Source organism: Tympanuchus pallidicinctus, unplaced genomic scaffold (genome assembly GCF_026119805.1).
Source record: "Tympanuchus pallidicinctus isolate F22 unplaced genomic scaffold, pur_lepc_1.0 scaffold35, whole genome shotgun sequence".
Lineage (NCBI taxonomy): Eukaryota > Metazoa > Chordata > Aves > Galliformes > Phasianidae > Tympanuchus > Tympanuchus pallidicinctus.
In genome coordinates, this window is record NW_026294753.1 from 1,244,857 (window position 1) to 1,312,973 (window position 68,117).

A 68,117-nucleotide genomic window follows, 5' to 3' on the forward strand; every position below is an offset into this window, starting at 1 on the left:
TGTGACACAGCAGTGGCAGTGAGTTTCATGGTGTGATCACTGCTGGCCACACGCCGGAAGGTTGGCTGTGGTTTTGGAGTCAGGGCTTTCTAGAGGTTGTGGAAAGTTTTCAGGTGCTGAGAAAAGCCACAGTAATGATACAAGGGCTGGAAAAATACACCTTGTGAGGGGATGTTCAGCAAGCACAGCACACTCCATTGCAAGAGTTCAACAGAGAGGATCCCTCTCCTGGTGCTCCTGCAGAGATGTCTGGGGCTCAAACTGCCCAGCAGCATGGGAGAACTCTGACCTGGGTAGCAGTGGGGATCAGTCTTTCAATGGGATGGGATGGGCCATCCAGCCTACGACAGAAAACATGTCCAGACCAGGCAGAAAGGTCCTGAAGGCAGTGCAGGCAGCCACAGCCTGTCAGCAGGGCCTAAATTGCCAGAATTCCATGAATTTTGGTGATGGCTCACACCAGAAGATGTCATAACCATCAGTGTCAATGTGTTTCCTTTTGCCTCCAACCCCAGAACCCACAGCGCTGCAGCACCATCAGAGCTCTGCCACGCAGCACAGCACGAGCCAGCACTGCGTGCACCCACACTGTGCCCACAGCCTCACTGTCCCCAGCAGTTCAGGAGCACTGAAGCCAAGAAGGGCATCCAGAGAGCCAAGCAGTGCTGCCCGAAGCCCATTGCCCACCCCTGGGCAGGCAGCTCCAAGGCAGCACGCACCTCGCCTCTTAAGCACACGGTGAGAAGCAGATCAGCACGAGACACCTCCTTAAGCTCATCTGGGAATCGCTGCTATCAACGAGTGCTGCTTTCCCAGTCAAAGATGATTTACTCTGATCTGCACTATTGATTTTATTGTGGGAAATGCGGTGATACCTTGAGAGAGGGAGAGACAGAGGTTTGACTTATGGGAGCGCGTGGGGAAGGCTCCCATCCCCGTCGCTGCGACGGCCTTTTCTGCATCTGCACCAGAATTATTTGTAGTGTTTTATGCACCCATCTGCTCCCTGCATGCTCTCTATAAATCTCGCTGGCTCTCTCTCACACACACATGTTTGCTTTCCATGTAGATTACTTATGATGAGAGTCTAATTAGACCCGGGGAAGCCTGCCTACAGAGTGAGCCTGGGGAGAGCTTAATTAAAGTCAATGGAGAAAATTATAGGTGAAAAAAAAAAAAAAAATTAGGGCAGAAAGGAAAAAATATCAAGAATGAAACCAAGGGAAAAAAAAAAAGAAGGAGAAGCAGGGAATGAAAAGCACCGAAAGCATGCACCAGCACCGGGCTCCCAGAGCTGGTGGTGCTGCAGGGCTGGGATCCAATGGGGTTCCCAGTGGTGTTGGGATCCCACAGAACACCCAGTGGTGTTAGGATTTAAAGGGGTACCCAGAGCTGCGGGGATCCCATGGGGCATGCAGCAGTGTGGGGATCTCATGGGAACCCAGTGCTGTGGGGATTGCATGGGCACTCAGCAGTGTTGGGATCCAATGGGGCACCCAGAGCTGTGGGGATCCCATGGCCCCCAGCTGCCCCGCAGGGCTCAGGTTGGCCGGGCAGAGAAGGGCACTGCCCAACTCTGTGACTTCTGGTGGAAGGAGAACAACTCTTTCAGAAGGACTTGATTTAAAGACCACAAATGATGGAGAACCCGCCACATCCCTTGGCAAATTGCTCCGATGGTTAATTACACTCCCTGTTTAAAAGATGCATCTTCCTTCCAATTTCGGTTTTTCGAGCTCCAGCTCACAGCCATTGAATCTCATTACATTTTTTATCTCCTAGATTAAAAAGCCCTCCATTATCAGAGCTCTCCTCCCTCCGTCAGTACTGATAGATGTGATGGAGCTGTCTCCAAACCTCCCCACAATCAGCCACATCGCTCCACCTGCTGCCACAGCCCCCACTCACCCACGTCCCATGTGGGTCCCTGGGCACGACCTTCCTGGAGAGATGTTAAACCCTCAGTGATGCACAGCAGAGAGGGTTGGGTTGGGTTGGGTTGGGATGGGTTGGGTAGGGATGGGTTGGGATGGGTTGGGTGAAGTGCTGATGATCTCATGGACCGTGTTCCAAACTCCTGATGCCTCAAACCCACAGCATCTTGTTAAACCTCATCTGGTTCCTCTCTGCCCAACTCTCCAGCTGTCTAGGTCTCTCTGAATAGCAGTGCAGCTTTCCAGTGTCATCCATTCCTCCCAGCTTCATATCATCAGCAAACTTGCTGAGGATGGATGCTATTCCCTCATCCAGGTCATTGATGAAGGTGTTGAACAAGACAGGATCATCAAGTCACCATGGAACCTATCAGATCCCAGCCCCCCTGCCGTGTCCCCCAGCACCACATCCCCACAGTCCTGGTGCACACAGGGATGGTGATCACACTGCTCCACAGTGTCAGTGCATCACCATTACCACTCTTTCAGAGCAGATGTATTTCCTGATGCTCAGCCTGCAGCACCGCCATGCCGGGGTGTTGGATGTTCCCTGCCAGCTTCTCCATGCCTCAGTCACCAATGTCTCATCCCCATGGGTAAAACCCGCAGGCAACACAATGCTGGCAGAGTGGTGAATTATTGGAGCCGGAATGCATCCTTCATTCCTACGCCCTGCGCAGGAGCTGCCCATCTCCACACACTCACATTCACGAGGCCAGTGGTGAGGGCAGCTGTGGGGAGATGTAAACCACCAGGCGAGGGTCCCCTGGGGCACTGGGGCCAGACCCCCTGCTTGTGTCCTCTGTGCCATTGTCCCCACGCTGCTCAGCACCAGCACCCGCATGTGGACAGCAGGGAGAGCCTCAGTGGGATGTGAGATCCTCACTCCCAGTGCTGGAAGTGCTGGAGGCTGGGAGCAGTTCCCCACACACAGCAGATCCAATCCCTTCCCAGGGCTCTCCAGGCCCACGCCTGCAGCCCAGAGCGTGCTAAATGGGAACAAGAGTTTGGGGGGACCTTGAGTCTGAGCTGACTACACCTGAAGGAATGCTCTGTGTGATGTGAGATGGGCTTTTGGGGTTCCCTCTGCCCAGCGCCCAGACATGTGGCACTTCAGTTGTCCTCTTCCACATCACAACCGCCAGCATCGCTCCTTGGCCATGGCCCTATGGGGCACAGCTTCACCCCACAGCCCCAAACCCGCACCCCACAGCGCTCCCAGCCCTATAGCACAAGCATCCATGGGAAGAACAGCCTTGGCACCCGCAGATCCACCACAGGAAGACAAACCACCACAAACACGTTGCATGTGGGGAGGTTACGGAGCGGTGCTCGCATCGCACGCCCCGCGCGTGTTTGTCTTCATTAGCGTGGTAATTCATGGTATGGCCTCGCTAACGTTCAAATCAGAAGGAAGAATATTAAAAAAGAAAAAAGAAAAAAAAAAAAAAAAGTAATTATCCTTTTCAAAGTAAGGCTTTATGGGTAAATTGTATGCAAATCGCCGTCTAAATCAGGGCGGCATATCTTAAGCGGATCTAAAAGTTGCGAAGGCCTCCAGCGCATCATTGATATGTAATCAGCAGAGATGTATGATTCTGCTCCTCACTTAGGCAAATGTGAGTGGCAGTGCTCCGGTCGGTAATTGCTATTTATCACAGCGGCTGATGCCAGGAGCTGTCATCTGGCTGCGGGTGGGACCGGCCCGCCATCCATCAAGCTGCTCGGAGGCGGCTGCTGCACCACGGTGCCACTCTGGGCTTTCCAGGTGCTCTGAATCCCCCATCGCAGCCTGGATGCCGGGACATGCAGGTCCTGCTGGATGGGGCCGTGCTGGGGGAGGCTCACAGGTCCCTTCTAACAGCTCTGACCCTGACCTGCAGTGATTTTTGCTCCTGTGCTGCTGTGTTTCTTGCCATAGCTCAACAAAATGCAAGGCAGAACTCATCCTGAGATGAGGGAAGAGATGTGCTTCTCTTGCCAGGCCGCAGCTCCGGTCGGCTCCTGTCCAGCACAATGTTCATCTCTGAGTTGCAGCACGTGGGACCATCCCAGCACAGCACTGCAACGCACAGCACCCACCCAGAAAACCACACCTGTAATCTTCCCCCACAAAGTCTGCCCACAGAGCCTGCAAACACCCCCTGGGCAGGTAAAGCAGCTAACTGACCGGCTGCGTGCAGGGCTGTGGCAGTGGAGCAGTGCACGGCTGTGGCTCTGCTCACACCACGGTGTCCTCACAGCCCTGCAGCCACTCACCCCCACACGGCCCTCCCTCCTCCTGGTGAGCTCCGTCAGGGAGGCAGCAAACTGTTATGTATTTGCAAGCCCCATCATCCTTAAAAGCAGAGTGATGCACGCTCCAGATGAGAAAAGAGCCTCCATCCCATATGTTAATAGATAGCATTAGGGCAATAATGAAAAGCACTTGAGACAAGTAAGCCCCTATCAAACGCTGAGTAATAGAGATGCACAGAGTGAATCACAATGCACCTCCTCTGCAAAAGATATTAAGACGTCTGCTTTAGTGCAGGGCCCATTCACTCCAACAGCTGCTCCGTTCCTCTGATTGAAGCGGGACTGAGCAGCACTTTTCCAGCCATTTCCACACACGCAGAGCTTTGCACGCTCGTCCGCAGCCCCATCCTGCAGCACACGCAGCACAGCGATGGGCGCGGAGCTGAGATCCCACTGCAAACTCCAGCTCCGATCGCACCGCTGACGGAAGGCGCTGTCCTGCAGTCGCAGATGGGCGCTGGGTGCGGGCTGCTGATGGGAGCGATGAGTAACTGCAGCAGAGCCCTGTGCCAGCACTGTGCAGGCCGGGAACATGGAGTGCTGCCCGGCACGGGGCTGGGCTCCTCCACTGCACAACCTGATGGGATAGGATTGCACTGAGAGCCTCAGCCCAACCCCGGATCAACGCCGTTCCCATTCCCAGCCCCACCTCCAACCCCACCCCCAACCTCAATCTCATCTCCAAACCCAACCCCAACCCCATCCCCACCCCCAACCCCAACACCATTCCCATTCCCAGTCCCAATCCACAGGTGCAGCCTCACCTCCAGCCCCAACCTCAACCCCAACCCTATTCCCAGTCCCAACCCCAATGCCAACCCTGAAGCAATCACATCCCCATCCCCATCCCCATCCCCATCCCCATCCTCATCCCCATCCCATCCCCATCCCCATCCCCATCCCCATCCCCATCCCCATCCCCACCCCATCCCCACCCCATCCCCAACCCCATCCCCATCCCCATCCCCATCCCCATCCCCATCCCATCCCCATCCCCATCCCCACCCCATCCCCACCCCATCCCCATCCCCACCCCATCCCCATCCCCATCCCCATCCCCATTCCTAATCCACCCCCAATGCCATCCCCAAGTCCATCCCCAACCCCAACTCAAAACCAATAACCCCAGCCCCAACACCTTCCCTACCTCCAACCCCATCCCCACCCCCAGCCCCAACTCCCTCCCCCCCCCAGCCCTCCACATCCCCAGCTGCCAGGTCCCCACGCCTGCACCCAGGGCACAGCAATGCGCCCTGAGCAGGAGCAGCATTTGTCACCGTGCTGTGAAACAAAAAGCTGACAGGGGAGGTTGGGGGGGATGGGAGGAGGGTCAGGGACCCCAGGTGTGCAGTGGGAAATGAGAACCAGTGGAGTGGATGCGGGTCATGCAGGAGCCGGGGGGAGAGGCACCACTGTGTGTGGGACAGTGGGACAGTGGGACACATTCTGCCTGCTCTGTGCTGGGCTGCACTGACACCCTATGGCCATGGAACTGCTGCCCCACAGCAGATGGGTCAGCAGTGAGCGTGGTCCGCTTTGCCCTGCTAATTATGGCAGGTGGGGCCGGTTAATTGCCCGCACACCCAGCGCTGTGGGGCGGGAGCTGCTGCACATCCCTGGCCCCAATGCAGCGCTGCCCAATGTGGGGCAAGGGCACAGCTGGGGGCACCTCCCAGACCACGCTGAGCACATCCTGGTTGTGTCACATTGCCTCGTTGTGTGGCATTGCGTTGCGTTGTGTCACACTGTGTTGCATCCCACTGCATCGCGTTCCATTGCGTTGTGTCAAGTTGTGTTGCTTTGCATCATCTCATGTTGTGTTCTACATGTTGTCTTGTGTTGTGTTGCACTGCACACTGCGTTGTGTTCTACTGTTGTGTTGTGCTGCAGAGTCCTGCTGTGCTGTGTGCATTGCATTCTGTTGCACTGTGTTGCATTGAGTTCTGTTGCACTGAGTTGTGTTGCGCTGTTGTGTTGCACTCAGTTGTGCTGCACTGAGTTGTGTTCCATTGAGCTGCATTGCTCTGCGTTGCATTGTGTTCTATGTGTTGTGCTCTGCTGAGGTGTGTTGCATTCTGTTATGTTCTAATGTGTTGTGTTGTGTTGCACTGACAGCCCCACAGTCCCACAGACCCACGCCCCCAGTGTCCCCACTTCTCCCATTGGCCCCACTGCTCCCAGAGCCCCATTGCTCCCAGTATTCCCAGTGCCCTCTTTGCTCCCAGTGCCCCATTGCTCCCACTGCTCCCAATGCTCTCAGTGCCCCCACTGATCCCAGAGCCCCATTGTTCCCAGTGTCCCCACTGCCCCCTCCCCCCCAGTGCTCCCAGTGTCCCAGTTGCCCCCATTGCTCCCAGTGTCTCTGCTGCCCTCACTTCTCCCGCTGCCCCCAATGCTCCCAGTGCCCTCAGCCCCGCTGCCCCCTCCCCGCTCCTCCCAGCACGGACGCGCCGCATCCATGGACGCGCAGCGCCCTCTGCTGGGGCCACGGGGCCGCCGCCGGAGCCGCTCGGTTGCCACGGAAACGGGGCCGGATCCAACAGAGATGGCTGCGCTCCCCCCTGCATCCTGCATCCTGCATTGTGCACTGTGCATTGTGCACGCTGCATTGTGCATGCTGCACTGTGCATTGTGCACGCTGCATTGTGCATGCTGCACTGTGCATTGTGCATGCTGTATTGTGCATGCTGCACTGTGCATTGTGCACGCTGCATTGTGCATGCTGCACTGTGCATTGTGCATTGTGCACGCTGCATTGTGCATTATGCATGCTGCACTGTGCATTGTGCGTGCTGCATTGTGCATTGTGCATGCTGAACTGTGCATTGTGCGTGCTGCACTGTCCATTGTGCATGCTGCACTGTGCATTGTGCATGCTGCACTGTCCATTGTGCATGCTGCACTGTGCATTGTGCACGCTGCACTGTGCATTGTGCATGCTGCACTGTGCATTGTCCATTGTGCATGCTGCACTGTGCATTGTGCATGCTGCACTGTGCATTGTCCATTATGCATGCTGCACTGGACATTGTGCATGCTGCACTGTGCATTGTGCATGCTGCACTGTGCATTGTGCATGCTGCACTGTGCATTGTGCATCCTGCATTGTGCACGCTGCGTGCTGCACGCCGCTCCCCTGGGGACACGAGGAGCGCTGACACCGCGCTCTCCCCGCTCTCCCCGGCGCTGCCGCGCACGGCCGCACGCCCCCCTCCCCCCCTTGCTCTCCCCTCGGCACAGAGGGCTCGTTTCCTTTTTAAGCACTGAATGTGCGGATCAGCAGCGGGGAGATGAGCTCCGAGCACAGGGAAGGGGGCTGGGGGAATTGTCCTTTGGTTCTTCCAGAGCGACTCCGCTCCAGCGCGGCTGCGTGCCGACAGCTGGGACGGGAACACAACCAGCAGCGCTCTGTGCTCTGCCCCCTGCAACGTCCCCTGGGCGGTGCAAGAAGCTGCAGGCAGCACGGCGTGCAGGCCAGGCATGGCACTGCAGACGGTGCTCGGTGTCGGTGGTACAGAGTGCACAAAAAGCAGGACACAGTTGGTGTCACTGCGGGCACTGCGGGGCAAAGCACAGTGCTGCAGGCAGAGAGTGGTGCAGCAGGGAATGCATGGTGCTGTGGGCAGTGCATGGTGCTGCAGGCAGTGCACGGTGCTGCAGGCAGTGCACGGTGCTGCAGGCAGTGCCCTGCAGATGCACCATGCTGCAGCACTGCATGCAATCTCTCTCCTGACTGCACTTTACAGCTCAGGACCGTTGCACATTTGTTCCACTCGCAAAACCCTGACTGCTGTACTGAAGAGGAAGTAAGAAGGTACCCTGAGGAACAAGAAAGGCGTGCTGGTAGTGGGGATGCTGAGGAGGTGGAGATGCTGAGTGATTTGGTCTTCACTTCCAAGATCACCCCTCTGGGACCCCTGGACTCCAGGGGGAACAGAGAGAGTCAGGGAATGGAGAGCTTCCCTCTGGGTGAGGGGGGATGGTCCTGGAGCAGACGGGTGGAAGCAGTGTGCAGGTCTGCAAAAGGGGCAGGAAGGGGGGATCCAGGAAACCACAGGCTGTCAGCCTCACCTCTGTGCCTCTGGGTGCCATCTCCAGGCGACTGGAAGAGAAGATCGTCAAGAGTAGTCAGCATGGGTTCACCAAGGGGAAATCGTGCTTGTCCAACCTGGCAGCCTTCTATGATGGCATCACCAGCTGGGTAGGTGCAGGGAGAGCAGTGGATGTCATCTGCCTCAATGTCAGCAAGGCTTTTGGTGTCGTCCCCCATGGCATCCTGGTAACGGAGCTGAGAAGGCCTGGAGCATCCCCAGGGAGGGCTGTGTGACCTGGAGCTGCTCAGCCTGGGGAAGACTGAGAAAGAATCTGATTAGTGCTCATGAATATATTCAGTGTGGGAGACAAAGGCACATGGCCAACCTCTTCTCGGTGGTCTGTGCGGACAGGACAAGGGGATGTCCCAGCCCCCCAGAGTCCTGCCCTGTCTGATCACTGCCTTTATTTACAGACTGCTGTGGGGGGAGAGGCAATGTGGGTTGTGCTTTGCTCTGAGGACTGATCCTGTTGGTTTTTCCTAAGGGCATTCCGTGCACTGTGGTCCCACAGGTCGGCTGCAGATCAGCCAGAAGCTGCTTGGCCCTGGGCAGGACCCTGAATATTGCAGAGGCTGCACCAAGTGCACACTGCAGCCAGGACAGCACTAGCAATGCTGCTGTGCTGCATCCTGCCACCAGCAGATGGAGGTCAGCCACCCGTTCCTGCCATGCAGAAGTGGACATTAACTTCCCCAAAGGAAAAGAGAGAAGCATCACAAATGAGCTGAGATGTCTCAGACCTTCCTGCAAGGGTCCCATCCCATCTCATCCTATCTCATCACATTACATCCAATCTCATCCTATCCCATCCCCATTTTATCCCATCCCCATTCCCATTCCATCTCCATTCCCATCCTATCACATTCAATCTTATCCCGTCCCCATCTCCATCCCCATCCCCATTCCATCCCATCTCATCCCACTCCCATCCCATCCCCATCCATCTCCATCTCCATTTCCATTCCATGCCATCCCATCTCATCCAATCTCATCCCATCCCCATCCCCATCCCATCCCACCCCCATTCCATCCCCATCCATCTCCATTTCCACCCCATGCCACCCCATCTCATCCCACCCCACCTCAATTCATCCTATCCCAAACCATCTAATGCCATCCTACCCCATACTCATCCCATCTCCATCCCTCCTCATCCCATCCCGTTCCATGCCACCTCATCCCATCTTATTCCATCCTATCCCACCCCTGTTTCCATATCCCTGCTGAAATCTCTCTGCTGTGTTCATTCCCCCTCAGCCATCTTTTACATTCACTGCTGACACGAGCAGCTCTGAAGGTGACAGCGGGACCCGCAGGGGAGCCAGCAAGCAGAGAGTGGGCAGAACCTGGTGCTGTGTGTGTGTGTGTGCCTGCCCCATCCTGGAGGTGTTCAAGGCCAGGTTGGATGGGGCTCTGGGCAGCCTGGGCTGCTATGAAATGTGGAGGTTGGTGGCCCTGCGTGTGGTGGGGGGTTGGAGAATCGTGATCCTCGAGGTCCCTTCCAACCCTGGCCATTCTGTGATTCTGTGATTCTGAGGTGTAGGGGCTGGATGGCTGCAGGGAACTCACACAGACAGAGGTGCAGGATGGCAGGGGATGCCTTTGGAGTGCGTGGCTGTGTGTGCTGCAGGGCAGGGGAAACCCAGGGAGAGCTGGTGCTCTGTGTGCGGGTGGGTGGGAGAAGAGGAGGCTCAGAGGAGACATCATTGCACTGTACAACTTCCCCTATAAGAGAGGCTGAGGAAGCTGGGCTTGTTCAGCCTGGAGAAAAGAAGGCTGCGATGTGACCTCAGTGCAGCCTGCTCCTAAAGGGAGCCTACAAACAGGAGGGGAATCAATTCTTTGAGAGGGGAGATAACAGCAGGACAAGGGGAAATGGTTTGAAGTTGAGGGAGGGAAGATTGAGGTTGGATGTCAGAGGGAAGTTCTGTGCTATGAGAGCGGTGAGGTGCTGGAACAGCTGCCCAGAGAGGCTGTGATGCCCCGTCCATCCCTGGAGGTGTTCAAGGCCGGGTTGGATGGGGCCCTGGGCAGCCTGGGCTGCTGTGAAATGTGGAGGTTGGTGGCCCTGCGTGTGGCAGGGGGTTGGAGCTTCGTGATCCTTGAGGTCCCTTCCAACCCGGGCCTTTCTGTGATTCTGTGAAGGGGGGTGGTGATGAGGAGGGGTTTGGCCTCTTCTCCCAGGCAACAAGCAGGACTCGATGCAATGGCCGCAGTTTGCAGCAGAGGAGGTTTAGGTTGGACATGAGGAGAACTTTTTCTCTCCTGGTCAGGCACTGCAGTGGCTGCACAGGGAGGTGGTGGAGTCGCCGTCCCTGGCGGCGCTCAAGAGGCGTCTGGATGGGAGCTGTGAGATCTGGTGCAGCGCCTGTGGCAGCGGCGATGGGAGGGCGGCTGGACTCGATGATCCCGCAGGTCGTTTCCCGATTCCATGATCCCATGCCAGGATCACAGAGCGTCAGTAAAGCCGGAAACCTCAACCAGAGCACCGAGCCCAACCGCAGCGCCCGCGCTGCCGAGGCCGCGTCCCGCAGCCGCCGCTCATCCCATCGGCCTCAGCGCAGCGCCGGGCGCGGAGCGGCGGGGGGCGCCATAACCCGGCGCGGCCCGGCAGGGGGCGGCTGAGCGCCGCGCTGTCCCGGCGGCCGCCGCGCTCCCCCCGCGCCGCCCCCCGCCTCACTGCGCAGCGCAAACATGGCGGCGGCGGCGGAGGCGGCGCGGCGCTGAGACGGAGCCCGCAGCGCTCGGGGCCGCGCAGGTGAGGGGCGGCGGGGCGGCGGGCCGGGCGGGGCGGGGGCAGCGCGGCCGTTCCGCGGGGCGGGGCGGGCCCGGAGCGCGGCTGTCACGGCGGCCCGCTCTGCACGTCCTGCCCGCCCGCGGCCCTCCCTCCGTCGCTCGGCCCGCCGTGCTGCGGAGCTTCGTGCCGCTCCCTGAGGCCCCGCAGCGCTCGGTGCCCGGCCCCGAGAGGTGACGGCGAGGGACGGAGCGGGGAGCGGCGCCGCTCCGACGCGGCTCTGTGCCGTGACCCCGCGGGGAGCAGCCCGCACTGCTGCACCGGGGAGCGACGGTCCTCCTCCACAGCCCCTCGGGATCCGCTGCTGGAGGGGAGAGTTGGGTTGGGGGTCAGGCAGAGTTCGGGTCGAGGGCCGGGCTGCGTTTGTGCTGAGGGTCAGGCAGGTCGGGGTTGGGATTCGGGGCAGGGTTGGGACTTTTCACGCACAGCACGGTGTTAAAAAAAAAACAATAACCGCCCTGGCAGGCGGGCTGCTGCCGCGCTGCACTCAGGTTTGATCCCTGCGTTCTTCAAAGCCGCTGCGTGGAACTGCGGCCTCCTGCAAGTGCTGGGATGGCCGTGCTCAGATGTGCTGCAGGGCAGCAGCCATCGCAGGGCCTGCAGTCGGCTGCCAGCCCGGCTCCCGGCGGCAAACGCAGGCACCCAGCGCAGGCCCCGGCTTTGATTTTTGCCTCCTTTTCTGTTGACTGTTGTTGTTTATAGCGAGCAGCGGGCGCTGAGTGGCTGCGAGCAGCCATGTGGCAGCTCCTCCTCAGCAGCAGCGGGAAGCCGCTCCCCCACCGCTCCATGGCTGCACTGCTGGCACGGCCGCAGCCTCTCCTGTGTCAGATGCTGCACGCAGACCTTCGTGCTGTTGGCTAAACCGTGTGATGGGATAATTAAAGGAGAGCAAATGAGCACGAGTGGCACCCGCTGCAAGCCGTAGAGCCGTGCTGGAGCCCAGCCAGCCCCTCTGTGCTGCCTTCCTGCGGTACTGTTGGGTAGCGTTGACCTCTGAGTCACCGGCCCAGGAACTCGACGAGTTCTGCAGCGTGGTTGGTGTGTCACTGGGAGATGCTGCTGGGGTGCAAAGCGCCGATGCTATCCGTCAGCTGGCTGCTGTCAGCAGCCTGGGCTCGTGTCCTTGCCTTACGTTTAGTTTACAAGGATCTATAAAAGCTGATGTCAGTGCTGGGGCACGGCGTGCCTGGAGAGCAGCTGGAGCGGCCGCTCGGCTCCTGGGTGAGCAGCAGCCCTTCTGCTTCACGTTTCTTCTTGCACACATCCTCCTGCTGTCCAGGTGCAGCACTCAGCCATCCCTGCTGCTGCGTTCCTCGGGGCTGCACCTTGCCCTGCTCATGCTTTGAGCCTGTTCCTTTCTGTCACGCATTCCAGGGCACGTTTTGCTCTTTCCATCTCCACGGCTGAATTTAACCTCTTCAAAGGCTTTTTTCTCATACCCCAAGCTCTGTTGCTGTCCTCATTTTGTACAGGCCTTTTTTATATTCTGCAATATCTCTGCCCTTCTCTGCATGCTGCTGCTGACCCTTGCTGTGGTCAGGCTGGGCACAGCAGCACGGCACTGCATGGGGCTCAGTGACCCCGTTCTCAGTAGGTCTGAGTGCTGCTCTGGGACAAAGGAGTGCAGCTCTGGTGTTTGTGTGCATACTGAGCAGTGGGTTTGTGGCGAGGGAGCTGGCAGCACTGTGAGCCCCAGCGTGCTCCATCTGGAGGAGCTGCTGGCAGCACTCAGTGCAGGGTTCCCAACAGCATTCTGTTTGCACTGGGGCTCTGATCACTTTCCTGCCTTTTGCTTGCTGCAGAAGTTGAGCTTGTGATGAGACAAGCAGGTTTGGAGGCGCAAGTTGCACATCTGTGTTTAAAAACTTCCCTGATCCGATGGCCGTGAGAAATGGAGCAAGGTGTGCTGGGTGGAGCAGCAGCTCCAGCTCCTCTTGCAGGGTTGGTGGCCTCCTCTGTTTGGCAGAAATATCCAAAAGGAAAACCATCCCCAGCAGCAGGCAGCAGGGCTGTCGGTTCTTCTGTCCTCAGTCCCGAGCTGGGGCTCTCAGCATTGAAATGCCACTGAGCTGAAGGAGAGTTCGAGGGATGCAGCACTGGTGACAGGGGACGTTCAGACTGGATGACCTTGGAGGACTTTTCCAGCCTTGGTGATCCTGTGATCCTGTGCCTTCAGGGAGGGGCTGCAGTTGCTGCTGTGCTCCAGCCCTGCCCCATTGCCGGGGGTTACGGTGATGGCTTTGCGGTTTGGCTTGTGTTCCTGCACTCTGGGTTCTCTCTGCCCGCTGTGCTGCTGGCACAGCTTTGGCAACACTGCTGGCCACGTGTGTTCAGTGCAGCCGTGTGCCTCACCGCCCTGCAGCCGCTCTGTCATTTCACACTGCTGTCAGCTGGGAGTCTGCGAGTGCTGCTGAGCTCTGCTGGCATTAGCAACAATGCGAGTGCCCAGCACGGAGTTTAATGGCTGGCAGCCAGGCTGAGTGAGAGCACCATGTCTCAGTGAGCTGCTTGGCAGGCTCTGAGCACGCCTCCATCGCTGCAGGACGGCCTGCTGGTTGCTTGTGGCCACAAATTCTGTTTGTGTTGGTGTCTGCAGTCTCACAGCGCTGCGCACAGGATGGTGGAAGGCCTCGTGGTGCGCTGCGTGCTCTACTCTGTTGGTTATGTGAGCAGGATGCTGGGTGCCAAGCTGCCTGCTCGTCCTGTAGGAGTTCCATTGCTGTGGTCTGCCATATCACTCCTTCTCCTCTGGTTAGGAGTGCACAGAAGTTCTGCTGAGCACTTGCTGGATTGCTCTGTTTGCAGCGCAGGGTGCGTCGCCTCTCGAGAGATTTGAGTTCCTTCAGTCGCAGCTGAGCCTGGAGTTCTGCACAGGATAAAAATAGCAGGCGGTAATTAATGCACGTCCTCGGCGAGCCCAGCTCTGCTGCTCTCTCCTGACATGTTGCACTGCTGCAATTTCCTCTCCTCCTCCGAGGGAAGAGATGAATTAATCTCTGCACGGGTAGGAAGGAAAACGAGGAGGTCAGGAGCGGGACGGGAGCAGGGCTGTGCAGCGGGACGGAGCAGGCTCTCCCTGCAGTTCAGGTACATTCATTTCATTAATTACTGCTGCCAAGCTCTCGTGCACTTACCCACCACCTGATACTTTTTTTTCCCGTATCTCCCATCCCGTGAGGAGCTTTGTTTTTAACCAGGAGATGCCCCAGCAGAGAGCGAGGCTGATGAAGCAGGTTCTGTCACACAGAGCAGTGAGGGCTGTGCTGCAGGCTGCACTCCAGCGATGTCAGCATCCCTCAGCACAGGGCTCCTGCTCTCCTGGAGCACCCAGGGATGTGTTTGGGACGTGGCACTGTGAGCAGGGTGCTTCTCCCAGCCACCCCCGGCTGCCCATCGGTCAGAGCTGCTCTTTGCTGCTTGCTTTGCTGTCTTTCTGCTTTCTGTTGTTACTCCTTGAAGCTCTTCCCTCCCATTTCTCAGCCTGTTCCTGGAATGCACCGTGTGTGTTGGTTTTATTGAAGCTCGGTGGAGCAAGGGCTGCTCCTGGCCGGAGCTGTGGCCCGCCTGCATCTCTCACTTGTTTTTTGGAGAGAGAAACAAAGCGCTGTGGGATCCTGCCAGGCTGTGTTCTTTTCTCCCTGAAGCTGAGCTCTGCCCAGGCTGTGTCTCAGGGCTGGGAAGCTCACTGCTCACGGTCACATCATCAGCACACCTCTGACTCGTAACGTCTTTCCCAGGAGTGCATTCCTGAACGTTCTGGCGTTTATCAGCCTGCCTCTCACGTGGCAGAAAGATGAAAATTCATCCTAGAGAGACAGAAGAGGAGTTGGGAACGGCACAGAATCCTTCTGGTAGAAGAGAAGTCGTGGTTTGCAGCCATCCCACCCCCCCAGGGATCTTTGCCCCAGATGGAGAGCTGCCTTTGGCTGTGACAGCACTTGCTTGGCAGCTCCTGGTGTGATCCATGTGGGCTCCGGAGGGGCAGCGAGGAGAGGGGCTGCACTGGGCTGGGCTGCGCTCCCTTCGTGCTGTCCCTTATTTTTATGTTTCTCCTGAGCTCTCTCCTTTTTACTTCTAATCAGACTCATCTTTTAAATCCTTCTTTGTGTGATAGTTTCACTGTATGAAAGCTGACCTCGTCTGTTTCAGCTCCGTTGATGTGGTTGTGCCCATCTCAGCTGTGTGCCAAGCTTGGCCCTGTGTGCTCTGAGCTGGGCTTACAGCGCGCCGCGCTCTGCGCTGCTGTGCCAGGGGGAACATTTGTTGCAGCAGGCTTTAAATTTAAACTTGGGGTGTTTCCAATGAATTAAATATGAACATAAATAATGCAGCTGGTAACGTAGCTTCTCTGCAATTAAATGCAGACGCTCTCATTTTGTCTCTGTGCTTCCAGGTTTAGATGCGCTGCGGCATCCATCCCGACTTTGCTTCTGGTAGAGGCTGGGGGTGGAGAGCTGCTGACAGCACAGGGGTCTCAGCAGGAGGGGTTTTTTGGAGCTGTGGATGGGGCACTCAATGTGCCACAACAGCAGTGGTTGGATGGAGCAGCATCCCATTGCAGCAGGTTGGGGCCTTTGGAGTTTTTAGGGCAGATCCCGTCGCAGTGGGTCTGTCCTTGGTCTGTCCTTGGTCTGTCCTTGCTGCTGGGTGACACTGGGGCTGGGGAGTGCCCTGCCGTGCCGTGATCACTGCTTTCAGGGGGAAGCAGATGGGGAAAGTCAGGAAAAAAAGCATTGTACATGTACACACCTACACTGTGGATGGCTTTTGGGAATGGAAAGGAAGAGAAGCTTTGCCCTTCTCTTAAGCACATGCAGCCACTCCGCTTAGGAGATGAGCAGTGAAGGACTGCCACATACCTTCTGATTCAGAGCTACAGACAGCTGTTGTTGCCTTTTCCCTGTGATCTTATTCCAGTCACAAAGCACACAGGCATTGCTCACTGGGGGCCCTTTGGCTGCACTGCTGTGGGAAGTGGGGCTCTGCCCTCCTCTCCAGCTGCATCAGGGCCACACTAAAGCTGTACCCTATGGAGCAGAGCACTGAGCTGCTCCTCTTGTGCCTGCTGTCCCCGTGGGGAGAAGGGCTGCTGGTTCTGGGGCCAAGGCGATGGATCTGTGTTCATCAGGAGGCGTTTGTGCAACGTGGGGTGAAAACATCGCTGTTCTCCCAGTGGTGCCATCAGTCAGCATTGCAGATGTTCACATGCTCTGCAGCTGGGGGGTTTTCTCATGGCTCTTTCTTTTGTCCTAGGCGTCTTCAGTTACGTAAAGGCGAGTCGCTCCCTCGATAAAGACGGCAGCGGTGATAGAATGCGGAAACCAGGGCCTCAGAAAGGTGAGCAGTGCTGCACAGGGCTGAGCAGAGCCACGGCTGGGGGGGCACAGGGGACGTGTTGGCAGTGCCCCACTGGGAGCAGAGCAGAGCGGGGCAGGAGTGTGCATGGACGTGGCCACTGCCAAGGTGCCCTGGCTGGTGCTGGGTCACAGGATGGTGCACAACCCCTCCTGCAGACCACAGTGTGTGTGGCCGGCAGGGAGCTCATCTCAGCTCTTGGAGCATGGGGGAAGGGAGCAGCAGAGCAGGGCGCATCCTCCACAGCCCTTTGTTCACAGCTGTGCACGCATATGGGGCTCGTGGCAGGAGATTGCTACTCTCAGTTTATCTCCTTCCTTTATTTTTCTCTAGCATCTCCTTGGCTTCTCTTACAGTGGTGTTATCCCCTTCCCAGCTGCTTGTCCTTTAATGAAGTATGAGCTGCAGGAGAGCAGGATGGGGCTGGCTGCAAGGCTGGCTGCAGTGTGAGGGCAGCAGGAGTAGGTTCTCCTTTTCCTTTTAAAAACAGTCATCTTTTGGACACGTGAAGACGGATTTGCCAACAGCAACAGTGCTTATTCTGTAGTGAGCTGTAGTGCAGTGCTGCTCTTACCAGGGTTGTCACTGCATGTGGGAGGCAGGGATAGCTGTGACCCTCACTGACACAAGTGCTTTGTTTCTTGTCATAGCCATAGACTGGAAGGATGGTAAGAAGCACAAGTACGGCCGCCCACCAGAATCCCCCTCCCAGTACCAAGGTAAGAGCTCACATCCTTTCCCTTTCTTTTATTCCTTAGAGCATCATTTCAGGACATTGATGCCCCTTCGGGGGCTGAAATGTATCAGTGGAGCCCAAAGCAGGAGAAGCTCTGAGCTTCTCCTTCTGAGCTTCAGGTTGACTTTAAATGCAGCAGGACGAGAACATGGGCATGAGGTGCAGAGCTGCACTGCTCACAGCTGCTGCAGTTTGACCTTTGGGTGCCCAGAGTGCTTTGCTTGTGGGAAATAGTTGTGAAGGTGAAGACGTCAGAGCACAAAGCTGACGCTCTGCCTGTGAGCACTGCCCATCCATATCGTACTTGCTCTGCTTAGAAGTGCTCCAGGATCAATCCCTGCTCTACTGAGTGTCAAATGCCATTCGTGGAGGCACGTGGCTGCCTCTGAAACTGACACTGCACCGTGCCGGATCGCGCTGAGCAGTGCCTGACAAACAATCCCATCCCCCGTGCTGGGCCAGGGCAGCTGTTTCAAAGGCCACTGGGCATTGTTGGGCTCTGTTCTCCCCATCGCTGCAGCAGTTAGTTTTGTGTGGCCATAAATGCCAGAGGGCCACAGTGAGAGGGCACTGCCTGCGAGCAGCTCCTGTGCCAAGAGCACAGAACCGCCCGCACTGCCTTCCCTCTTGTTGGCTCCTGTTTGAACTCTGTTTTCTCCCCTCAGGTCACTTTACCTGGGAGAAATACCTGAAGGAAACATGTGCTGTCCCAGCGCCCGCCCATTGCTTCAAGCAGGTGAGGGGCTGAGTGAGAACAGGAAACCTGAGGGAGGTGGTCTGCAGCCCAGGAGTGCTGTGCTGGGGGTGGTCACCCTTTTGGCATGGGGGGGGGTTGCTTCAGGGTCTCAGAGGCTTAACAGAAATCAGCATGTGCTGAAGCAGAGTCGAACATTCAGGGTTAGATGCTGCAAATGCTAGCACAGCACCAAAGGGCCGGATGGCGGGGAGCTGTGCTGTGCTCGCAGGGCTGGATGTGCTGGCTCCAACGGTCCCCTCTTTCCCTCGGCAGTCCTACACTCCTCCTGCCAACGAGTTCAAGATCAACATGAAACTGGAAGCCCAGGACCCACGGAACACCACGTCCACGTGCATTGCCACCGTGGTGGGGCTGACGGGCGCCCGCCTCCGCCTGCGCCTCGACGGCAGCGACAACAAGAACGACTTCTGGCGGCTGGTGGACTCTGCTGAGATCCAACCCATCGGGAACTGTGAGAAGAACGGAGGGATGCTGCAGCCTCCTCTGGGTGAGCTGAGCTTCAGTGAGCGCCCGCGTCGTCCCTGGGGAGAAGCAGGATCAGTTTTCTCACGTTTCTGTCCCTGGGATGGAGCCCAGCACTGTCACAGCAGTGCCCTCCCCTGCAGCTCGCTGAGCTGTTGGCCAGGGGTGCCACAGCTCTGAGTCCTGCAACACTGTGGAGGTGCTTTGGGTTGGAGATGCAGGAGCTGTTGGTGCACAGATGAGCAGCCTGCCCTCTTGCAGCTCAAGCTCAGGCTCAGCACGTGCAGGCTGCACTCCTGAAGCTCTCCCTCTGTGCCTCAGAGGAGAATTGTGTTCTCAGCTGTTTGTTTGGAAAGGTCCCAGGGCCGCTTACATCTCCTGGAAGGCACAGAAGCAAAGGAACTGCAGAGCCTGGCAGTGCTGGAGGTAGAGCAGCTTTGATGGCCTTGCCTGGGCGTTGCCTGTACACAACCAAGACAAGTCCAGCTTCTCCCTCCTTGGGCTGTGTTGGTGGCAGTGCCACAGCCTGGCTGCAGAGCCTTGCTGTGCCCACTGCACATCCCCTGTGCTCCCCCTCCAAGCAGAGCTCTGCGCCGGCGTCCATAGAGATGCTGTGCCAGGGAGCTTGAAATCCTCGTGCACAGCACAGCCAGGAGAGCTGTTAGGGCTCAGGCACCCACGCCATCACTGCTGGCTCTGCCACTCACTGCAAGAGCATTTCCACTTTCATTTTGTGCCCAGGGGGTTCAGCAGCTATAGAAGGTTGGCTGGGTTCTGTCTGATGGGGGAACGATGGCTGGAAGTCCTTCCAGTGATTTAAGTGCTGCATAGAATGAAGGGATGCTTGCAATATTCCATCTCTTGGTACTCATTGTAGTCATCTGCAGCTTGATGAACAACCAGGGTAGCCGCTCTCTGCTTCCAGCCCCATCTCCGCTTACACGCATTTTCTGATGCTGGCCCAACAACGGGCTGATTTCCCATTTTTCTAACGAAGCACAAAGATTAACATGCTTTTAACCGTGGTCTAGTCTGGTCTGGAGGTTGGCGAGCCTGCACACAGCAGGGGGGTTGAAACTAGATGATCTCTGAGGTCCTTTCAACCCAGGCCATTCTGTGATTCTTTTGCATTCTGCTGCCGGTCGCTGTTGCAGTGTCTCCTTAAAACCCTCTCAGGGCCCCCAGATAAAATCAAGCCCATCTATAGCGATGGAAGAAACCTTCAGTGGAAAACCTTGAGTTAGAGGGGTTTGGGTTTCTGCTTTCCCTGGAGCATCGTTTGTGAGCTGTGCTGGAAGCACAGTGGCCCCAGATGCACATCTGGCCCACCTGCCATGCAATGTGGGATGCAGGATGCTCACATCACACCTTCCTCTTCGTGTTTGCTCTGGGTGGAGCCTGCTGTGAGCCTTACAGCTGCCGTGCTCTGTGTTGCCTCCTCATGTGCTGTTGTGTGCTTGCAGCCCTGGCCCAGGTGGAGCTCAGAGCTCCAGCACAGCCAGCCCTGCTCCTGCTCAGTTCCTGCTCTGCCTGCTTGGAGTTTTGCCAGCAGATGGCAAAAGAAGTAATTGAGCTGCAGAGCAAAAGTCATTTCTGACTGTGCCAAAGGAGGTCAGTGCTGTGTCCAGCTCTGTGCTGTGCCCCCCGCTGGTCCCAACAGGAGTGATGCTCTTGTGCCTGGTGAAAGCACTCAGCAGAGCACTGTGCTACCTGTCTGCAGGGTGTGTGAGCCTGCAGCTCATGCCATGGCATTCCTGCACTCTGTGTAGCACTGCGTGCACACACTGCTGCTCCCTTTCCCTGCACACTTGGTGTAAGAGGTCCCATGGGTTTGTCCCTGAGGTTTGTGGCAGCTGCTGTGGGTCCCACGGGGGTGGCAGAGGGTCTGTGGGGTGTGCCAGGAGGTGTGTGCTAAGCAGCAATGGGCTGCATGGCATCAGAAGGCTGTTGCACACACTGCAGATCTGTGTTGACTTCAGGGGGACGCTGTGTGCAGGGGCTCCTTTGTGCCAGATCCTGCTGCGCTTCTCATGATCCGTTTCTGCTTCCTCTTTGATCTGAATTTCCTTTTCTTTTAATTATTTCTTTGTGTGTGTGTATGTGCCTTTCAAACAACAGAGCACTTTGGGCTCTGGCAGCTCTGGACTGGGTGCCCTCAGCCTTCCTTGGGTGCTCCAGCAGTGAGGGGTGCAGGAGGAGCAGTGCTGAGCAGCAGGCACAGCCGTTGTGCACTCACTCACACACTCAGGGATTTGCAGTTTCCTTCTCACTGATTTCTCCCCTCTCTGTCAGAGCAGCTGTTTGTGACTGCAGTCTGGGGGCTCAGTCTCAGTGCCCATCTCTGCTCTCTGCCCACAGGCTTCCGGCTGAACGCCTCCTCCTGGCCCATGTTCCTCCTGAAGACTCTGAATGGAGCAGAGATGGCTCCCATCCGGATTTTTCACAAGGTACTTGGCTGTTTGGGAGCACATCCCCCTCCTGCATGGGGGACAAGCGCACTACCAGCATTGCCACGTGCTGCTCCCCCTGGCAGCTCCGTGCTGCTGCTGCTGGCTCAGGGTAGGGCTCAGTGCTGACACAGCACTGTGTGGGCTGTGCCCAGCAGCCTGGGGATGCGAGCTGGGCAGCTCACAGGGCTCACAGCCACCCCATCTGCTCCATCTGCTCGTGGAGGTGAGTGGTGATGGAGGGGCAGCCCTGCTCCAGCTGGGCACCGCCGCTCTCTGAGCTCATTTTCCTTTTCTCATAGGAACCACCATCTCCATCCCAAAACTTCTTCAAGACAGGTATGAAGCTGGAGGCGGTGGACAGGAAGAACCCTCACTTCATCTGCCCGGCCACCATTGGGGAGGTGAGAGGTTCTGAGGTCCTCATAACATTTGATGGCTGGAGAGGTGCCTTCGATTACTGGTGCCGATATGATTCCCGGGACATCTTTCCCGTAGGCTGGTGCTCGCTGACTGGAGATAATCTGCAGCCCCCTGGAACAAAAGGTAAGGCCCCCTCACAGCCCAGCACTCTTGCACTTGAGGATACGATAAGGGAACCGTGAGCATGACTGATTTTATGCCGTGGGGCTGCTCCTGTTTGCACTCCTGGTAGTTTCCTGGCGTGCTTCGTGCCGTGGTCTCCTCTGTGAACATGAAAAAGCACAGGCATGAGCAGGAGCGAAGCGTGAAAGCTGTGTGATGCTCCTGAAAAGGCCTTCGTGTGTGCTCTGCTGTTGCTGAACTCGCCTTTCCTCAGGGAGGCTGAGCAGCTCCAGCTTTCATTGCTCTTAACTGGGGTGGAGAAGCAAGCTGCTCCGGGGTCATGGGCAGCAGTGGAGCGAGAATCCAGAGAGCCCCTCTCTATTATGAACAGAGCAGAAAGTTGATTCTGAGGGTCAACCTAAAGAAGGAGGGTCGTGGCTCACCTCCTTAAAAGTCACATCTGGAGAGGGCGGCAATGAGTGAGATGTGTGGCTCAGGGCACAGCAGAATGGAGAGGGAAACAGTGGCTGTGATAAGAAGGAAGAGATGAGGGTGGGTTAACGGCTGTCAGTTCTGGGCAGCGTCCTGGCAGGGGTGTGTGTGGAGGAAACCTCCCTTTACCAGAGCTCAGCCTGGCAGAGAAGAAATATCTGCTGCTGGAATGGCATCCCTAGCTCTGCTTGTGCACACGGAGCACGTTGCTGCTGAGGGGCAGGGAGGTGCTGCAGCCTTCCCTGCAGTGTGCCCCCCCTGCTGCAGCACTCGGATGGTGGGCAGTGGTGTAGCACAGCATGCTGGCCTGGGCACAGCGCTCAGGGCAGCCTCCATCTCTCAGCACCGTCGCTGCCCTGGGATGTGTTTGTTAAGTGCTCGGTGTCTGCAGGTGGAGCTGATGCTCAGGCACCAGGCTTTCCACTTAACGTGATGCAGCACTTCTGATTGCTGCTGCTTGGTTTCTCTCCCTCCTGCAGAGATGCTCGCTGGGAACGCAGGCGAGCGCTGCTCTCAGTGCTGGGAGCAGTGGCCCCACAGAGCTGCAGGTCCATGGCTCAGTGTGTGCAGCAGAACCCGTTTGGGAGCTGGTGTCACGTCAGCATCATAGCTGCACTTTTCTTCTGTGGTCTACCTTGAAGTTTTCTCCTAACCTGCAGAGTTGCAGTGCTGACTGGGCTGGGAGTGCTGCTCCCTCCCTAACACCATGGTGTAGAAGACAGAGTCCTGGCTGCTCGATTCTCTCCTGCAGTTCAGACTGATGCTGCTGAAGAAGCAAGTCATGCAGCCCAGGTGTGCAGTGCTGGCTGCAGTGCTTCCAGGTGCTTTGGAGGTTGCCCTGCTTTTGCTCCATCTGCAGAGCATCCAAAGCTGTGTTCTGTTTGCACCCCGTGTCTTGGAAGGGGGAGAAAAGTGCTCTGGAGCCCAGGCAGCCTCCTGAGCCCAGCTGTGGCACTCAGGGAAGTGCTGTTGCAGCACGTGTCCCCCTTGGTGCTTGGTGCTGAGCATCCAGCCCTGCTCACTGCACAGAGCAGCGTGTCACAGTTCTCCTCCTGATGCTGGTATTTTTATAACTTCTGAATGGCTTTAAAAAGAACAAAAGATGGAACAAAGCACACCCACCCACCGCTCTGCTGGCTTCTTGTGCTCTGAGATATCAGAGATGCCCGGCTAATGTTTAACCAGGAAGCCAAGGCTCAAAATGCACTTCAGACAAGAGCAGAATGAGCAGAAACTGCAGGAATGCCCCAGAGTGGCCTGAGCACCACGGGAGTGTTTTGGTTTGACCTGGGGGGTCAGAGTGAGTGGGGATCACACTGCAGTGTGCTTGGGGTGGGGGGCCATGGGGTGCAGTGTGGGGGAGACCTGCTGTGAAGGTGACTGCAGGCAGGCGCAGTGTTTTCTTATCCCTTGCATTGGAACCGTGTGCCCCGCTGGGCTCAGTGCTCGTGGGTTGGGTTGGAGCTGGGCTGCTGGCTGCTGCTGGCAGCTGCAGGGCCGGGCCCAGGTGCTGTGGGCTCCTGAGCAGCGCAAGCTGGGGCTGCCAGCACTGAGAGCTCCTTGCAGGGCTGCAAGCACAGCCAGCTGCAGGCTGCTGCAAACCAGTGCTGCTCCCACCCTGAGAAGGATGCACTCTGCAGAGCAAATAACAGCAAAACACACGTCGAGTTTGCTGGGAGCAGGAGGGGAGCTGGCAGGGGAAGGGGATGCAGAGATGGGTGCTGCTGGCAGCAGGAGGTGTTCAAGTGGGCTGCAGGAGTTTTTGGGGAGGGGGAGGCTGACGGGCAGCTGTGGGGGACGCCCACTTGGCACTGCCTTGTCCCGCACCCAAACACTTCGCCTTTGTGTTGTGACAAAAAGGACACGTGGCTCAGCTCACCCTTGATTTCCCATGGAAGGTGGTTGGCTTGGCGGGCAGAGTTGGGCGGGCGGTCGACCTCCTGGTGCCCTGCTACCCCTGGAGCTGCCCAGGGCTGCAGTCATTCCTTTCATCCCTCATTCTGTGAGCAGGGCTGTTTGTCCCCATCTCTTTGACACCTTGCTCACCACGTGTGCGCGTGGAGGTGGTGCTGAGTGCTGTCCCCAGGGCTCTGTCTGGGAGCAGTGCTCTCTCAGCCCTTCCACCCTAACCGAGCTGTGATTCAGTGATGTCACGGTGCTGCCTGGTGGGTGCAGAGCACTTAATTTCTCTCCTGTACCCGGAAGAAATGGAGAGCCGGGTTTTGGAGTTAGGCAGATCTGCGTGCTCAGCAGAATGCCCGCACTGGTGACAAGCGTTTGGACGTCCCCACTCGGCACAGTGCTCCGTGCCTGGTGCCCAGCTGGTCTCTCATCTCACCTGCCTTGTTGCTGTGCACCCCAGGGTGCTGGGGGGAATCCTGCTGTTGTGCTGTGCGGCCATCCCGTGTGTTGAGCCACTCGTGGCACTTCACCCTGTGCCGTTGGCTCTGCCGTTCAGTGACACGTGAGAAGTCCCTTCAGCTGTGTGCTCAGCCTGAGCGGTGCAGTGGGACCCCTCAAACATCAGCTCTGAGCAAAGGGCTTCTACCTGTGCTGTGCCCAAAGGAGCAGCCACAGAGCTCTGCTCTGCCGGGCTTTGCAGCCTGCTAACAGGAGCGTTGTGTGGATGCTTCTGCTGTGACATCCAGCGTGCTCACCTCGCTGTTCTCCACAGCTGTGTCTCTCCCCATCTCCTGCGGGCTGCACTGATGCCCTCTGAGCTCCTCCTGCTGTGTAGCACTGCAGGACCCTGCTGTGTGTCAGTGGGGAGGAGCGCTTTGCTCCACTCACTGCTTTGCCTGGCAGCAGCGGGGCCTCGTGGTGCCCTGCTACCCCTGGAGCTGCCCGGGGCTACAGTCACTCCTTCCATCCCTCATTCTGTGAGCAGGGTTGTTTGTCCCCATCTCTGACGCTGTGCTCACCACCTGGCAGCCCTCTCCTCGTCCCGTGGCTCTCAACCTGTGCGAAAGCTTTGCAGCTGCTCTGCAGAGCCCTGAATTGAAGAGTGGCTCTGTCAGGCACACTGGAGCCAGCTCACGCTGTCCTGCTTCTTTTACTCATCCCTTTGGTGTTTAAAGTCTGTGTCAGGGTTCCCCTCACTCTGGCAGCAGCCCGTCACCTCCTCCTGTGCACAGTCGTGTTGAGCACACAGCCAGGCTCCAAGCTCTGTGTGGTGCCAGAGGTGTCCATGTGTGTCTTGCAGTGCAGCAGGGGTTGCTGCTGTCCCCTTGCAGCAGCAGTCGGAGCAGAAGGGCTGTCCTGCACCCCCAGCCGCAGAGGGACTGAGGGAAGGACTGAGCAGTGCTGGGAGCTGCGGCCGCTCCAGGATTTTCCCAAATGACGCTGTTGGAAGATGGAGGCTGCTCTTGTTTTCATCCTCGCCTGATTTAATTACATTTGCTTTCTCTCTTTTTATTTCAGTTGTGATTCCAAAGAGCCCTTTACCTGCCTCCGAAGTAAACTCGGAGAAGCCTAGCATGCACAGTAGCACAAAGACTGTTTTGGGGCATCAACAAGGGCAAGGGCGTCGCAAAGCAGGGAAGAAGCGTGGTCGAACGACCAAAGCGCTCATCCACCAGCCCATGCCTGCGCCCTCCAAATCAGTGGAGCCTTTGAAATTCCCCAGAAAGAGAGGCCCCAAGCCTGGCAGTAAGGTAAAAGCTGGTGCTGACGCAGGCGGGTGCAAGGCAGTGCTGCATGCGTGTGTCTGTGCACGTCTGTCGGCAGTGGTAGGAGAGCAGAGGGGAGCGCGGGGCTGGGAGCTGCCGTGCCCTCTGGGGCCTCCCCATGGAGAAGCCGTGGCTCCTGAGCCCTGTTGGCCGTGGGGTAGCACGGCTCGGGCTGCAGTGTTGGCAGGGCGGCTCTGTGCCCGTGGTGCAGGGCTGGCAGGTCTGGGGCTCGTGTCCCGTGCGTGGGGCACACAGGTGTTGAGCGCGTAGATTCTCGAGGCTCCCCGTCGTCGCCGCGCCGTGTCCTGTGGTGCCTTGTTGGATGCACTGCAGCGTGTAGCGATCGTGGGTGGTGGAGGAGAGCGGGGGTAAAAGGAGAACTATCCTCCTCTTTTTCTGCAGAGGAAACCTAGGACATTGCTGAGCCCAGCACCCACCTCTCCAACCACCAGTACCCCTGAACCCGACACAAGCACTGTGCCCCAGGACGCTGCTACAGTCCCCAGCTCTGCCATGCAGGCTCCCACAGGTAAGGCTCTCGGGCCGCATCCCTGGAAAGTTTGCACACATGGGACTGCAGCCATCAGGACGCCGCAGGGCACTGCTACTTCTTGGTGAGCGCGTGCGCCGGCAGCAGGAGCAGAGGAGGCCCAGCTCTGCGTAGGGAGGACGGGAGAGAGACGTGAGCTCAGCTCAGCCTTTCCTCTGCCCGTATCGGAGATGTCGGTGGCTGTGGGTCCGTCCGATGGGCACGGGGCTCCCAGTCCCTGAGCTGCCCCCTGCTTGGCAGTGACACAGAGCCCTGCAGGGCCTGCACAGCCTCAGGGCAGCGGGCTGCAGAACCGGACCTGCCGAGAGCGAGGCTGTGCTCGGGGCAGGGAGTTGGGGCACACAGGGACAGGAGGGAGCGGAGCAGTGGGAGCTCTGTGTTGCTGGGTGGTAAAGCTGGGTAGGAACGCAGCGCCGGTCCTCGTGTGTTTGAGCAGTGGATGTGAGCAGGGCCCTTTGTTTCCCCAGAGCAGCTCATTCTCAGGCACCTGAAGCATCCCGCTCCCCTGGAGCTCGGGCTGCATCCCTTTGCTTGCTGTGCGTAGTGCAGCTGTGCTGCCTGGCTGAAGCAGGCCTCTGGGGGCTGAAAGCTGGGGAGCAGCCCCAGGAGAAGTGGCAGCAGCAGCAGAAACACCTGCAGGAACACTCCAGAGTGGTTCCCCAAAGCGAGACTGCTGCCAGCTCATGGGCAGTGGCTGTGCTGGATTCACTCACGTTTTGGGAGCACTTTGACAGTCTTTGAAACCCAGGCATCCCTCGGGTTGGACGTTAGGCATCTTTCCTGTGCGTTCTTGAGTGGGTTAATGGCAAACACGTTTCTCATCTTGGCAGTTTGCATTTACTTGAACAAGAATGGCAGTGCTGGGCCCCACTTAGACAAGAAGAAAATTCAGCGGCTGCCGGACCACTTTGGACCAGCTCGAGCCTCTGTTGTCCTGCAGCAAGCAGTGCAGGCCTGCATCGATTGCGCTTACCATCAGAAAACAGTCTTCTCTTTCTTAAAACAAGGCCACGGGGGAGAGGTCATCTCAGGTGAGAACTGGCCTGCAGCACTTTGCCTTCGGAGATGTTGTGGCAAGAATCTGCTCACTGGAAGACGAAGCTTGGCACTGTCCCGGGCCAGGAGCAGACAGAAGAATTCTGTCTTCTCTTCCTTGCTGAGCAGCTGGTGCAGGGCAGGGGCATGTCCTTGGGGAGCAGGCATCACCTCCATCCCAGCACTGCTGGGCCCCAGGAGAGGATGGCACAGCATGGGTGGGCGCTCCGCAGCTCCCGGTGGAAGGAAGAGCCGTGCCACGAAGTCTCTATTCCCCAAGCCCCAGTTTTTAATGCCCCCAAGCCCCTGCTGAGCTGGCCATGGGAGCGCAGCCATTCCTCCCCCCATCCCACAGCCCCACTCCCACAGCCCGTCTGGGCCGTGCTGGTGGCTCTGGTGCAGAGCGGCGATGCGGAGATGCAGCAGCTGGTGGTGCGTCCACCTGCCCTTGCCAGGGCCTTACGTGTTGGGCTCTGTTTGTTTCTGTCTCCAGCTGTGTTTGATCGGGAACAGCACACTCTGAACCTGCCCGCAGTAAACAGTATCACCTACGTCCTCCGCTTCCTGGAGAAGCTGTGCCACAACCTCCGCAGTGACAACCTCTTTGGGAACCAGCCTTTCTCCCAGCACAGCCACGCGCCGCGCTCACACGAGTACGACCACGACAGGTATCTACCAGGTAGGAGCTGGGGCGGGGGTGGCACCGGGGGGACCCCAGGTCCCGTACCCAGCTTTCCCCATCGCTCGGGAGGCGGCAGTGCGTTCTGCAGCGACGCCGTGCTGCTGCCTGCAGCTCAGGGTGCCGTGCCGGACTGGGGGTACGTGGGTGAGCAGCAAGCACAGCTCAGCACTGAGCTCTGCAGGGAGCAGGTGCTCCGATATCCTCCGAGGCGCCCAAATGCAGTGGTTTCTGGTGAGGGCGAGGGTCGTTCCGTCGTTTGTAATGGTTGTGTGAAGATGAGGACGTGCTGAACGCGAGGGCTGCTGCTGTGTCACCTCCCACCCTGTGTGCCGCCGTGGGGCCGAGCAGGAGCGTGTCTGTGGGTCAGGGAGCAGGGGAGCTGCCAGCAAACAGAGCTGATGGCTGCTGGTAGGAGCAGGGCTGGTGTGCAGAGCTATGCATGGGTCAGTGTGAAAGCAAGGGCAGGAGGAATGCCAGGACCACTGTGAGTGGGCACCACTGTTACGTGGAAGCTCTGCTGCACAGCAGCCAGGGCTGGTTCCTAGCCTGCGTCTGCTCTTGGCAGCTTGGTAACCACATCTTCTCGTCTCAAGCAATGCTCAGGGCCACTGTGTTCCTGCACAGCCACTGCCATTGCTGTGTCTGCAGCCCCAGCAGTGTGCCCTGCGCCTGCAGTGTCTGCATTGGCTGTGGTGCTCAGCTCCTGATTTCTCTCTGAGCAGGCACTGTCTTGCCTGGCCCAGCCTGGGAAGGCAGCAGCAGGTCTCTGCAAGTGTGTGCCACACTTAATCAGCAAGACACCGAGCGGTGCTGCTCTGCAGTGGTGTGCAGGTTTGTTGGTGGGTGCTGCTCGGCTCTGCTCGGTCAGTGGAGCAGCACAGTGCTCCCACTCTGCCCCATGTGTGCCCGCTGCCTGCACAGCTGTTGGGGCACAGCTCACAGCACACGGCACTGCACCCTGCAGCCCACACTGCAGCATCCTGTGGGCTGGGGGCTGGGCTGAGCCCCCTCAGAGCCGCCTGCTGCTCCGTGCCTGCCCAGCGAGCGTCTGTGTCCATCGTTCCCTGGGTCCTCCTGCCTGATCTCCCCTGCTGCTGGAGGGTCTTCGTAGCGTTAAGGCGTCCGTTGCACTGAGGGTGTTTTCCTTCTGTTGTGTCCTGCTCTGCCCATCCCCTCATCACCCCCATCCTTCCTTTGTTGACTGTAACACGTCTCCTGCTGGGCGAGCGCCCGTCCTCTCTGCCACCGTCCTTTATGCCGCTGTGTGGTGCCAGCCCCGTGCAGCTGGCCACCACGGGGTGACTGGAACCTGCAGAGCACTGCTGGATGGCCTGGGGCTGTGAGAGGGAGAGATGGGACGGGGCTGAGCTGAGCAAAGGTGGCACTTGGGGTGAAGATGGCAAAAAGCACTGCGGCCCCTGGTGAGCTTTGGCCCTGCGCTTTCCGTCCCTAGAACTCACGGAGCGAAATGCAGAGTGCTGTGTGGGCTGGCTGCAACCTGGGGGGTGGTGGGGCACATGGGTGCCTGTGGCACGGCCCGCCTTGCTTCCCAGCAGCTCTGAACAGAGCTTGTTCTCTTTCCCTAGACAGAAGCAGTTCGTTAGACGGCACTCTGCAGGGACCAGGCCGGGGCACAAAGCGCTATTGCCAAGATTCCCCTCCGTACAGTGCTCCTCTCTCCCCCAAGTTACCAAAGAATGACCGTCACCCACTGGAAGGTGAGCACAGCATCTCTTCCCAGCGCTGCAGGCACAGAGCTGGGAACCCGAGGGGTGCAGGAGGGGTGCTGCTGGCATGGGAGCTGCATGGAGAGGGACAGAGCGGTGCTCAGAGCACGGAACCCCCACAGCAGGGTAAATGGAACATAGTGGGGGTCCTTCCCAGCTTGAGAGCTGGCAGCCAGGAGCACTACAGCGGGGCAGTTAACCCACATCTGGGTGCCGTTGCTGTGTCACTGCTCCTAATGCAGCCCCATTGCTTCAGTCTGTCTGCCTCTGAGGTTTAATGCAGTGTTGTGCACGGGGCTGGTTGTGCACAGGTTGGTTGTGCAGTGCAGCCTCGTGGCTGGGAGCTGCCCTTTGCCTCATGTTCCTCGCAGCCACGCTGAGCTGTGTGCTGTCCCTCCTTGTTGCACCTCCCAAAGCAGCCGCAGTTGTTGGTTTTGGGAGAAGTGGGAGTTTGTCTCGTGCTGGGGATCCCTACAGCCTCACACTGCTTCTTGAGCACACCATTGCAATGTGTGGGAGCGTGGCCACATCAACACAGTGACTCTGTGTTCATTGTTGGACTGGAGGCGTTCTGAGGGTGAGCTTTGCACCCTTTGTGCTGCACCACTGCAGCCCTGCGTGGCCATTGTCCCTGCATGGGGGTGCAGGGCCTGGCTGCAGTGTGGCAGCCTCACAGAGCCCAGATGGATGCTTGGGTGACAGGGACGACTTCACCTCTGCTCATGGCAATGTTTGTGGCGTGGCACAGCGCTGTGCAGCTGATGGGGTGCATCCACGAGCAGCAGCAGGGCAGGCAGAGGGGCTCCTGGTGCACAGAATGCCCCGTGTGGTTGGCTTATGGACACTGCTCACTGTGACACGGGGCACCATGCGCTGCCGGGACTTGCCAGGGATTCTTTGACACAGAAATTGTATCTCAGAGGGCAGCTCATGCAGCACTGGGTCTGCCTGGGTGTTGGGTCATGTGTAAATGCACAACTGCGCTCCTCCTTTGTGCACAGAGCTGAGCAGCACTGCCCGGTACCCTGCAGGTCCGTGCTGCCCTGCAGTCCCACAGCCTGCATTGCTGCCCTCAGTGCAGGGCTGCAGTGCTCAGGTTCCTCTCTGGGAGCAGAGGCAGAGCGCTGCGCTGCAGGCAGGACAGCAGAGTGGCCGCTGCTTGAGTCCAGCTGTGGGGCAGCTCTGGCTGTGGGGCACTGGGCCCAGAGCTGGCCGTGCTGCTCACTGCCCTCAAGGAGGGACAGGATGGCCACGTGCACTGACTGCAGCCTGTTGCATTCCAGGTGAAACCTTCGTGCTGGGAGACGGCCCTCCTGGGCCCCTGGAGCCTCGCATGGACCCCATGGACTCGGCCCTGAACGCCGTCAATGCCTCCGGTCACAGCCGAAGCTCCAGGGAGTTCCGCCTGCAGGGATACCGGCACCTGCACCAGCCCTGCAGCCTCAGCCAGGGCAGCACCTCCACGCTAGGCAGGCTCGGCTCCACGGGTAGGAGCACAAGGGGGCACTGATGGGCACAGGCCGGGGGAGGGAGCGCTAGGCAGTGCCAGAGCTGGGATCCGTCGGGGGGCTGCAGTGTGTGCTTTGTCCATCCGGACCCTCACTTCAGGCAGGTGGGGAACGGGAATGCACGACTGCAGGTGCTGCTGCATGCATGTGGGCAACAGCGCTCTGTGCTGGGGGGGGAGTGGTGCTGCATGGGCGTGCATAACTCCGCCCCGTGCTGTGCTGTGCCCCAGGCGCCGAGCGGTACCGCGAAGGCACACGGCTCAGCAGCCGCGACCCCTCGTGCTGGACGGTGGAGGAGGTGATGCAGTTCATCCGGGAGGCGGACCCGCAGCTGGGACCCCACGCTGATCTCTTCCGGAAGCACGTGAGTGTGTCTGTCTGTAGCAGGGCAGGAAGGGCAGAGCAGGGGTGGCGGGGTAGGGCACAGCCCAGCCTGAGCTCCGGTGCTCTTTGTGTTCGCGGAGAGCTCAGCTCACGGCAGCACTGAACCACAGAGCTCTTCCTCTTGGAATCCTAAAATTCACTTTGCTACAAACTTCTTCCGGCAAGAAGCACATTGCAAGTACAGCTTACAGAGTGCCCTGCTCTGAAGCTCCTGTAGAAGGGCTGGCCTTGTGCCACTGTCAGTGAGGGCTGGGACGGCGCTGGGTTGCCCGGCTCTGATGGCTCTGCATTTCCTCATCCCTACAGGAGATCGACGGGAAGGCGCTGCTGCTGCTGCGCAGCGACATGATGATGAAGTACATGGGGCTGAAGCTGGGCCCGGCGCTGAAGCTCACTTACCACATCGACAAGCTGAAGCAAGGCAAGTTCTGAGGACGCCCAGCAGGACGGCCCCCGCGCTCACCCGCAGTCCGTCCACATGCACCCATCCACGCCACCGCCCGGCTGCAGGGACGCAGCACGCAGAGCCCTGAGCCCTCAGCCCCTCCTGCCCCCCTGGATGCTCGGCCACGTGGAATAGGGTGGGTGTCCGTCCCCAGCCCCCAGCACTGCCTGTCTTCCACGCCAGCACCGAGCGGCTCAGCACCGGCCCCCCCTGGGGGTCTTCCATATTTATTTGGGACTGGGGAGGCCCAGGAGATGGAGCGAGCTTGGGGGCGGAGGAGCAGAGCTGTGCACCGTGGGACTCATCAGCCCTTCTCTCCCCCTCGCATTTTTTATGAGGAGATGCCCGTTGAAAACTGACTTTTTTTGTACCTGATGTCGAAACTCACAGCTCCTGGGGATTTACAGCTGGAGGTGCAGAGCCCATCTCCCCACAGCCGTCCTGCTCCCTGCAGCTCCTTCCCAGCTGGGCAGGGGGCTCTGTCTGATGTATTTATTTGCGATGGCACTTGGGCTCTGAGCAGCAGCAGGCAGGACCACCGAGCAGAGCCCCCGCGCTGCCCTGGGAGCAGCCAGGGAGCTCCCCTGAGCTGCTTCATCCCTGGGTTACCCCCAGTGCTGCCCCCCAGTGCAGCAGGGGGACGCCAGGGGCTGGGGGGGGGAGGGGACAGGTTTACCCCTAAGGGGAAAGTTGCAAAAAGAAAAGAAAAAACAAAAGGCAAAACCTGCAAACCCAAAGTGACAGAAAGGCTTTCGTCATACAGCACTGCCAGCACTGCGCTCCCTGCTCACGGGGGGTCCCACAGATGGGGGTCCTGCACCCCCACCCGTACCTGCGCCGCTCCCGCTGCAGCCAGGCCCCCACATGGGCTCAGCCCGTGTTTTCCTCTGCACTTATTTTACGTCAATTTGTTTATAAATAAAAGAATAACGCAGAGCTGCTGTGTGTGCAGGCAGGAGGGGAGCAGGGGGAGAGGAGACACTGCTGTCGGGAACTTCCTTTCTCTTCCGTGGCCACAGAGCAGAGGGTGCAGTGCTCACATGCAGCAAGAGGCAGGAAAAGAAAGGAGAGCACAGCTGCTGCCCCAGGAGTGCAGAGCAGAGCTGGGGGCACCCTTTGGTCATGGTGCACTCTCCTGGCAGCTGTGCTCTGTGTGCTCTGTGCTAACAGCATCCCCCCAGAAAGAAGACAAGATTCCCCCTGTACCCAAATCTCCCTCTTGTACCTTAAGGACGGAGCTCTCTGTGCTACGCTGAGCTCTTTTCCCATTGTGATTCAACATCAACGCCAAAGTACAAAAGAAGAGCTGAGGAAACGGAGGGGATGCAGTAACAAAAGTGTATAAACCATAAGTTAGGGAAGGCAGAAGCGGAGAGCGGCCACGTATTGCTGTGAGAGGGCCCAGAAAACCAAACGGGGGCTCTTCTTCAGCCACGACACAGCTGGAGGAAAAGTAAAGAGGAAAAGAAAGAATTAGTGATGCTGAAGGGCAGCAGACACACAGACACACTCAGAGCAGAGCAGCTGAGCTTTCCTTTCCATAAGGGAAGGGTTGGGAGCACTGGGAGTTACCGAGCATCAGTCGTGGTTGAAGGATGGAAACTTGAGCTCTGTTATCTCCGAGTCAGGGGAGCTGCTGCCGCTCCTGTCGCTGTAGGTGTCCCTGCAGAGGACAGAGGCAGTGCTGTGGGACGAGTGCTGAGGGCTCTGCAGTGGGAGCAGTGCCTCCTTCTGCCCAAGGATGAGCAGTGAGGCATGCAGAGCTTCCCAGAGCCGCCCCTGTGGGGCTCGGCCACGTGTTGATTTCGACTGGCAAACCCTAACATTGTTTTTGTACCAGATCTTCTAAGACCCCGCTGATCATCACCAAGCTAATAGCAAGTAGACTGGTTAGCCACCTGCACTGTGCATTCCCTTTCAGCCTCCTGGTGGCAGCCAGCTGCCTTTAATCCATCACACAGCTTTCAGAACCAATCGGTGGCTCTGATGGGAAGCACCCTGGGAACAGCACAGCCCGCAGTTGGACCTCACATCTCTGCCTACTGCCTCATCCCATCCCACACATTTTTACAGGGCTATAAACACCTGTTCCTGAGCACTGCTGGGATGCTGTCAGGTCCCTGTAAAGTCCCTGTGAAGGGAATTTCTCTGGAGCAAAGCCTCCTCGCAGCTGCTCGATACCCAGCACCAGACCTGCAGGGTGAACTCCTCCACATGATGCACACACACCGTGCATGCTGCAGTCTCAAACCAAGCAGGGATTCTTCGGGACGCTCCCCCAGCACTCTGCATTGTCCCTGCTGGATTCCTTCCAGTTCTCTCTGCCCAGCCCTGTACCCACATCTCTCTGAAGCACCCTTTGGTGCACAGACTGTTGCACCCCCTGCTGCCACCTGCACCGGTGTGCAGAGAGAAGCCTTGCTGCTAAGAGCTGTGCCAGCACAGCAGTGAGGAACGGAGGCTGTGCTGAAGTGACCACACGTGTTTTGTTATCTGCTCACACCAGCACAGAGACTCTCCAGATGTGCAACGCTGCCTTCAGCTGCTGCAGGAAGGATGGAACTTGGTCTCTCTGGATGGAAAGAGCTGCCTCATCCCCATGGCCAAAGCAGGAAATTAAAACATCCCTGCAGCTGCAGGGCACTGAAATGGGGCGTCACGACAGCAACTGTGCTCAGAGATCAACCAGAGCACAAGGGATGGCTGCTCCCCATGCAGCAGCACAGAACTGCTGTGATACAGCTGTGCTGCAGCTCAGTCTGGACAGAGCTGTGCTCTGCATTACAAACTCTGCATTACACCTTGCCCTGCTTTGGTGCTTTAGTACTCCCTGCCTTTGGCACTGTTAATGGCCTTTGGTTGTGCTGCTCAGTGAGCACGAGCGCTCCTACTGTAAAAGCAATGCTCTGCATTGCTCTGTACACGGAGAAAAGATCTAAAAGGGGAAAATCATCCACAAAAGCAGGCCTGGCTCAGTTTCCTTACAGCTCCCAGCAGGGCAGCAGGCTGAAGCTGGCACATCACAGCGGGGCACTCCCACAACACAGCGTGAGCAGCAGTGCTGCACGCCCCATTACCCTGCAGCCCCACAAAGTCCCCTCTGTGACTCTCCATCCAGTTCATCCCCTGGGAAGCTGTGCTGCCCCACGAAAGGCCTGCTGTTGTCCTCCAACCCACCTGGGAGAGAGCCTGCAGCCCTTCTGCAGGTAATGTGCAAGCCTTCCTGCAGACGCCAGCAGCAGCCCGAAGTACGGCGGGGACGGCTTGATGGGTCTGGAGAGGAATTCAGGGTGGTACTGAACACCCACGAAGAATGGATGCTCTACAAGGAAAAAAAAGCCAGGACACATCACTGACAAGTCTGCAGGGTGTGTTTGTTGATGACAGGGTCTTCCTACCCCGATTCTTGCTCCTACAAGGGCAGGCCCATGGCACTCATGTTAGTGCAATTCACCATGCAAGAAATGGTCGTGAGGGAGCGTGGCCCCATGTGTGTCCCTCAGCAGGCCCCCTGCAGGTGCTAACACACACAGGTCACCCTCTGACACACTCACCTTCTAGCTCAACTATTTCCATCCGCTCTCCTTCCTCATCCTGGCCGACAAACTTCAAGCCTTGCTCTTCAAAAAATTTCTTCAGCTCCGGATTGACCTGGAGGACAAACAGCGAGAGAACCCATCTTCTTTTGTGCCTGGCTTGTACACGGGAGCCCAGCACCCACAGCAGCAATCGTACCTCAAACCTGTGCCTGTGCCTCTCTTCCAAGAAATCGTGATCGCCGTACAGCTTCCCTGCACCAAAAGACAGGTGAACATCTGTGAGCAAACATCAACCAGTGCACACAGTGCCACGTTTTGACACGTCCCCATGAGCACCAGGAGGCACTCAGAACACACAGGTAGGAAATGCCTTACTCATGACTGAGTTCTTCGTTTGGAAGAGCGTTCTCCTCTTGCCAAGCCTCATGGTTCCACCCATCTGCCCAGGGTTGTGTTCTGGCATGTCGATCACCTGGGAAATTCAGAGCAGGATGAGGCTGAGGGACACACAGCCTCACACAAACACTGAAACATTCACAGGGGACAAGCAACATCCATGCAGAAAACACAGGCAGCAGCCCAGGGAACACTGTTCTGACTGGGCAGGGCAGCAGAGAGAGCGATGTTCCAGAAAGGCTGTTGGAACACAGTGCGGGTGTGGTGGGACTGCATGCAGCCTGCAGGCTGAGAACACAGCTCAGACCACCCACAGCCTTTCCAGGCAATTCCTGTCTGCTTCTGTTAATTACTGAGGTCATCAGTGAGCGATACTGATGGCACTGGACCCAGATATCACCACACGTGGTCCCATGAAATCAGACAGCTTTCCAAGTGCCCTTGAAGAGGGGCAGCTTTGTCTTTCCCCTCTGAAAAAACACCTTGGTTACTTGAAAAAGTGCAATGAGATAAATCACGTTTTAAAGAAATCCCTGTTGCAGCCCACTGAGCCCTGCAGAGCCCTCAAAAGCAGCAGCTGCCATACAGCCAAGCAGGAAACAACACTTTCCATGCAGATTAATAAGTGATGAAAACCAACTCGAGCACAGTGAAGATACAGCCAGCAAGTCACGGCATACTCACCACTGGATGAGTGGTGTTGGGATCAAATTCTGTTGAGTTCGCATCTGTAACGTTACATCCAGGGGTTAGAAACACCATTAAGTCCCTCTCACAGAAGTTCACAAACACGACTTAGGATGTTTCTGCACAAGGTGCAGAATGGGGGAGGGAGGAGGGCTCACAAACACGTTCCTCCCTCTCACCTTCACTACCTGTGAAGGTTCACAGTCAGCCTGAAGCACTGAGTTCAGTTTGACGCTCTGGAGGAAGGTCAGACAGGTGGACCTGCTCTATTTGAGCCCAGAAAGCACTTCAAGGCAGCAAAGCTGGCACTGCTGCCTGCCCAGCTGCACTGCTGCTCTTGTGGCCATGGGCTGTGAGGGCCCTGCACACACAGCTCTGCTCAGGTCACTCTGAACACTGAGTGAATGCCCCCACTGTATCCTGCCCGAATGAGATTATTCTTTTTCCTTTGAGCTGGCAAAAGGGGAGGGGAATTTTCTACAAGCCTAAGAAAAATAAAATGCCATCTATGTGCCAGTGAAAAATGGAAAGCATTACAGGTGTTACCCAAACAGCCAAAAGGAGATGTCCGTGGCCTGGGGATGGTTCTGTGCAATTACCTGACCAACCAAGAACGCTGCGTGCAAACTCCACAACTGCCAACTGCATTCCCAAGCAGACTCCTGCAGAAGAAGAGGCAGAACACAGATGAGGTATTTTTGAGCCCACGTGGTGAAGCTACAGACACCATCAGTGAAAACACAGAGAGACCACGGCCTCGTCTGCAACTCAGCCCCCAGCACAGGGATCTGCCATCACAACCCACAGACTCACAGCATGGCCTGGGTCGCAAAGGCCCACAGTGCTCATCCAGTTCCAACCCTGCTGTGTGCAGGTCACCAACCAGCAGCCCAGGCTGCCCAGAGCCACATCCAGCCTGGCCCTGAATGCCTGCAGGGATGGGGATCCACAGCCTCCTTGGGCAACCTGTTCCAGTGCCTCACCACCCCAGCCAGCCCTGACCACCTAACAGCCTGCTACAGGTGGTGGCACAGCTCAGCACAGAGCACTGCTGCCCTCAGCACTTATCTCTGACATTCAGAAGTCTGGGTAGCAATGGGAGTCAGCAAAGCTCGTGCTGAAGTCCATTACAGCGTTATTCAGTCTCCTTCTTTGCTTTACTTCTTCATATGGATGAAGAACATTTCTCACCTAAGAAGGGTTTCTTCTGTTTTCTTGCCCAGGAAATAGCTTGGATTTTGCCTTCTGTGCCCCGAACACCAAATCCACCAGGAACCAGCACGCCACTGCACCGGGATGAGAGACACCACTCACACAGTGCTCACCAGCACAGCCCCCACAGCCACACACCACTTCTCCACAACATGTTGGACCTCCCCCTCTGCTCATTTCCTGGGATAACTCCTGGCATTTCTGCACATTGCAAAACAACTCTTCCCCTCCTCACACCTCCCTGCAGTACTGCATGGCACACTTCCACCCTCCCTCCCTCTCCCTTTGGTTTCAGCAGTGCCCACCACTTCCCTTCTCCCTGTTTCCCTGTGCGCATCAATGTCCCCCCCTGCTGCCCTTCGCAGGATCCCCGCTTTGTTAACAGCTCTTCTCCATTCCACCTATCATCTCTTCTGCCTCTACCCTAAATTCCATCAAGACGACTTGGGGCAGCACGGCTGTGCACAGTGCCTAAGACACAGGCTGACAGCGCAGCTCTTCATCCCCAGAGCATCAGCAGCACAAGCTTATCAGCCACGGCCCAAAGAAGTGTAAGGATCTTACTGAGCACCACACAGCTTCTGCCACGCCTCGTGGTATCGGACAGGTTCCTCCTGCAGGGTGGCAGGCTCCAAGTCAGCAGAGTCGATGTACTGGGGAAAAAAAATCCAGAAAAGACAATGAGAGGAGCAGCAAGACCAAAACTCTTCAATTCTCCTCCTTCCCTCCCCTGGATTGCCCTCAGCGTGTGTCCTACTCAACGCTTTTGGGTTTTCTGCACTCATTTCCCCTTTGCTAGCCAAGAGAACTGCTTCCCCCCACTGTCACGCTAGGTGTGCACTAACTGAAGCCATGTCTTTGTATCCTCCCCTCCCTGCTGCAAGAGAAAACCCCAAATCCACGTGGCTCAGTGTCACATCTCCACACAGCACCACGAGATGCTGACAACCACAAGGCAAAAGCATCGTTCCACAAACGCACCTCACCTGACCTTCAAGAGGTACCAGTGAAACAAGAGGACATTGTGAAACGTAGGTCATTATGGTTAAATAATGCTGTCATCAGTGCTAAGCATGGGAAAACTGCAGGTTTTCCAGTTGCAACAACCACCCTGCTCTTTCTGAAGCCTGGAACGCAGCTACACAACTCCATAAGGCCATGCAAGGCACCAGCACCCCTTCCCCACCATCAAACACAGCTGCTGGGAAGAACCCACAGATTTTGCTGTTCTGTGCCCGACTGCAGACGTCTGGATGCTGTAATCCAACACAGCTTCAAAGCTCAGTGGCAGAACCAACCCTCCCACACGGTTTATGAGACACCTCATGAAGAGGGGTGGCACTGCAGGTGGATTTTGGGAGGGGGAAACACACACCTTGATGTCAAGTTTATGGTTGATAGCCAGTGCAGAATGTTCCAGTGCTTTAATGACGGAGGCGTAGGAGTCTGAAAACTTGGTGTACTTGCCAACAAGTGCAATGGAGCACGTCTCAAGGAGACGGTCATACCTGAAGGAAAAGCAAAACACGGGGGTTACGAGGAGAAAAAGGGGGTAAAAATCACTGATGATCTTTTCCAAGTGACAGAAACAGCTCAACTTCTACCAGTCTGTCAATGGGAAGAGAAACCTGCGGAAGAGAAGGCCTCCTGTGGCAACTGGGACCTAAAAACGTCAAAGCAAGAACGTAAGAAACAAAACACAAAGCGAGAGGAAAAGCTGTTAGGAATAGATCCAAACTGTCTTTCTTTTCCAAAAAAGTCAGCAGTAAATCACGAGGAGAGAAGATCAAAGCACAACTGTGCATGTTTCTCCTGTTCAGCATCCCCACGCTGCTGACAGAGCTCACTGCAGCAGCCAGGAATACAATACAAAAATCTTATGCTGTGCTGCCTGCTTTGTGCCCTGACGTGGTGAGCTTCCTGCTAAGGGATTCTGTTGGAAAGTTGTGCCAGAGTTGCTGGGTACCTTCCATCACGCTGCTTAACGAGGGCTGTCACAGAATCATAGAATCACCAAGGTTGGAAAAGACCTAAAAGCTCATCCAGTCCAACTGTTCACCCATTACCAACAGCTCCCACTAAACCATGTCCCTCAACTCCACATCCAGCCTTTCCTTGAACACCCCCAGGCTCGGTGACTCCACCACCTCCCTGGGCATCCATTCCAGTGCCTGACCACCCTTTCTGAACAGTAACACTTCCTCATGTCCAGCCTGAATCTCCTCTGCCGCAGCTTGAAGCCATTCCCCCTGCTCCTATCACTGATGACACGAGAGCAGAGGCCGACCCCCAGCTCACTGCAGCCTCCCTTCAGGAAGTTATAGAGAGCAGTGAGGTCTCCCCTGAGCCTCGTCTTCTCCAGGCTGAACATTCCCAGCTCCTTCAGCCTCTCCTCATCAGCCCTGTGTTCCAGACCCCTCACCAGCTTTGCTGCCCTCCTTTGAACACATCCCAAGGCCTCAATGTCTTTCTTGCAGTGAGGGGCCCAAAACTGCACACAGTAATGAGACGCTCTTTGCAGCAGTGCTCTGGTACAGTGGGAGGGAAGCATCGCTCAGCTCTGCTCCTTCCCAGGGCAGAGACGTGCTGGGCAGGAAGGACTCGGGTACAGACTGAAAACCCTCAGCTTGGTGTTTCACGAGGACAGAGCGCTGTGGTCCCTGCAGTGTCTCAGCATCTCAGAGTTACAGCACAGCTGCCTCACCCTCTGGAACGCACACCCCAAAGGCCCTGCTTTTAATCCGTGCAGCCAATGAATGCCATGCACACCCAGAGACGGATTTCAGCGCTACGCAATAACAGCTTTTCCACCTCCATCCTCTCCCCCAGGAGGAAAATAAGGCAGGAGATGGCACTGCAGAACAGGAATGAACGGAAACAGGGTAACACTCATAACCCAACGGGCTCCCAGCTCTGCAGCTCACCTGTCAGCCATCTCCTTCCACTTCATGAGCATCCTGCGGGGCTGCTTACCAATGGGGAGGTCCAGCCTGCGCCTGAAGTAGTCCACAACCCCCTGCTCCTCCAGCAGCAGAGGAACCCGGTAGATGGAAGAGACATCATGAACGCAGATGACCTGTGCATCAAATACCAGCAGGCTTAGAGCTGAGCTGAGCGCCCTGCAGATTATTTTTAGGCAGTTATATAGATATAGGCACGGCTATTTTTAAAGTATCGCTTCTCCCGAGTCACATGAAAGCAGAGCTCAGCACCTGACTGATAAAACTCCTGAATTGTGACTCCTCTCCTCTGTATTCACTTTAAGTGCAACTGCAGATGGGCAACAACCAGGGGAAGCTGTACTAAACTTCCTGGGAAGCGTGTGGTGAGATCCAGCTTACTCACAGCTCCTGGCCAGCAGCAGGTTGGCCAGCCAGAGCTGAGAGCCCCACTTAAACTCCTGTTCAATTCTCTTCACACAGGCTTGGGTGGAAGAATAACATCATGAGAGGAGCAGCAAGCAGAAATGCATTCATATCCTCTTAATTTTGGGCAACTGCCCTCTGGTCTCACAGCACTGAAAAATACTCATTCTTCTGTCTTTGTAGAAGGAATAACTGAGGTCAAAAGATATTCAGAAAATACCTTGGATGCCACTGAATTCCAAGCCTAAGTGTATTTACTTATAAAAAAATGCTGGCATAAAAGGGACCATTGTTGTAATGTTTACTGATGTAAAGAATACAGGTAAGACAAAGAAGCAGATGAATTATGCAGCTCCCAGAAAGGCAAAGCTGGAGCACATCAGCTCTGCGCTCAGATACAGCGCCCAACAAACAGCCACAACATTTACTGCATGTATCTGCAGACAGCAACCCTTACCTGTTCTGGTTCAACATGACAGAACATGGAAATCTTTTCTTTCACGGAGGTATCCAGGGGAGTGGAGCACCTGCAAACGATCTGACAGAGCAGCAACCTCACCCTTGTGAAGCAGAACAGCAGCACTCAGGCACCCACAGAACAACGCTGAACAAAGCCATCGTTCCACAGCCTCTGACTTGGGAGAGAAAACAGCTCCATTCTGTGCTAAAAGCTCCCAACCTCAGCATTAAGGAGGCCAGGCTGCAGCACAGGGACACGCAGTCGCAGAATGGCTTTGGTTGGAAGGGACCTGATGGATCACCAACCCCCAGCTGCTACACTGAGTGCCAGATCGCACTGCCAGCGCTTCACTCCCAAACCCAGAGCCACAGAACAAAGCTTACCAGATCTGGGGAGAGACCGAGACCTCGGAGCTCCCGGACGCTGTTTTGGGTGGGTTTTGTCTTCTGCTCTCCTGTGGAGCTCGGCTGGTCAAAGAGGAGAACTGGCTGCATTAACTGCTGATGCTACAGAGCATCGTGCTGCTCTCCAACTTTACTCCACCCCTATTCATCTTCTAAAACTTTGATCTGGCTTTTAGACAATTCATATCAGCTTCAATTACTCCTCTGCATTTTAATCCCAAAGGCTGAGAGCAACCAGAAAAACAGAGCTGAAGTCTGCACACTGAGCAGGAATTCATCCCACTGCAGGATGGAAAGCCCAATATTTTTTTCCCCACTGTTCCTTCTGAATACTTCACATTTTCCATTCCTTGTTTTCTCCCCCTAAATCACCCAGCCTGGATGCAAAGGAAAGGAAAGAAAGGACAGCAGAAAAGAGAGCAGCCTGCACTTCAGAAATTCAATCCAATGACTCCAAATCCAGTTCCATGATGAGGAACTCTCATCTACAGAGTTCTAGAGCTACAGAAGATGCTCTCTGGTACTGTCAACAACCATGGAAAAATTGTTTTTTCAGCAGTGATTCAGAATAGAGCATTTTTGGGTGGGTAAGATTGTAAACTGCCTTCAAAGCCAGGTCAGATAACACAGGTGAGGTTGTACCAGGCATTGCATGCCATGAAGAAGCTCCACTGTGCTTTAGGTATTGACTGGAGCTTGCACCACCAACTGGGAACATAAGAAAACTTTGTTTTCCTTCGTGATTTCTAATTACATTTCTCTTCTGAGAGCACTGCTTCACAACAGCTTGTTGGTGGCATTTCTGAACCAAGCCCTACAAAGCATGTTTACCTACAAAGCTTCCCGTGTTGCCATAAGGAAAAGCAGCAGTTAAAGATGGGAGAGGCACAAAACTCAGGCTTCCATTTATAACACATTTAAAAACTCTGAAAACTTTCTGTTCACTTCCTGTTTATAAAATACATAACCAAATATTCTCTGCATTTCACAGAACTACAGCATGGCCTGAGTTGGAAAGGCCCACAGTGCTCATCCAGCTCCAACCCCTGCTGTGTGCAGGTCGCCAACCAGCAGCCCAGGCTGCCCAGAGCCACATCCAGCCTGGCCTTGAATGCCTGCAGGGATGAGGATCCACAGCCTCCTGGGCAACCTGTGCCAGTGCCTCACCACCCTCTGGCTGCGATTTCTTCTGCAGGTTTCTACGTACAGAAACCCAAATACAACATGCATGCAGAGAAGGTGTTTCAGAATGCAGTTATACAGGTGGCTCAGAAGCACCCAGCCCACAGCTGAGCTCCATACCTGCGGAACGAGGCTGACATGAATGTTACAGAAATTCTCTCTCCTGGCTTTGAACTGGAACTGGCGGAAGGCCTCGATGAAGGGCATGCTCTCAATATCACCCACCGTGCCTCCGAGCTGGGAAAGACAAAGGTGTTTAGAAATCAAGTTAGCATCGTGACATCCTCTGCTACAAAGGCCACTGAGGTGCACGAACACACACAGCCACACCAACACGCCTCCCAGCACCACCGCGATTCCCTGCGGAGCATCAGCTGAGAAGCACAGACAGGTGCCTGAGGTGACTGCCCTGCCCTTCCTCCACCCACCGGGTGCAAAGAGGGCACAGCATGATTAACTCAGCCTTCCAAGCATCAGCTTCTCATTAAAATTCATTCCGTAGATTCATCTGAGGCAGAGGGCTTCAAAAATGCAACTGTAACAGAATCCCAGCATGGCCTGGGTTCAAAGGCCCACAGCGCTCATCCAGCTCCAACTGTGTGCAGGTCGCCAACCAGCAGCCCAGGCTGCCCAGAGCCACATCCAGCCTGGCCCTGAATGCCTGCAGGGATGGGGATCCACAGCCTCCTTGGGCAGCCTGTTCCAAGACCCAAGTCTTTCTGCACATGGATTCAGACACAAAGCACCGAAAAGCTTAAGGCTAACAAGGAAGATTTGCAAGAACCCAACAACAAGCAGCCAACTATTCCTGAAAGGTGAGTTTTGCTAAACAAAACATGCATACAGTTTGGTTTAATGCCCCCAGAGCTACGCACCTCAATCACACAAACTTGGGGTTCCACACCATCTTCATCCACAGGGATGCGTGCCTGCCTCATCACCCACTCCTGGATGGCATCCGTGATGTGGGGGACCACTGAGGAAGAAGCCAGGAGAAGAGTTAAGACCACAGCTTCACTGACTGAAGATGCAATTATCAAAAATAAACCGCTCCTGCTTCCTAGATCACTTCCCAAAGCACCAACGTGCATTTCTCAAGGATGAATGTTTGAAATGGTTATTTTTGGCTGCCATTTTCAAGAGGTGCCTTGGCAGGAAATGCAGCCCCACTGCTCACATCTGTTTAAATGGAAATGTTTCTGTTAAGCTGGAAGTTTCCAGTACAAACAGTTCCACATGCTGAGCTCAGAGAGTCAGCTTGTTTTAAACTGCCTGCAGAAATCTTTATCCAGAACGGCTGTGGAGGGTTCTTGAAAAGGACAGAGACTGATCAGATCCTCACAGATCCTTTTGGTCTCCTAATGACACCACAGTATTACTTGAATGAGTTAAGCAGCAATAACTGTCTTAACCAGCCAGCAGATTATCCACATCACTCTGAAGTTCCCATTTAGGATTGGCTGTGTCAGGAAGTCAGATCCAAGCCCAGGATACAGGTCAGGCAGCACGTCCATAGGATCATAGAAGGGATGGGGTTGGAAGGGACCCCAAGAATCATCAGATTTCAACCCCCTGCTGCAGGCAGGGCTGCCAGCCCTTAGGTCAACTGCTAGATCAGTGCCCAGGGCCCCATCCTACCCTGCCTTAAACACCTCTAGGGATGGAGCATCCACAGCTCCGGGCAGCAGTGCCAGCACCTCACTGCCAATCAATGGAAAACCTCCCCCAACATCCAATCTAAACCTTCCCTCCTCTAAAACCATTCCCCTCTGTCCTGTCACTATCTGTCTATCACTATATATCTATAGTATAAACGGCTGATTACCTTCCTGTTTATAATCCCCTTTTAAACACTGGTCACCCCACAGCCTTTTCTTCTCCAGGCTGAACAAGCCCAGCTCCCTCAGTCTGCCTTTGTAGGGGAGGTGCTCCAGCCCTGTGAGCATCTTTGTGGCTCCTCTGGACCCTCTCCAACAGCTCCACATCTTTCCTGTGCTGGGGGCTCCAGACCTGGACACAGTACTGCAGATGGGGCCTCATGAGGGCGTAGCAGAGGGAACAATCCCCCCTGCCCACTGCCATCCATGCTGATGGAGCCCAGGACACCATTGGCCTAAGCACACGCTGCTGGCTTGCGTTATATTTTTCATCTACCAGGACATTTAAGCCCTTCTCAGCAGGGCTGCTCTCAAGGAATTCTCCCAGCCTGTATCCATATCTGGGATTACCCCGACCCAGGTGCAGCACCTTGCACTTGGCCTTGTCAAACCTCATCAGGTCCACAGGGACCCCGCCTTTGAAGTTTAGCACAGTCCCTCTGGCTGGCATCCCTTCCTTATTCTGCATCAACTGCACCACTCAGCTCGGTGCCATCAGCAAAGTGCTGAGGGTGCACTCCATCCATCATTAACGAGATTGGTAAAGATGCTGCAGAGCGCCAGTGCTGAGATGGAGCCCTGGGGACAACACTCCTCCTCACCCCCACCCGCACACACAGCTTTTGGCCACAACATCCAACCAAATCCTTACCCACCAAACAGTCCACCCTTCATATCTCTCCAATTTAGAGACGAATTCCCAAGCAACAGTCTGCAGGACTACAGCTAACCCACAGCATCTGCCCCTACATTCACACTGCTGCGCCTTCTACTTATCATAGAATCACTGAATGTTCTGGGTTGAAAAGGACCACAATGTTCATCCAGCTCCAACCCTCTGCTGTGTGCAACCAGCAGCCCAGGCTGCCCAGAGCCACATCCAGCCTGGCCTTGAATGCCTGCAGGGATGGGGCATCCACAGCAACCTGTTCCAGTGCATCACCATCCTCTGGGTGAAAAACCTCCTAATATCCAACCTAAACCTCCCCTGTCTCAGTTTAAGACAATTCCCCCTTTTAAAAACAAATCATACGTATCACAAGGACAGGACTGACCACAGAAAGGCCTCAAACTGAGATGGAATCCAAAGGAAAAAAAAAAAAAAAAGCAGGACAGAAATACAGAATACATTCCCTGGCATCAGAAACAAAGCTTCACATCACCTTGAACGGTTTTGCCGAGGTAGTCTCCCTTCCTCTCCTTGTTGATGACATACTGGTAGATCTTCCCAGTCGTCAGATTGTTGTCTTTGGTGAGGCGGATGTCGAGGAAGCGCTCGTAGTTACCGAGGTCCAGGTCCACCTCCCCACCATCATCCAGCACAAACACCTCTCCTGCAGCACACAGAGAATCACACACAGCTCAGAGCAACGCAGCCCTTGGTTGGAGGCTGTGTGTGACAGGCGGGCAGGGGTCTGCAGCAAAAGCGTTACGGGGAGCAGCTGGGTGGTTGGGTCTGGAGGAGGCTCACAGGGACCTCAGTGCCCCTGCAAGGGAGGCTGTGGATCATAGAACAGTTTGAGTTGGAAGGGACCCATAAAGGCCATGTGGTCCAACTCCCAGCACTGAGCACAGGCACCCACAGCTCCATCAGTGCTCACGGCCCCTCCGGTCTCACCTTGGTTGTCTGCAGGGATGGGAGCCGCCACCCCTCTGGGCGACCTGTGCCGCCGCCTTACCGGCCTTACTGCAAAAAGTCCTTCCTTACACCCCACCTCAATCTCCCCTCTTTCGGTTCGAAACCATTTCCCCCTGTCCCATCACCACAGGCCCTGCTGAAGTCTGTCCCTTACAGCCCTTCAGGCACCGAAAGGATCGGGTAACAGCAACAGGGTGAGAGGCGACAGCCTCAAACTGCACCAGGGGAGGCTCAGCTTGGGCATTAGGAGCAATTTCTTCTCCGAAACAGCAATGATGCAACGGCACAGGCAGGGCTCAGCATCCCCGGGTGCGGTGCAGAACCGCACGGATGCGGCCATCGGGCACGGAGGGGGGAGGGGGTCGGGCCGGACGGTTCTGTGCAGCCATCGCGATTCTGCGGCAGCAGGCAGAGCTCCGCCCGGCACGGAGGACGCGCAGGGCAGAGCCGTGCCGACTCCCCCCGGCCCGGCGCTCACCGTGCTCGTACGGGGAGAAGGTCCCGGCGTCGATGTTGATGTAAGGGTCGATCTTGATGGAGGTGACGCGCAGCCCGCTGGATTTCAGGATGGTGCCGATGCTGCTGGCGATGATCCCTTTGCCGATGCCCGAGATCACCCCGCCCGTCACCAGGATGTACTTCATCTGCCTGCCGGTCTGACAGCGCGCCTCAGGAGGGGCCGCGCAGCCCCCGCCCCGCCGCGCCGCCCCGCCCTCCCGCCGCCTCGCCCCGCAGATCCCCCCGCGCTGCCGGGCGGCGCTCACCTGTTCCCGCGCGCGGGTTCCTGCGGGGAGGAGCGCACACGCACGCCGTGCCGGCGGGGCGCACAAGCGCATGAGGCCGGCGGGCGGCAGGGCGCATGCGCGGTGCTCCTCGGGCGCGTGCGCAGTGCGGAGGAGGCGGGGCTTAGGGGGCGGGAGCGTTCCCGGCCTGCGGGGCTGCCTCAGGGGTGCGAGTCGTAGGAGCGTGGAGTGGTGGAGTCATAGAAACGTAGAATCATAGATTCATAAAACCACAAGATTCATAAAACCACAAGATTGGAAGGGACCTGCGGGATCATCGAGTCCAGCCGCCCTCCCATCGCCGCTGCCACAGGCGCTGCACCAGATCTCACAGCTCCCATCCAGACGCCTCTTGAGCGCCGCCAGGGACGGCGACTCCACCACCTCCCTGTGCAGCCACTGCAGTGCCTGACCATGAGAGAAAAAGTTCTCCTCATGTCCAACCTAAACCTCCTCTGCTGCAAACTGCGGCCATTGCATCGAGTCCTGCTTGTTGCCTGGGAGAAGAGGCCAAACCCCTCCTCATCACAATCCCCCTTCAGGAAGCTGCAGAGCGCAGTGAGGTCTCCCCTGAGCTCCTCTTCTCCAGGCTGAACAATTCCAGCTCCTTCAGCCGCTCCTCATCAGACTTGTGCTCCAGACCCCTCACCAGTTTCATTGCCCTTCTCTGCACACGTTACAGGGCAGCATGGGCTCAGCTCCATGTGGGCCAGATGCGCTGCTTCGCCTTTCTGCCCTTGCAGTGCTTTACCCTTGGGTGCCTCCCAGCAAAACACGGACCGTGAGCATCTTCCTCCCAGATGTGTAGGATGCGGTTTGCAGCAGAAGGCTTGGATTGGAGTTGTCCCAGTGGGAGGCACCCTCAGGAGCGATCAGATGGCTCTGCTGTGGTGCAGAGCCCTGCTGAAAGGCTGCCCAGTGGTGCCAGCTCTCTCTTAGCAGAGACGCATGCAGCCCAGGTTGTGACGCTGCTCTTTCATCTGCTGAGCGTGAAAATGCTGATTTTGATGCTTTTCCTCTCCAGTTCCCGTCCATGTGTGGATCCCACCCGCTGCAGCCAGCAGGATCACAGAATCACAGGATGTCACAGAGCTGCTCCTCTGCGTTTGGTTTCTGCTCTGTGCTCCCCAGGCTGTGCCTGTGCTGCACTGCAGTAAGCTTAGCAGAGGGGATGCAGAGTTATTGGCGAGCAGAACACACAGAAACGATTTGGGAAAGTCTTTTGCAAAGCATCCATTGGGGGTCCATCCCACATTCCCAAGGCAGGGGCTTTTTGTACCGCTCCTTCATGCTTTCAGACACCTGCAGAGTGCTGGGCTCCTTCCCAGAGGTGAAGCTGAGTAAACCTTTGCTCTGAGCTTGGTCAGGTGTTCCCCAAAACACGAAGTTAAGTGACAAGGGAATCAGGCAGGTTGGACAAAGGGTGATGTGAATGTATGAGTAAGAGCTGTTTGTAGAGGATGCAGAAGGCACTGCGAGGGTGCCGTGTCTTCTGCAGAGATTCCGCTAGATGGTGGCATTGAACAGGAAAAGAAGAGTTTCTGCAGTAAGGAAGGAGCAGAGCCAGCAAAACTGAGCAGCAGGAACTGTGGAGATGAACCCTGTTGTGCCTTTGGGCAGAGCGCAGGACTGAGCCGACCTGTCCTTGTATGCAAACCGTGTGATTGAGCTTCCTTAATAACCCACAGTGCTGGGGCAGGAATGCCAGTCCTCTGCTCCAGGGAGAACAAGCACAAGGCAGTGCAAGGGTGGAGAAAAGAGACCTCCTGCCCTCGCAGGGGTCACAGAGCTGATCATCAGACATGGGCACGGTGCTGAGAGGTGCTCTGGTGAAGGGAGGTGAGAGGGCAGGAAGGAAGGTTAGGCATTGGGGTTACAGTTAGGGTTAGGGTTAGGTCTGCTGGGTCACCTGGGGGGTGACTTCTCCCTGGGATGCCGTGCATGCCAGCAACTTCCGCAGGTGAACACAAATCATCCCTGCTACTCGTGTGCTCACCAGTCATGTGTCTCACCTTTGTAACAAAGTGCAGGAGGGCTCATCTGTCCAGGTGTCAGCCAGCACTGGCTGTGATGGTCTCTTCTGCGTGGGGACAGAGAGGTCTTCGCTGACCACAGAACAAAGGGGCTCAGTGCCATAGGAGATAATGCAGTGCCTTGTTGAAGAGCCAGATGTAGAAAACCTGACGTGTGGTGTCTGCATGGCAGCACAGGAGCACTCAGCGGAACAGCGAGGTGCCAACAGGCAAAGCAGGTCCTGGTCTCGTTATTTGCAGCGTGCAATGCATGAACGCTGTCTGGGCAGTGTGTGGCAGAGCCCTGTCCTCACGCTGTGCCTGTGTCACACATGGCACAAGCTCACAGCTCATCGCTGCTGTTACAGAGCTGAGAGGAGCGGTGTCACAGGAAACCCCTGTGAGGAAGCACTGATTCTGAGCACAGCTCCAGAGGAGGTAAGAGAGACAGAAAGTACACCTCCCCTCATTCAGGAGGCTTCCGTGGGTGTGCCAAAGACCTTTTATGTCACTCACTGCAGCACGGCTGTGTAAGGGTTACCAGCCACAAGAAATGATCCTTGTGGAGCTCATTCAAAGCGCTGCAGCCAGGCATCTTTATTTCTGCACACATCTTCAGGCGTTTACTGACAATATTTGCCTTGTAATGATTGAACTCATGTTTGCCTGGCAGCAAAAGCGATTTTTGGATGAATCTAGAAGGCTGAGGCTTCCTGATTCCCCGCAGGAGTGTCAGTGCAGGACTCAGCTCAGTGCACAGCACAGGGAACCACTGGTTCCTAATGGCAGGGAAAGGTTTGGTGCCACAAAGAGCTGTCGAGGTGTAGGAATACCTTCCAGGGACTGGTGTCAGGGAAGCAGCACCAACTTTCTCCCCCAGTTTTGTGGTAACGTGGGGCTGAAGGCACTCTGACATTTGCTGAATGTCGCTTGAGATTTCTGGCAGAGCTGAGGGCTGAGGTCAGCTGTCTGTGCTCTGCTCCACGATGTAAACCTGGCCGGATGGCTCCTTTGCAGTGAGAACAGGAGAGAGGGGCTCTCACCAAAGTGTCACCTTCCCTCAGGTTCTTCTGACTGGAAAAACAAATGGCATCCTTCTTCCATTTCAGGAGCAGAGCATATGTGATTGTCAGCAGGGTGGCACGCGCCACGAGCACGGCAGCGTGCACAGAGCGTGGGGATCTGACCTTGGCACAAGGACAGCTCAGCACACACAGGGAGCTCCGCTGCTCAGGTGCAAAGGAAAGAGAACTGCTGTGAGAGGACAGCAGTGTGAGCAGAGGGTGTGAGGACTGGAAAGGCAGGCAGGAGATGTGCAGGGCAGTGTGTGTGGCTGACAAACACCGAGTCACACGGCGATGCTTTTGTGAGGTGCTTCCAGGTGGGGAAAGGAAAGGAGAAAGGAAAGGTAGACGACAGAAGGAATGAAGGAAATCCAAGTTGGCACTGAATCCTGAGAGAAGAGTGCCCTAGGGCAGTGGGATACCTGAGAAACGTGGTGACTTCCAGCTCATTTGATTCTCAGAAAATTGGAACTGCTCTTTATTGTAAGGCTCCTGAAATAAAGCTCTCTGTATTCCTGGAACGAAGCCATCTGTGCTGTTTCTCCTCGGCTGGTGCAGCTGTAAGGGGATTTCTCATTTAGAGGCCACTTCACAGCTAATTTTTACCTTGGTTTTGCTCAACTGTCAATGAAGAAATATGTGCTCGAGGTAGTAATTTCTGCCTAAATTAAAACGTTTCCCTGCGCAAAGTGAGTCGTTATAGAAGAAACCTTCAAGTGCAGCCAGAGGACTGCGGCGTGCTGAGCTGCAGCCAAACAGATGCTCCCAGCTCCTTCCGTTCAGCAGCAATGCAATGCACACCCCATGCCTGCAGGTGAGAGGAGCAGATCATACGCACAGATCCTCACTGAGAAGAGAGCAACGTTAGGAACAACATGGAGAAATCGAGAGCTCAAGGGAAAGGAAGGTGTGGAGAAAGGCAGCAGCTGCGTGCTGAGCCACACAGAGCTCAGCGCAGACACTGCAAGAGCAGCTGCCGGCTACACGGCCTGAGGTGCAGGGGGAGCAACATTTTTCAGTCTGGGACAGCAGGAGAAGCTGGGTGAGGAGCAGCGGGGAGCTGTGCAGGAGCACACTGGGCTGTTCAGGACAGAAGTGAGCGCTGCTCGTCGCCTTTGTTTTAGGAGTGGTCCTGCAAAGCCAGGTGGCAGGACTGTAAACTCAGCAGTATTCACAGCCCGGTGAAACAGCTGGCATTTGTATCTGATCTTATCTCTTATCTCTCTAGCATAAGGCTGAGCGTGGCCTCAAGTGTCAGACAGTGAGAAGGAGATGTGCTGCCAAAGCAGATGAGAGGGCAAGCTTTCGTCCTGCCAGCACCCGGGGCTGCTCTGCTGCTGTGTTTGCAGAGGGACAATCAGGACGGGCCGGAGGAATTTTAATCCTGAATGATTTCCACATTCCTTCCAGCATGGCAAAGGATTCTGCTGAGGCATCAAGCACCTCGTCCAGCTCAGTCTGTCCTACATCTGATAAGCTAATTGAGGATCTAATCTGCCGGTTACCATAAGGTAATCAGTCAACTTCCCAGAGCCAGAGCTTCCAGGGCGTTTGGACACAGTCCTGCAAGCTAAACAACAAAACGCCATCAGCTTCCACTGCAGTCCTGGAGCACTGGGCGCTGGAAGCTGCAGTGCTGGCAGCACTGTGTGCCCCTCTTGCAGTGATGGCTCGGCTGCTTTGTGCTGCCCACAGCCCAAGGGACAAAGTTAACTTTGGAAGCAGAACTGCTGAAAAGTCCTTTTTCTCTCCACGTGCAGCTGCGGCTGATTGTGCTTTTTGTTACATCTCATTCTGGCCTTTGTCTTAGAATCACAGGGAGATGTTCAGCTTTTGTTCCGGGGAGGTTTCTAGCTTCATTGTGCCAATTGCAGCTGTAATATGTGATGCAGCTGTAAGCTAAGAATTCTTCTTTGATTCATTTTGGCTTTCCAAGGTATAACACGTGAAAATGGAAATTTGAAGGGATTATCTGAGAGCCATAGCAGCTCTTTCTGGTCTCACTCCGGTTGGTGTGAATGGGAAAAAGATGAGAGGATGGGAAAAAGATGAGAGGATAATCGTGGGTCAGGGCAGAAGCAGGTGTGCAGTCTCTCTCCTTTACTGGTGTGCTGTGGTCCAATGCAGAATGTTGTCCAAAGCAATTTTAAAGGATTCTTTTTGCCTCGTCTTCCTTCCTTCCTGCATTACAGTGTACCCCAAGGAAGCTGAAAGTGGGAGCAATTGGAACTCACCGGGTCCTTGCCACAGTAACCCACTGTCTGAGAGGTTTCTATCAGCTGACACCACGAGTGCTTTGTGAGCATTAATGAAACGTCTGATGCTTTCCAACTTTGCAGCAGCCAAGCTATAGCAGGCTTTTCTCAGCCCAGCTTGTGGTGTCCTGCTGGCAGCATGGAGCTGTTGCTGCTGCTGGTTCAGGTGCCCAGCTGTCTGAATTTGAACGACCCAAAAACATTTCACAGAATCACAGAATTGTAGGGGTTGGAAGGGAGCTCCAGAGCTCATCGAGTCCAACCCCCTGCCAAAGCAGTTCCCTACAGCAGGTCGCACAGGTCGGCATCCAGGCAGGTCTTGAACATCTCCAGAGCAGGAGACTCCACCACCTCCCTGGGCAGCCTGTTCCAGTGCTCCGTCACCTCACTGTACAGAAGTTCTTGTGCACATTGGTGCAGAACTTCCTATGCTGCAGTTTCCAGCCGTTTCCCCTTGTCCTGTCTCCACTCACCACTGAAAACAGTCTGGCCTCACCATTCTGCCCCCCACACCTCAGATACTGATAGACCTGGATCAGATCCCCTCTCAGTCTTCTTTTCTCAAGGCTGAACAGACCCAGTTCACTCAGCCTTTCCTCATAGCAGAGATGCTCCAGGCCCTTCACCATCTTTATGGCCCTCCGCTGGACTCTTTCCAAGAGATCCCTGTCTTTTTTGTACTGGGGAGCCCAGAACTGGACACAGTACTCCAGATGAGGTCTTACCAGGGCAGAGTAGAGGGGGAGGATCACCTCCCTCCACCTGCTGGCCACACTCTTTGCAATGCACCCCAGGATGCCGTTGGCCCTCTTGGCCACAAGGGCACACTGCTGGCTCATGGCAACCTGTCGTCCCCCAGGACACCCAGGTCCCTCTCCGCAGAGCTCCCCTCCAGCAGCTCATCCCCCACCCTGTACCGGTGCATGCAATTCTTCCTCCCCAGATGCAAGACTCTACACTTGCTTTTGTTAAACCTCATCTGGTTTTTTCTGCCCAGCTCTCCAGCCTGTCCAGGTCTCGCTGAATGGCAGCACACCCTTCAGGCGTGTCAGCCAATCCTCCCAACTTCGTATCATCAGCATTTTGTCTCCTAGCAAGTGATAAACGAAAACTTGAAGAGTAAAACTGTGAGTCCCAGCACAGGTTTTCACCTTGATGATTTCTAATGGAGCGTCAGAAGATTTTGCTTTCAGCTGCTGAAAGAAAGAGACCGAGTTTCTCACCAAGCCTCAAAGGTGAAGCTGTGTGTCTTTGTCTCAACTCTTCCACACTGGTACAGTCCCATGGGACTGCAATGAAAATCTGAGATTCCAAGAGGCCCTCAGCGATCAGCGTTGCTTTTTCTGTCTCTGCCCCTCAAGGCAAATCGGCCTGTTTCAGGATTATAGGAAGTGAAAAGCCTGTGTCTTCTCATTTCTGTGCTGTGGCCCTGAGTGCACTGTACTGAAATAACATCATCTTCCTTCCATGACCGTGTGGCTCTTCCCATGACGCCGCACTGTGCCCCAACCTGGGGTCTTCAGCCCATCCGTACTGCAGCCACTCCTCACCCCACACTGCACCACCGGGTGTCCCAGTGCTGCTGTGTAGTAACTGCCCAACCAGGGCGAGTGTCTTGTTGGCTGCTGGCTGCTGCCCAGCAGAAAGCAGTCCTTTAGCAGGATGCTTGTGTGCTAGCCAGCTGCTTCTGGTGGTGTTTTTTTATCTTTGTTTTGTGTTTACGTGAAGTGAGGGTCTTTGAGATCATGGCCTCAAGCTGCCTGAGCTCGAAGAGCATTTGAACACTGCTCCCAGTCATAGGGTTTGATTTTTGGGCGGTCCTGTTTGGAACCAGGAGCTGGACTTGGGGAGCCTGGGTCCTTTCCCTACGGTCTCTTCCCTCTGGCTCACTTGGCTCAGTGCTTGCAGGAGGGGAAATAATCAGAAGATCATAAGCAGAAAGGCAGCCTGAGGACTGGGGAGTTGATGCAAAGTTGGAAAGCATCAGACGTTTCATTAATGCTCACAAAGCACTCGTGGTGTCAGCTGATAGAAACCTCTCAGACAGTGGGTTACCGTGGCAAGGACCCGGTGAGTTCCAATTGCTCCCACTTTCAGCTTCCTTGGGGTACACTGTAATGCAGGAAGGAAGGAAGACGAGGCAAAAAGCCTGAGGACTGGGGGGTTGATAGTAGAGACGTGCCCCGCACACAGCGCATCATCCCTGTACTTCCCAGCTTGGCTGTGCAGGAGCCCTGCTCTGACATGGATTTCTTTTCAAGGAACACTACGAGTGACTACTCACATATATTTGAAACGAAGGTTTGAAACCGGGATCGCAAGAGAAGCTTCGTGCTGAGCTGGAAAGCGCTGCCTGCTTTCTGCCTCTGGAGGGCAGGAATGTCTGCAGGAGCTGCAGAGGAGGGAAGGCCTTGCGCCGGGTGATGGAACGGCTGCTGAACGGAGCTGCCAGAGGCGCTGCTGGCACCAACACTGCCGCGCTCGCTGCGTGCTGCCTGCCCTCCCTCCAGCTCTGCACTATTGCCGCGTTTCAGGATCTGCTGCCGCTCATTTGCAACCTTCATCTCCCACCAAATTCAGGCTGACAGTCTCATAAAAGCGGATCAAAAGTAAGAAAAATGAAAGCGATTTTTACAAGCCCAGTCACTTCACGCAGCGGTTACATGCATCAACATTTTTATCTTGCCAAATTGCAAACAATCACGTTATCCTTACCCAGGATGTGTCATCACAACCACCTTCTCCAGCCTCGAGATTAATTTTCTTTTCTGTGTTTCTGTTATTTGGGTTTCAAGAGAGCCAGGACACAGGCAAATGGGGTTACAGAGCAGACCTGCTCCACCAGGCATTGAGAAGCAGGAGCAGCTCTCAGCCTGTGGAACAGAGCAGCTGGATCCTCACATTTATCACTATGATTAACTGCTCTTGTTGTCTATGATACATTTAATATGAACATGACTTACTAGGTGATAGTTTCGTATTTTTTCCTGGTTTGCCCATTCTTACATCTGTAGAAACGTTCACTTCTTAGTGAGCTCACTTAGATCCTGTTGGCCCAGTCCCCACCTCCCAGCTCCCTGTGGGCTGAGCTTATCCCATTTGGTGCATTCAACACACCAAGCACTCCCCCAGTTTTGTGTTGTGTGAGCGTTTGGCGAGGGACAAAGAAATGAGGCCTCCTCATTTCTTTCCATGTGCTGAACGACGTAAACCCCGCGGGGTAACACCAGGGGTACCAGCCCCTTGTTGCTGAGCACTGGGCCCAGTCTGCTGGCCAGTTTTCAAGCACCTCAGTGCAGCTCTGCCCAGCCTGAACCGCACTGCCTTCCAGGTGATCCTTCTGCACGAGGCAGCATCAGAAGCTTTAATGAAATCGAGACACACTGCATCAACACTTTGACCTCATCCAGATAACTGTTTAGCCATAGAAGGCGCTGCCTGGCCATGGTTTGTCTGTGGTCAGCCCCTTCTGTTTCTGGCTGCTGCCTCATCCCACACAACTTTGGATGAGGACTCCAGGAGGCCGTTCTCCATGACTTTCCATGCGTGGAGGTGAGGCTGGCACGTCGTTTCCAGTCTCTCTTCTTAGACCAGCTGAAGATCATAAAACCCAGGAATATAAAACCCTGCCCAGCTGTCTGAGTGTTTCTTGCTTCAAAGTAAGGCCTCTCTGATGAAGACATCAAGAACATGGCCTGAAGTTTGCAAAGCTCTTCTGTGTTGGAGGTGCTTCTCAATCCAACTTGCTCTTTTCTCTCTCTTCAGCCAGGCAGCTGCTTCAGCTGTGCTTGTTCCAGACTGCTGTGTGATGTTTTTCTAAGATCTGCCTATCAAGGAGGAATTCATTTCTGTTGGCGAAAGACAATGCACTGAAACAGCTACAGCTGAGACAAAGACGGAAATTAACATTTGTAAAGGAAGAAAGGGACAAAAGAAATGTTGGTGAGGAGGAAGAAAGTGAAACAAAAATGAAATCATTGCCATTATCCAACTGCAAAGGGGAGGGATGCTGCTCCAGAGATGAAGACCCCCACCGTGCAGCCTGCTGCCTGGGCCCTGCTCCAGGGGAAGAAGTTTGTCTGTGTGCAGCAACGGCTGGGGCACGGCTGTGAGCACGGAGAACTGATTCACCCATCATCACCACTGGTGAATGGTCTGTTCCCACCAACACATTCCCAAGAGGAAGGGAAGTGCCCCAAACGATTGCCCAAGTCTGCTTGCACACTGATCCTTCACCCTCACTTCTCGCTGCGAGGCCTTGAATGACTCAGTCCTAGGGCAATGCAAGGAGAGTGCAGCTCACACCCTGCGGCGGTGTCTGATGAAGCTCACATTGCTCCTTTTCTTTCCAGCAGCTCCTGGAGGTGCCCATGGTTGCTGCTGATGGCATCCCGGCATCCGTCGTGGCACTCACACACAAGGCTCTGTTGTCATCCCACCACGGCTGGCTGCTCTCTTGCAGGTTTGCAGTTATGGCCGTCCTGTTGGTGCAGATGAGAACCTCCGTAAGGGATCAGAAAACACTTCATTCGGGGGTAGGTTCAGCAAAACCACGGGTGCCAAGCCTGGAGTGTACAGATCTCCGTATGTACAGCCATTGCTTTGACTCCTGGCTGAGGGCTCGCGGGCGGGCTGTGACTCCCACTGGTTGTGGATGATAAGGGCATTATTTTTCATTCCTTTTCTGTGCTATTGAACTACCTCAGACCGTGAGTTTTGCTTTCTTACAGATTCTCTCCGTGCTGCTTTGCTGCCCTGGGAGGCAGAAGCTTGCTGTGCACACGATGACAATATCTGTGTTTCCAGGGTGCGGTGGACCTTCTCAGTCCATTTCAGCTGAGCACAAACCATTGCCCAGGGACCAGCTGGGGCCCTGCTCCAGGATCAACAAAACCTTTTGGACCTCAGCAGCAATTCAGCAGTACATCCACACGCTTTAGCAGCGAAAGCTCCGCCAAAGGGCAGAGGGGAGGATTCCTGCACAGCTCGGAATGAGCTTTGCCAGGGGAACCGTGCAGACTCATTGACAAGTAATGAATCATGAAGCAGCAGGAAGCAAGCGAGCCAAGAAAAAGTGTGAGCTCTGCAATTAACTACGGGGTGCTTAGGTGAATAATGAAGGGATATGATACTAAGGCACAAAGCAGTCAAAGCTGGGAGTGTTGCAAGGCTCGTTGCTGTACACCATAGCTTTCCCAAAGAGCTTTTAGAGAAAGAAATTGCTTGCTTATCTTGAGCAGAAGCAAACCCTGTGTGTGTGTGCTGATGGGGCAAGGCAGCACAGCTGAGAGCTTCAAACTCATGTTTAAATTGATGAGCGACCCAGATGAGTGGAAGCTAGGAAATTATCTACACCGAGACAAGGCAGCAGGCACGAGAGATGGCAGCAGAGCAGGGGAAGGATGGGTTTCCACTATGTAAGAGACACTTGCTGTGGGCGATCAGCTTACAGAGCAGATGGGAGAGAGACAAAGGAGAAACCCGCGTTGTGCCCTGGATTTGGGGAGGGATTGGAGTTGAGGAGGTGAGATGCTGCCGGAGCTCCGCTGGGGGCACCCTGCAAAACGGGACCCTCGCTGGAAGGGTCTTGGAGGTGCAGACAAACTGCTCATTCAGAACTCCTCTATTATTCATGTCACCCCAGCCCCAGTACATCTGGGACTCTTTCCCTAATGCACTGTGCCAGGAGCAGCTGTGTCACGGCAGCCAGCTCCCAGCCATGGCCACAGAGGAGGAGACTTCTTCAGAAAACATCAATTTCAGCAAAAATCCTCTGTGTTTTGTGTCTTCGCCTCCCATTCCATGTAACCCCAATGATACCAATGAGTACAGGTGTCTCTCCTGGGCAGGGAGCTTTACGTGTGCCTCTCAAGAGGAACAAGGGGAGAGGTCACAGGAAGAGCAGAGATGGTTTCTTTTTCTTTCCTTGATGCAGCATCACCTTTGAGAGAGATGGCAGTGTGTGTGTACGGATCAGGTCTTTGCTGAGCACTGAGGACAACCTGGATAATTCTGAATGCCAATTTGCTAGAACAATTTCCTCCAAGCATCCAAAGGATGGAAGGTTCAGCCAGAGGCATCACTGCAAACTTGGTGGAATCAAGCATTCAAGAGACCTGAGCAGAACACTGAGCCCGGTGCCTGTGGCCTTGCCTGCGTGGGAAAGGCAGGATTGTCACACTGTGTTCACGATGCTCCACTGCCCTCAGTGGCTGCGCTGCACTCGCTGCTGCTCTGGTGCCTCCTGCTGCTGCAGCACAAGTGCTGGGTGCCACGTCTCTTCCCCATTGTTTCTCACTCTGCTTCTTCTCTAAGCTCCTTTTGTTTGCCCTGCACCCTTTGCCGGTTTCCCAGACCCGTGAGGCGAGCAGATCAAACAGATGGACGCTCCCTGCTTGTCTCCAAGGATGGCTCATCTACCAGAGCCAGGAAGTTAGTGCTTGCGCATGGAAGTCACTCAGCCTCCGTGCAGAGGCTGTCACTGAGAAGCAAAGCAGCCCTCGCTCCCTGTAGCTTAATCCCCTGACCTCAGACCCGCATCGCTCCAGCTGGAGCAGTAATTCCTGCTGTTTACATGGGTCAGCAGCTAGACAAGGACTTGACTTAGATTTTCTCAGCAGGTCACACGGCTGTTTGCTAATCAGCGGTAGCACAAACACTGCCGGAATCCTCACGGGTCACTTGTTAGGGACAGGCTGAACAAACCAGCACCAGATGAAAAGCAGCACGGGTGAGTGGGTGAGGTTTGAAGCAACTGCACTGGAGCCCCGGGTCTGTGCCTAGAGGGCTTCCAGAGCTCATGAAAGGGAGAGGTGGTGCCCAGGAGACCCATTGCTCAGCCCTGGTCCTTGACTAGATCAGAGAGTGCACGTGGGGCAGCTCCCAGCCAGCATCTGCAGCGGTGTGAGCTGCCAGCAGCACGAGGCCGGACCTTGGACACTGCAGGAGCGATGGCTGCAGCTCTCATCACACTGCCATCTGTCATCCACATCCTCAGGTGCAGAGGGATTCTTGCAGTGGACATGTATAAGGAAGGGCAGCTCCCTGCATGGGGACTCGCTGCGTGATGCCAGCCCTGGGGATCGGCTCTTCCACCAAGGAACCAGAATTGCTCCTCCAATGGTAGGACCTGGGAGTTACTGCCATCCCAACCCTTTAATAATAACAGTCGTGGATATAGGAACCAAGAGATTGTGTCACACCTGTGTCCAGTGTCTCACCAGTTCTGTGAACCAGAGAGGCCAGGAAGGGTTTCATGGGGCTGAGCGGTGTAACAGTCCCTGCAGGAAGGGGTGCCCTCTCTTCTTCCCTCTGCAAGCTGCTTCATACCTCAGTACCCAAGGATCTAGGGCTTATGCTTTTATAATGCTGTCAAACAGAATTGCGAGTCAAGTTCAGGGGAAGTTATCTTGATTTTGTCTTTTTCCTTCCGAAGAACCCCTGGGAGTGGTGGTGCTGGTGTTGGGCAGCGATGGATCTTTTCAATCTCTCCTCCATGCTGACCACGTTACGGCCTGCCCCAGTTTTGCTGTATTTCTCAGCACTGCTTTATGCAGCAGCTCGGTGTTCCAGAACTGAGGGCAAACGCAGAGGTGAAATGCACCACATGTGCAGGCTTCCAGCCCATCACTGCCCTGCCCACCACGATCCTGCAAGCTGGAGCACAGGCCAGCCTCAGGTTTCCTATAAGGGCAGCACTGACCTAATTAGTGTGTGAAACAAGACCCGCAGCCCTGTGGTGCAGCACGAACCCCCTCCCTCCTTTCACTCTCCCAGCCCCGGGGCTCCATCCCAGGCAGGTGCTGCTGCGATTGCAGCAGGTTGTGAATCCTCTCCCCTCTCCTCACGGCGATGCCACCTGCTGTCTTCTGACCTCGTTAGCTTCTCCTCCTGTTCCACTTCCCCACTCCCAGCCGCACGCTGCAGCTCATTACAGCAGAGTGATCTGCAGGAATGTGCTGCACGGAGCAGGGCGAGCAAGGAGCTCCTTGTCCTGCCGGGTCAGCACAGCAGAGGGATGTGCTGCCATCGGGATGATGCCCTTATCCCGTCCATCTCATTTTTCCCTCTGTTGCTATCTTAATTATTTGCTTGGTGCTCCCCCTCAGCCTCTGTCCTTCTTGGCCACTTTACACATTACCCGTTACTCAAAAAGCAGATGTTGCTCTGCCCATTTGCACATACTCGCACCCACGTCGCTCCTCTTTATTTCGGATCAAGCTTTCTTGCTGTTCATTCCATTTTCTCTTCTGCAACTCCAGGGCTGTGGGCCGCATCCCAAAGTGGCAGAAACCACACATGATTCAGGACGTTGTGCTTGCTGGAATCCTGGGCACTTCTGATCAGGTTCTGCTTCTCTTGTATCATTTCTACTCTGCAAAGGGATCTCAGGTCTGTGCCAGCCTGCTTGCATGAAATCTTTCCCTGAGACTGCTGCATGCGATTCATTGCAGGGGCCTAAAAGGGCTTCAGTGGCTGTTCTACCTACTCTTCATTCTCCTCCAGCAACCAGCCAGCTGCTCTCCTTCTAGAGATCCCCCTGAGGACGTTTGGGGCTCTTCATTAGGAGACTGTGGCTGATTTTAGCCATTTCAGTACACAAAGTCAGACAAGAAAATCTTAGGGAATAGCGTGGTGTTGTGAATGATGGAATTTAAGAGACAAGGTGATTCTCTTTCCTATATTTCTCCATCAGCCCTCTCTGGGCTGAATGTCAGATGGGAGCTTCTTTCTCCATCGTTCGTGTGGAACGTGCCTGCACAGTACAGGTTTCTCTTAGACTTGAATTTCACACTCTTCAAAGAGGCACACAGAGCAGAGCCATAGGGAAGGCAGGGAGCACTCTGCAGAACAGCAGTGCGAGGCAGGAGAGGCTCAAGAGCTGGGGAGCATCTCCATGTCTGCAAAGGGCCGTTTTCTGTCTCTCCCCAGCACTGCAGCTCCCCAGGCAGCACAGAAGGTGGATGTGCAGCAGCAGTTTGTTCCTTGGAGATCTCTGCAGAATTAAGCACCTGCCCTCTGCTCAGACTGTCTTCGCTGCAGCTTGCCTTCCAGACAATTAAAGCATTCTCCTTTGTGTGACATTAGCTCCTTCAAGATGGCAAACTGTAATTTTTCAATTCGAGAGCACTGATGTAGAAGCCAGCTGAACTACCAACGAGTCTTTGGAGTATCTGTGGCTGTAACTTCCCCAGGTTAATCCCAGCGAGGTTTTCTGAGCCCTTTCCCATCTCCAACCTGAGCCACAACGCAGCTGTGTCACACCATGCGCACACCTGGCCGTGGACCCACTGAGCCCAACCTGAAGACTGACTCTGTGATGTTTTAATGCTCAGTGTTTTAATGCTCTGCCCTTGGAGCTGAAGCGCAGCTCCTGAGCCCACGGGGTGCCTCACCTTTCTGGCTGGAGGGGCTCTGAGCACGGATGGAGCTGCAGGTGTCTCTGTTTATTGCAGGGACTCAGACCAGATGGCTTTTGAAGGTCCCTTTCCACTCAAACCATTCTATCATCCTATGACCTATTGCTGGGTGATCCCTTTAAGAACAAAATTGCTTTCTTTCTCTTTCTAAAAGCTTTCGCTTTCAGCCCACCCCATCCCCACAGCCATGGACACAGAAGTCTTTCGCTTCAAGAAATGGACAAATTATATATTTTGGTACCAGAATCGCTGCTTTGAAATTAAGGACACGTGGCTCCACTACTATTGGTGAGTCGCTGGAGAGGGGCTGACCCTGGGCAGAGCCCAGCGGGGCTGGAACCGGGCTGGAACTCCGTGCGCCCTGCAGGGAAGGCAGAGAGCTCGCTGCAGCGGGGCAGAGGCGTCCCCAGCCGGGAGTCGAGGCGGTGCTTTGCTCCCTGGCATTTTTCTCACTCTCCTTTCACACATCACAGGGACAGAGATGACATTGGCACCGTTATCCGGGGCAGCATGAATCTCCGCAACGCCACTGCACAGATTGTCAACTCGAAAACACTGCATCTGTCCAACCACAACCTCACGTACTACCTCAAGTCAGACAGTGAGACGGACATGCGTGAATTTCTCCACAAGCTTCAGGAGCTGGGTGTCTGCATCACTGACCAATAGAGGTGCTTCTCGTGCTCTGCCATGCAGTGCTCCTTTTCTTCTTGAGCAAACAACCATTTCGTCAGGTTATATTTGTGTTTGGAAGCAGCGATTCCTCCAGCTGAACGCTTGAACTCGCCTGTTGTACCTTTGAAGGAAATTCTCCTATTATGTGCTGTTTATTTGCAGCACAGCAATGAAAGGGCACGAGGTGTGCTGAAAAAGTTAGGATCTGTGCGAGTGAAAAATGTCTTCAGCTCTGAAAATATCACATTATTTGCAGTGGATGACACTAATGCTGCCTGCGGGGAGCTCTAGGAATTACTGGAAACTGAATATTGCCTTTCACTCACACACTGCAAAACTGCTGCAAAATAATAATAAAAGAAAAGCTGCCATCTGGTTTTGAATGCTTTGTGGTGTCTTTTTTTATTGTTATTTTTGGGGGGTGTTTCTGAGAGTCCCTTCCAATCCACAGCATCCAATGGTGCTGTGACTGCAGTCATTGTGGCATCTGATTTTCTTTGTTTTCCAAACTTTTCAGGCATCCGGGATTTAATTTTACGGATTTACATTTTAATTTTGAGATCTAATATTTTAAAGTTTCAGCAGAGACTGATTTCTAGGCCCTGTTTTTGAAAGGCTGTAAAACCTCCTCGTTGGGCACTCCTGCTTTCTGTGCATCGAGGTGCTCGCTCATCATCCTGCTTTTCATAGAACCACAGAGCCACCAAAGTTGGAAAAGACCTACGAGATCATCCAGTCCAGCTGCCCACCATCCAATCCAAACCTTTTCATGGAGGGTGATGGAGTCCCATTTTGAGGGATCAGCACAGCTTGTGTGTTGCGCTTGGGACTCCTGCTCTTCCCTTTCCTTTTTGTGCAGGGAATTTCTTGCGTGGGTTCTTATCACGCTGAGACAGCGCTCCGTGGGAGCATCCCTGGAGGTGCAGCAGAGCTGACCTCACCAGCACCGTTCTGTGGATGAGATGGAAAATTACATTGCCTTGGAATGGGAGTGAACAGTAGGAGGCATTTAAAGGAACGGGACGATGTCTGAGGTTGCACAGACAGCACTGTGGAAACGTAGATCCGAAGGAAAACCATGCGCTGTACAGGGGATTTTTACCCCTCCAAAAGAAAGCGCTTGTGTGACTGCTGCCTGTTTCCAAGGGATTCTGAAAGATACAGTGATTTTTGGAGCAAATGTTTTCCTTCTGACCTGCTCCTGACAAGAAACACTGCTGTCCAAGGGCTCATGATTTATTGACAGATGTGCAGCACGTCCCAAGCACACGCTCAGCCTTTTCTGCAGCATTTTTGTGCAAGCTGAGATGGAGGGGGGGCCTGGTGCACAGCGCTTGTGGGACTGCTGACAAAACTGCACCTCTGGTCTTTGTGGGTGGGCAAAGTGGGCGAGAGTGTTGTCATGAAGCAGTGAAACAAATGGCAAAACCAGTGCCCCAAGAGGAGTATCGGGACCCCGACGGGTCCGTGCGTCCGTCCGCCCCACACTTGGCTCCAGCACTGCAGCTGGGCGTCAATCTCCAACTGCAGAGGGAGCACCAGGGAAAAACACACGTCCCTTCCAATGAACTGTGCTCAAATCCACTGAAATGTGTGGAGGGAATGCAACGCTCCATTATTCCCAGCAATCAAATTAAATTGATGCCTGTCATTAAAGAGTCACCGTGTGCCTTCGGCTGCCTCGCTCTGATCGTGGCTGCGCTGTCACCGCGGGGTGGTGGTGAATGGATTCCTGCACGTGCTTTATCCCAGTCAATCTCTACAGACTTCATTTGCCAGCATTTTAACGACGTTTCTCATCACAGGATTTGGAAAATACCCCGCACTCTGATGTGCTGTAAGGATGACCCGGTGCACTGTGTGATCTGTGGTCAAGGGGAGGAAAATCAAAGCGCCGTCACAAAGAAAGAAGAGACTGAGCAGCACAAGTGGTTTGTTTGGGACGTTCGTCTTTGCTTCGCCAATCTGTGGTCGTATTTAACAGTGATGACCTGAGGACTCGGCTTTGTGCAGCAGCGTGGTGTCTTTGCCTCTTTTCTTTCTTCCTTTCCCAGCGTTGGAAGCTTTTTGCTATCAATATGGAATCATAGAATCGTAGAACTGCTCAGGTTGGAAAAGACCTTCGAGATCATTAAGTCCAACCTCAACCTAACCATGCTACCCTAACTCTAACAACCCACCACTAAATCAGGTCCTTTTCACCACACCAAATGGTTTTTAAGCATATTTATGGGTGGTGACCCAACCACCTCCCTGGGGAGCCCACTCCAGTGTTTAACAGCCCTTCCTGTATAGAAGTTTTTCCTGAAAACCCATTAAACTCCTGTCTGTTCTAGGAAAATTGCTATCTGGAAGAGAAGTGTGCCTACCAGCTTTCCTCCAGTAAAGGTAGCAAATCAGGCAGGCATTCATCAACACATTAAATCACTGTGGCAGTGATCGTTCATTGGTGTTTCCTTCTGTTCTCAGCAGCCCTGTGAAATGCATCCACCAATTAGAGGAAATACTTTTAAAATTATGAAACATCTCTTATTTCTTGCCTGGATGCTCCATTCTTGGAGGTGTTCAAGACCAGGTTGGATGGAGCCCTGGGTAACCTGGTCTGCTACCAGATCTGGAGGTTGGTGGCCCTGCCTGTGGCAGGGGGTGGAACAAGATGATGAGGTCCCTTCCAGCTCAAGCCATTCTATGCAGCAGCAGGACTGGTGGTGCGACTGCCTGGTTTGGGGGTAGCGTGTCTGGGTGAGAAATGGAGTTGAAGAGGAGGATTTAAGCATTAATGTTATTGCTGTTATTGGGCTGGAAAAGATTATCTCTATCTGGTCTAGTCTAATGCTGGCCTGATCCTGTTAACCAGCTACCACAGATGTTTAGACAAACACATCCGTCATCTCAGAATGAAAAATTGAAGGATCTCAGATGGGTTTTCAGATGAGACTTGAGCACAGGAAAGCAGGGCGATGTTTCTCGTTGGATTTCTTTTTGGTGTCCCCCTGTTTAACGTTTGTGCAAAGTAATTGTGTTCATGCAGGCAGCTCAGCACGTGCAGGGTGACCAAAGAGAAGCCTCAGCAAATCCTCAGCACATTAAGGCTGTGACCACAGGGAAAGAGCAACTGCACCTGGAACTAAGTGCGTGTATACAGCGCAGATCTGTGTCCTGCTTGCACGCTGCTATCCAGAAATATAATATGCCATAGGTGTGGGTTGTTAAGGCAAGGAAAATGAGCTCGTGCTCAGTGCCACTGGCTGCAGTGTGGGTGGGGGGGTCACTGGGTGAGCAGGTCTTCCTGACCTCGAGTCTCATTGTTCCTTAGAGCCATAGAATGTCTCTTGTTAGAAGGGACGCATACTTGTCCCTTACTTCTGTGGTGTCACTTGGGATCGGTCTGAACTCGTAGAGAGCACACGGCCAGGAGCACGAAGTGCCTCTGACCCTACGGGATTTCCTGGTGGGTTTGGAGAGGAATCTGTTCCCAACAAACTTCTCCCCTACCCACAGCAGTGCAGGTGGAGGGATGGGATTTCCGTGCAGCCCAGCAGTGCAGGACCTGGCAGGGATTTGTGTCCTGCACTCAATGGGGTTTTGAGGGAGCTGCTGGGACACCGATCTGCCTGGGTCCCCGGCTCAGAGCTGGGCAAAGATGTATGGAGGTCTGCAGTCCGACCTGGCATTAGGAGCAGGACAACCCCAGCATGACACCAGGATGGCTGTGCGGCTCTGCTGAGCCAAATCTTAGAGAATGGAGACCTCCATCTGGACAAGGCTGGGCCATCCTGGAGAGGAAGGCTCTCTGGTGCCAGCCCTGACCTTTCTGAGCCTGAGCCTGTGGCTGCTGCTCCGGTGTCTTCACATCCAGTTCTCGTTCAGATAACTGTAGGATTGATGTCCTGCTATTTCGCACAATGCCCACCTCACTGGGTCTTTCATCATATGTGCATTGCTGATGTTGAGCATCATGTCATCGTCCAGACGTTAAATGATGAGTCACTCTGGGGCCCTCAGCCATTACCAGTTTTGAAGCAGACATCAGTCCATCACTCACCACCATCTGAGCCTGTTTTCAACCACCAAAGAGCCCATTCTGCCTCAGCTTCCACATAAAATGTAGGAGAGCACCTTGTGCCATCTGACCCACAGGAATGACAAGCACAGTTACATCGTGCTCTGTCCTTACAGTCACTCCATTGGTTCTCTGTGAGCATCATGTTAGATCCTAAGAATGCATTCTGGGTGTTTCTGCTTTAATTAACCATCGTTATCTCCTGACCCACTGATTTTACTCCAAGCTGAACAATCACTTTCCCTGAAATCCTATTAATTAATATTAATATTTGTAGAAAACAGTATGTGTAATTTGATGGCCTGACCCCTGTGAGCCCAGCTTCAGCTGCAGCCCAAGGAGAGCCTTTCCTTCTGCTCCCTTTCCAAGCCAATGAAGGACACTCAGAATGTGGTTTCTTTCACACCTTGTGTGTTTTCTCATGCAGATGCATATTCATGGCTGTTTGATACGGGACCTCACGTGGGCACGTGTATTTGCATAAGCATTCAGATGAGAATATTTGCACGAGTAATTAGGACTTGTTTGCTTTTCACGAGTGCTTATTTGCGAGGGAATGTTTTTCGACCAAATATTCACGAACAAAGGAGGTGGCAAACACACCCAGAGCAGTTCGCAGGGATTAGCTTGCAAGGAGATGTCACTGTAGGCCATAATATCCCCCCCAGCTCTGGTGGCTGCATAGTCAGTCATCTGCAGAAGCTGCTGGGCTCTAACAACGCATTTCCAAGTGTGCAGCATCATCTGGAGTGCAGATGGAGGCAGTCCTGTAGCACTGAGATTCAGCCAGTAATTAACTATAAGAAGTAAGAATATTAATTATAATAAAATAATCCTTGCCTGGCATGAGAGCCTGAGTCTGGACTAACACCTGTTCTTAATTCTCAAGGCGCTGTTCCCTGTTAATTCTTCCTGAGCTGAATCCAAAGGACAGGGTGCTGCCCTGCTTCCATCAGCCCAGGGGGCTTGTTGTGAAGGCACAGCTCGGTGGGCACGATGGGGATGGAAGATCTTTGAGGTCTTCTCCAAAATGAAGGATTCAGTGATGCTGTGAGTGGGCACGGTGGGCTGATGCCTGGACCTGATGATCCTGCAGGGCTTTTCCAACCTTAATGACCGAGTCTGTGGTTCTATGGGTGGACACGGTGTGTTGATGGTTGGACCAGATGATTTTAGAAGCATTCAGGCAGGAG

At 55.1% G+C, this 68,117-nt stretch overlaps 3 protein-coding genes across 7 annotated transcripts; 2 read left to right on the forward strand and 1 right to left on the reverse strand.

Moving 5' to 3' along the window:
- The first annotated feature begins 10,970 nt into the window (after positions 1 to 10,970).
- On the forward strand, positions 10,971 to 32,829 carry SCMH1 (Scm polycomb group protein homolog 1). Of its 3 annotated transcripts, XM_052699187.1 has the most exons (15): positions 10,971 to 11,084; positions 16,374 to 16,457; positions 17,126 to 17,194; positions 17,877 to 17,947; positions 18,221 to 18,455; positions 20,789 to 20,877; positions 21,180 to 21,423; positions 25,315 to 25,547; positions 25,965 to 26,091; positions 26,943 to 27,143; positions 27,641 to 27,826; positions 29,416 to 29,547; positions 30,840 to 31,043; positions 31,295 to 31,428; positions 31,755 to 32,829. In XM_052699187.1, exons 2-15 carry the CDS (start codon positions 16,433 to 16,435, stop codon positions 31,878 to 31,880), a joined length of 2,076 nt encoding a protein of 691 aa, XP_052555147.1. In that variant the 5' UTR covers positions 10,971 to 11,084; positions 16,374 to 16,432; the 3' UTR covers positions 31,881 to 32,829. The 3 variants fall into 3 exon arrangements, with proteins under 3 accessions (XP_052555147.1, XP_052555148.1, XP_052555146.1); XM_052699188.1 differs by lacking the exon at positions 29,416 to 29,547; XM_052699186.1 differs by lacking the exon at positions 10,971 to 11,084 and having other exon boundaries at positions 16,355 to 16,457.
- A 388-nt stretch (positions 32,830 to 33,217) lies between these two features.
- CTPS1 (CTP synthase 1) lies at positions 33,218 to 47,525 on the reverse strand. 3 transcript variants are annotated; one of them, XM_052699195.1, is made up of 19 exons: positions 47,419 to 47,525; positions 47,133 to 47,310; positions 46,179 to 46,349; positions 44,014 to 44,114; positions 43,259 to 43,375; positions 41,936 to 42,019; positions 41,550 to 41,630; positions 40,652 to 40,803; positions 39,103 to 39,235; positions 38,292 to 38,380; positions 37,707 to 37,801; positions 37,115 to 37,177; positions 36,513 to 36,556; positions 35,808 to 35,904; positions 35,629 to 35,684; positions 35,448 to 35,544; positions 35,071 to 35,215; positions 33,466 to 33,556; positions 33,218 to 33,335 (listed from the first exon to the last, which is right to left on the reverse strand). In XM_052699195.1, the coding sequence occupies exons 1-18, from the start codon at positions 47,488 to 47,490 to the stop codon at positions 33,472 to 33,474; spliced, it is 1,860 nt and encodes a 619-aa protein (XP_052555155.1). In that variant the 5' UTR covers positions 47,491 to 47,525; the 3' UTR covers positions 33,218 to 33,335; positions 33,466 to 33,471. The 3 variants fall into 3 exon arrangements, with proteins under 3 accessions (XP_052555155.1, XP_052555157.1, XP_052555156.1); XM_052699197.1 differs by having other exon boundaries at positions 47,133 to 47,302; positions 47,419 to 47,516; XM_052699196.1 differs by lacking the exon at positions 47,133 to 47,310 and having other exon boundaries at positions 47,419 to 47,480.
- Positions 47,526 to 62,280: 14,755 nt separating this feature from the next.
- Positions 62,281 to 63,244, forward strand: LOC128088564 (oxysterol-binding protein 1-like). Its single transcript, XM_052699257.1, has 2 exons — positions 62,281 to 62,474; positions 62,660 to 63,244. Exons 1-2 carry the CDS (start codon positions 62,374 to 62,376, stop codon positions 62,853 to 62,855), a joined length of 297 nt encoding a protein of 98 aa, XP_052555217.1. The 5' UTR covers positions 62,281 to 62,373; the 3' UTR covers positions 62,856 to 63,244.
- Positions 63,245 to 68,117: the final 4,873 nt, after the last annotated feature.

Excerpts from the sequence above, each read along its gene's own strand:
- SCMH1 (XM_052699187.1), top strand. The coding sequence starts at position 16,433 with ATGCGGAAACCAGGGCCTCAGAAAG. Across the intron at positions 16,458-17,125 it reads GAAACCAGGGCCTCAGAAAG|CCATAGACTGGAAGGATGGT; the intron begins GTGAGCAGTGCT and ends TTCTTGTCATAG. Across the intron at positions 17,948-18,220 it reads CCGCCCATTGCTTCAAGCAG|TCCTACACTCCTCCTGCCAA; the intron begins GTGAGGGGCTGA and ends TTCCCTCGGCAG.
- CTPS1 (XM_052699195.1), bottom strand. The coding sequence starts at position 47,490 with ATGCGCTTGTGCGCCCCGCCGGCACGGCGTGCGTGTGCGCTCCTCCCC. Across the intron at positions 35,545-35,628 it reads GGCACAGGCACAGGTTTGAG|GTCAATCCGGAGCTGAAGAA; the intron begins GTACGATTGCTG and ends TTTGTCCTCCAG. Across the intron at positions 33,557-35,070 it reads GGCTGCAGGCTCTCTCCCAG|GGACACCTACAGCGACAGGA; the intron begins GTGGGTTGGAGG and ends TGTCCTCTGCAG.
- LOC128088564 (XM_052699257.1), top strand. The coding sequence starts at position 62,374 with ATGGACACAGAAGTCTTTCGCTTCAAGAAATGGACAAATTATATATTT. Across the intron at positions 62,475-62,659 it reads ACGTGGCTCCACTACTATTG|GGACAGAGATGACATTGGCA; the intron begins GTGAGTCGCTGG and ends CACACATCACAG.